The sequence below is a fragment of the Bubalus kerabau genome, chromosome 5 (genome assembly GCF_029407905.1).
Source record: "Bubalus kerabau isolate K-KA32 ecotype Philippines breed swamp buffalo chromosome 5, PCC_UOA_SB_1v2, whole genome shotgun sequence".
In the NCBI taxonomy this organism is placed as follows: Eukaryota; Metazoa; Chordata; class Mammalia; order Artiodactyla; family Bovidae; genus Bubalus; species Bubalus kerabau.
This window is the reverse complement of record NC_073628.1, coordinates 121,415,903-121,487,991: the sequence shown is the minus strand read 5'-3', so window position 1 is coordinate 121,487,991 and position 72,089 is coordinate 121,415,903. Positions and strand designations below refer to the sequence as shown.

The 72,089-nt window shown below is 39.0% G+C and overlaps 1 long non-coding RNA gene and 2 other non-coding genes across 5 annotated transcripts; 1 reads left to right on the top strand and 2 right to left on the bottom strand.

Annotated features, from left to right (window-relative positions):
• Window positions 1-30,055: 30,055 nt before the first annotated feature.
• LOC129653362 (uncharacterized) lies at window positions 30,056-46,185 on the bottom strand. Of its 3 annotated transcripts, none has more exons than XR_008715081.1 (5): window positions 46,171-46,185; window positions 45,574-45,764; window positions 45,077-45,483; window positions 33,233-33,356; window positions 30,056-30,763 (listed from the first exon to the last, which is right to left on the bottom strand). It is a non-coding gene; the product is annotated as an uncharacterized LOC129653362 (long non-coding RNA). The 3 variants fall into 3 exon arrangements; XR_008715080.1 differs by lacking the exon at window positions 46,171-46,185 and adding an exon at window positions 46,018-46,032; XR_008715079.1 differs by lacking the exons at window positions 33,233-33,356; window positions 46,171-46,185 and having other exon boundaries at window positions 45,574-45,588.
• On the top strand, window positions 44,794-44,866 carry TRNAG-CCC (transfer RNA glycine (anticodon CCC)). The gene has a single exon. It is a non-coding gene; the product is annotated as a tRNA-Gly (tRNA).
• Window positions 46,186-69,525: 23,340 nt separating the features above from the next.
• TRNAG-ACC (transfer RNA glycine (anticodon ACC)) lies at window positions 69,526-69,598 on the bottom strand. Its single transcript has one exon. It is a non-coding gene; the product is annotated as a tRNA-Gly (tRNA).
• Window positions 69,599-72,089: the final 2,491 nt, after the last annotated feature.

The following is a 72,089-nucleotide window of genomic DNA, read 5'->3' as shown; positions in this document are numbered from 1 at the left end:
AGGCACCCTAATAGTTTTCCTGCTCTTAAAATAGGGGTCATAAATTCTAATAGTAAACTCACACCAAATTCTAGCAACGTGTCAGACACTCTTTTGATGCAATATAATCTGTACCTACAGATGAAAGTGTTGACACCCAGATGGGTTAAAGGAACCACTGTTTAAATTCTGCCTCTAATATACAAGCACCACATAAATACAGCATGAAATTCTGTTGTAATATGGACATGACCTGCATCAGTTCAACAATTTGATACAAATTCATGATAGGAAGAGCACAAATTAATGTCACAGTCTATTACAACTCATCTCAATTCAATGCTGCATTTTCCCTTATTGATTATTATATTGTAACAGAACCATACTGGCATGAGAGTTTCATTGCAAATTAATATTAATGCACCAAGAATGATATAATCAATGTCAAAATTTAAAAAAATTAACAATCCATTAGGTTTCTGTTACAATCTTTTGAACTAAATTGGTTAAAAAATTCACAATGTTATTTTAAAGGTGTACAACATCAAAGTGAGATTTTTTTTTTCTGGGAACTTCTATTAAATCTATATGTGATACCAAGCAGTAAGAACACTTACAATTTCCTTTTGCTTTTGTTAATGCTGTTAAGTCCATCTGTGTTTTGCACCATGAATATTAATGTATGAAACTACATGTGTTTTTATAAATAAGCATTAATAAGTTTTTAAGAGGAAAACGTCTTAACTTTAAAAAATTATACCACTGAGACTTTTTTCTGATTATTGAAAAATTTAATCGACTATCATAGTAGAGTTTACAATTGATAACAAAAACAGAGCAGATACTCATTGTATAACCTAGAAGGAACCCAATTGTTTCTCAAAGCTAGTAGCCTAGCTTAAACATGTGCCTTACCTCATAAGTTTAAGAAATAAAACAAAAACAAAAAACAGAGAACTTGAAAGTAGAATTATTCTGATGAGAAATAAAAAGATTGTATGGAATTCCCTTTGTTATTAAAGCATAGAGGTAGTGGAAAGAGTTTGAGTTTCTGAGTTAGACAGATTAATGTTCTAATTCCACTTCTGGCTGTTTTACCTCAGACTGGGCCTTCCCTGGTGGCTCAGACAGGAAAGAATCTGCCTGCAATGCAGGAGACCTTGATTCAACCCCTAGGTCGAGAAGATCCCCTGGAGAAGGGAATGTCTACCTACTCCAGAATTCTTGCCTGGAGAATCCCATAGACAGAGGAGCCTGAGAGGCTACAGTCCATGAGGTCACAAAGAGTTGGACACCACTGAGCAACTAACACTTAACTGCTCTGAGTTTTCTCATCTATGAATTAAGAGTAGCAGTGGAGTGATAAAACAAGGCTTAGAAGTCATATATTAAGCACCTAGCACATGGTAAGCACTCAGTAAAATCCTAGAAATACCATCATTACTCAACAAAAAAAAGATGAAGCTTATTTTTTTTAAACCCTCAGTATATCTGTTTCAATATTTAAAAAAAAAAAAAGGAAACCCCAACTAGTGAGTGATCTTATGTCTGAAATTTGCTTCATATGACACAGTGAACCTTAGGAAACTTTTTTTCTCCCAACACAGGGAAAACCTTTAGCCATTAGTCATCCAATCCTCAGAGCAAGCTTTAGAAGGGAGAAGGGGAGGAATAGAGGAGAAAGAGGAAAGAATGTTAGCAGATTTGGGATAGGGCTGCACAGACAGGATGGAAGTGAGGAAAAGAAATATGAGGGAGGATTTTTATTCTTGGCTTCTCTGCCCATGGGATTTCCCAGGCAAGAACACTGGAGTGGGTCGCCATTTCCTTCTCCAGGGGTTCTTCCCAATCCAGGGTTTGAACCCTGGTCTCCTGCATTGGCAGGCGGTTTCTTTACCACTGAGCCACCAGGGAAGCCCTTACAATGTTTTACCACATTCTTTGTCTGTCTCAAGGCTATGGTTTTTCCAGTAGTCATGGATGTGAGAGTTGGACTATAAAGAAAGCTGAGTGCCAAAGAATTGATGCTTTTGAACTGTGGTGTTGGAGAAGACTCTTGAGAGTCCCTTGGACTGCAAGGAGAGCAAACCAGTCCATCCTAAAGCAGATCAGTCCTGGTTGTTCATTGGAAGGACTGATGTTGAAGCTGAAACTCTAATACTTTGGCCACCTGATGCGAAGAGCTGACTCATTTGAACAGACCCTAAAGCTGGGAAAGTTTGAGGACAGGAGGAGAAGGGGACGACAGAGGATGAGATGGTTGGATGGCATCACCGACTCAATGGACATGGGTTTGGGTAGACTCCAGCAGTTGGTGATGGACAGGGAAGCCTGGCGTGCTACGGTTCATGGGGTTGCAAAGAGTCGGACACAACTGAGCGACTGAATTGAACTGAACTGAACTGAACTTGTTGCTTGAGAACAATGTGAGAAACCAGAAACATGTCTCCTTTATTTTGTGTTGGCCACAGTGCTCAGAATGGACTTTTTTTTGGTTTAATTGTATTTTTTAAACTATTTGGTGTTTTTTTTTTTTTCTTGGTTGTAGCATATGGGATATAAGTTCCCCAACCAGGGATCAAACCTGCACCCCTGCATTGGAAGCATGGAGCCTTAACCACTGAACCACCAGGTAAGTCCCTAGCAAGAGCTTTCAAACACAATGTTGTAAGTTCTGGGAGTGGGGGATGAAAGAATGAAGGGGTGAGGAAAGGGAACCAGAGAGAAAGGAAGGAGAAAGAAGTGGGTAATGAGCAAAAAGGAGGAAGATGAGAAGAAAGAAGGAAGGAAGAGGAAACAAAAAGTAGTTATTCTTTCAAACAATTCCGAGTAAAATCTGCTCCCATCTATGTTTTTGTGATTTGGCTTTTTTTAACTTTTCCTTTACTTAATTACTATCTATTCTTTTACCTGAACTAAGACTAAGAAAGCTTTGTGTAGTTGGGAGCAGAATTATTGGTAATAGTGTCAATACTATACCAGCTTCTGAGAGACTGAGGCTGGGATGGTAAGGCCAAGACGCCAGACAGCCATCCATCATCCACAGCCCTGTGATGGCTAACCCTTTCTTCTGACTCACACTGGCCAATCAATTCGCAGCCTGCTAAAGTCTAAGGCACAACCATTCTCTTTGTAATCCCTCTGAAAGCCTTTTCTGAGCTTCAACCTTTTCTGCTTTGTCCACTGGTTTCTGAAATCTTGAATTCTTTCCTTTCAACTCTATTTAATAGCTAGCTGCGAAACCTGTCCCTGCTTCATAACTTCCCTCAAATCCTTTGTCCTGGCTTCCTCACCTGTCACATCAACTTCCAGTTGAGTCCATCAGTTTCGATCATAGTGCTAAACAGGCTAAGGCCAAAGGTTAAATACCAGAAAAAAAAGCTTGTAAATTCCTGCACTCACAAACTTTAAGGCATGAAAAGAAACTTAAACAATGACTTAGTACAACACTTATTTTACAGATGAGATCATTGAGGTCCGGAAAGATCAAGTTTTCACAGGAAAAACAACCAACTAAACATGGCCACAGAATGACCTTTAATCTTAGGTAATCATCTTGAAAATTCTTGTTTTCTTTCATTTCCAAAAGTCAAGCAAGAATGTGGATTACATCACATAATCATTACTCTCCTGCAGGAGGTCAGGAAACCTCAACGCCTTTTGGGGTTCTTTTTAATTGCCAGTACCTTTCTCACTGAAGTATATGTCTTAATCCTCCTCCAACTTGCATTTCTTTATTCTGTCAACTGAGGAGGAGAAGAGCCACATAAGGATCTAGATAAGACAATGAGTGTGGTGGTGAGATGCAAGGATCCTGGAGACAAACAAGTTCAAGTCTCGGCTCTGAATGACCTCCTGGCACTCTTACAACTTGGGCAAATTTCTTCACTTCTCTTTGCCTAGGCATTGTAGTGAAAAACAGGGATAAAACCTGGTCCTGCTTTGTAGAGTTTCTTTGAAAGTTGGATGAGCGACCCTGACCCAGTCTTCCCCATTACCATCTGGGACCTTATTTGGGACACGCGTCACAAGCCTAAACCCTCCCTTCTTCTTAGTGACTTCCTTCCTGGGTGGGAGAAACCTGGTCTCCTGGTCAGGGCCTTCAACTGGAAACACCTTAGTCCATGAGGTCAGAGACATTCTAACAATACTGAACCTCAAAAGACAAGAGTTAAGGATCTCAATCCCTTTGATTTTTAAAAGTTCCTTGGCACCTCATGTAAATATATCTTCCCTCTTCCCACCCTACATACACCAACCAGCAACCCCTATCTACCAAGAGCATAGAGAGGGGTTGGCCAGACAATGGTCTGGCCAGATAAAATACTATTCTACCACCATCATACATCTGCATTTCATGTATTTGCTTCAACTTTATACTATACCTTTCTTATGAATATGAATTATAAGTATTTGATCATATTGTATACTTAATGCCATAATATTTTTCTTGATTATGATTTAAGTATTCTCATATTGCTCCATAAACAAGTAAGCTTGTTACTACACATCCATGATTCTAAGAAAAGCCATTAACTAGTTCTTTCTAGAAAAAGAAGATCTGGTCCAAGCTGACTTGATATCTCCAACAGCAAAAACATACTTTTGGGGGGACTATAAGATGCAAACTATTATATATAGAATAGATAAAAAATAAGGCCCTATTGTTTAGCACAGGGAACTATATTAATATCCTATAACAAACCATAATGAAAAATAATATATAAAAAAAGAAATACACTTTTAAATAGCAGTTTTCTCGCTATAAAACACTCCCACATTTCTTCTCATTGTGGAACTCCACCAAAATGATAATAATATCATTTATTATGTTACTATTCTGTCCTAAGCACTTATGCAAGTGTTACTTCATTTATTCCTCATAATCTTAGTAGATCTGTATAGTTATGCCCATTTTTTAAAATTCATTTTTTAATTGAAGGTTAATTGCTTTACAAAATTCTGTTGTTTTCTGTCAAACCTTAACATGAGTCAGCTATAGGTATACATAGATTCCCTCCCTTTCAACCTCCCTCCCAAATTCCCGTTGGCTATCTATTTTACATATGGTAATGTAAGTTTCCATGTTATTCTCCATACATCTCACCCTCTCCTCCCCTCTTCCCAAAAGTCTATTCTGTATGTCTGTTTCTCCATTTATGCCCATTTTTAAAATAAGAAAATTGAGGTACAATGGATAACGTATTCTCAAAAATGCTACTCAGCTAGCAGATGAAAGGGCTGGGATTCAAAACAGGTCTATGATTCTGCAACTCATGCCTAAATCATCTTAATTTACAGAACTCTGCACCAATGAAATGTAAGGCAAATGGCTCAAAAGGCAACTGTGGCAGGAAGTTTTAAAGCTGAGACTGTTAAATAAAATAAAATTAAAAAAAAAAAATAAAGCTGAGACTGTTAAAGTCAGAGCTAGATGGTAGATGAAGTGGTAAAATATATATTTTATTCAGAAAGTTACAATAGAGGAAAAGAGGTCTCAGTATGGAACTGGGCTCAGTTTCAAAAGCAGCATGCACAAGTGGGGATTTATAGTCAAAGGTGGAGGTCAGTGGATGGAAAATTACAAGGGGATTACTTATGTTATTTACAGGGGAAAGGGGGGATTTCTTTTTAATATTTCTTTTTATTTATTTATTTGGCTGTGTCAGGTTGCGGCATGTGGGATATAGTTCCCTGACCAGGGATCGAACCTAGGCCCCCTGCCTTGGGAGCACAGAGCCTTAGCCACTGGATCAACAGGGAAGTCCCAAGGGAGGATTTCTGTGAAAAGTGACTTGACAGAATTCTTGCTGATGACAGACCAGAGTGATCAGGTATTACTTGAGAAATGCTGGGAGATGTGGAATTTTCTCAGATATCAAGGGTGAAGGGTTCTCTTTAAACCAATTTAGAAAGATTCTTGCTATAGCTGGGTGATGCTGGCCCCAAACAGACAGAAGACACAAGGTCAAGGTCTCAAGGATTTAAGAGCCTAACCAGGGTTTGGTCAAAGAGAGTCTTTATCAAGACTCAGTCAGTGACTGCTTAGTGGCAGAGACGACTTAGAACAGAAGGTCAAGAAAGTCACATGTAATGGGCCACACTTGCCAGAGTCTATGGGCTACAGGAGAAACTGGGCTGTTTGCTGCCTGCATTGTTAAGACACCTTGCTTTGTGCTCCCACAAACAATTCAGTTCAGTATCGGTGAGACCATAGAAGGGCAGAGTCCATGAAAACTTTCCACAAGATATGCCATGTTCTGCTGCTGCTGCTGCTGCTAAGTCACTTCAGTCGTGCCCGACTTTGTGCGACCCCATGGATGGCAGCCCACCAGGCTCCCCCGTCCCTGGGATTCTCCAGGTAAGAACACTGGAGTGGGTTGCCATTTCCTTCTCCAATGCATGAAAGTGAAAAGTGAAAGTGAAGTCGCTCAGTTGTGTCCGACTCTCTGTGACCCCATGGACTGCAGCCCACCAGGCTCCTCCGTCCATGGGGTCCTCCAGGCAAGAGTACTGGAGTGGGGTGCCATCACCCTCTCCGATGCCATGTTCTAGTCTATATTAAATCTAGTGAAAAGTTGAAAGACATGTATGGAATACAAAAAATTGTCAAGGTGACTTCAATTCAAAGCCACTATATTTTATAAGAAAATTTTAAGAGAAAAAGATAGAAAAATGGTTAAAGAAGATTTGAGATAGATAAGTAGACTCTTGTCATGAGGAAGAAGGAAATCCTAATGTTTGCAACAACACAGACAGAACTTGAGAACATTACGCCAAGCAAGAAAAGTTAGAGAAAGACGAAAACTGTGATATCACTTATGCATGGAATGTAGAAAAGCCAAACTTACAGAAAAAGACAATAGAATGGTTGTTGCCAGGGGCTGGGGGCTGGAGGGAAAAGGAGAGATGTTGTTCAAGGGTATAAACATGCAACTAGTAGAGAAATCACAGAGATCTAATGCAGAGCATAGTGAATATAGACATTATTGGATTATAATCAAACTCACTAAGAAACTAAATTTTAATTATTCCTACAACAAACAAGAAATGATAATTATGTGACACGATAGAGAAGCTAACTATCTCTACAATGACAATCATGTGAGAATATACCAAATACCATATCAACATGCAGTATACCTTAAATTTGCACAATGTTATCTGTCAAATATATTTCAATAAAAATATACTTTCACATTGAAAAAAAGGTAATATACATGTAAGTGTGTATATATGTATACATAGATACAGATATGTAAATATATATGTATTTATACAAATATATACACAAACAATTTACCCTCGAGCAACATGGGTTTGAATGACATGGTCCACTTACATGCAGATGTTTTTCAATAGTATGTACACAGAACTACATGATTGCTGGTTGGTTGAATATGCAGCTTCTGATACAGATAGCTGACATTAAAGTTGTACGTGAATTTTCAGTTGTGTGGAGGGTTGGCATTCCTGACCAACACATTGTTCAAAGGCCAACAGTATACACGTTGTAAATATCTAAATGACGAATGAGATGTGTGTCTGTGCACACACATCCTCCAAGGTTAAAAATCATCTGTAAAAATCAGAGAATCTATCCCTGATAGTTTGAAATGACAAATGCTTACCAATAGCATTAGAAATACTTGAACTCTGTATTGCTTATCTGGGCAGTTACGACGGAGATCTGGTTTCCTCAGTAAGCCACAGTTCTCAAGAGAAAAGGCTTCTCTGCAGTCAAACGTTCTTTTCAATCTAGACTATAGACCCTGGAGCAGTGGTGGTGTCTTAAGGAAGATGCTGGTTGAGAAACCTCATCCAGAAATCTGTATGGCATTTGGTCATAAGCTGTTGAGTTTCCTTTGGGGCACTCTGAACACAATTCTCTGCACTTGGAACATATGAGCCATTATTAACACGCAGCTGGAGTCAGAGAGAGGTGAAGGTGAAAGTCGCTCAGTCCTGTCTGACTCTGCAACCCCATGGACTATACAGTCCATGGAATTCTCCAGGCCAGAATGCTGCATAGCTGTTCCCTTCTCCAGGGGATCTTCTCAACCCAGGGATCGAACACAGGTCTCCCGCATTGCAGGCAGGTTCTTTACCAACTGAGCCACAAGGGAAGCCCCAAGTCTTCCCTACTTCCTTGCTCCCGTTTACAACACCAGACTTCCTTCGGGCTTCAGCCCAGCTTCATCCCTGGCTCCTGTCTCTTGCCTTTGCTTTCTCTGATAAGGCTTAATGTTCAAGCCTGTGTCTGCCCTTTGTTCCCATTAGCATTGACTCTTGCTTTGAGCCAGCTCCATCTCTGCGTGAAATTCCACCCTGGCTTGCCTTTGTTCCCCGTTCCTCCCTATACTACCGCAAGTACCCAAACCCCCACTAACCCCTCAGCCCATTTATTCCTTCCCTAGGGCTTGGACTCATGCCGGCCCACAACTGGTGTGGGCTCCAACTCTTGTCCAGCTATCTGTCCTGGCTCAGATTCCCCCTTGCTGTGACAGCCAGAGTCACCAAGTTCCAAACTGAGGCCCCAGCCATTCGTCTTTCAAATTATTTCTCTCAAAAATATGTAAGTAAGTCCCAACAGCCTTGCCAGAGCCAAGGAGAATTCACATTTCAATAGCAACTCTAATCCTGTTCTCCATCTCACAGTGTAGACACATTCAGGGCACAATGAAAGGAAGTACTTTACTTGGAAGCCAAGAGGCTGACCTTGCATCCCCAATCTCAACCACTAATCCTAGGAGCCATAATGTCTTCAAAATTTTAACTGTACAGATTCACAATGAATGGATAAGTGTGACACTTAAGTTACACTAATGTGTCAAATGTGTCATATTCCCCTTACTAGAACTATAGGAGATTGAGCTAGAATTATTTGATTGCAATTTAATAAACAAAGCCGATTTCCATAAACTTAGTTCTGTTGGAAAGAAAGCATAAGTTAAAAAAAAAGGAATGTGATATGTCTAGTAACAGCAAACAAAACCAGGAGAATGTGGAGATTTCTTTTTCCTTCATCACAAAATTAATAAAAGATTTGCTAAAAAAAAAAAAACTAAACTATTCTACTGCAATACATAGTATTTCATATATTTTCTTCATTTTTATCCTGTATCTTTTGTATAACATGAATCATAAGTATTTGATATATTGTAGACCCACATATGGTTTTTTATTAATACAACCTGTTTTTATAATGCTACATAGTCTTTATAACCATTATTTTAATGGTTGCGAAATATTCCATAAACAGACCAAACTGTTTACTTTAATCCAACCATTTAGGCAATAAATTAGGTATATAAAGTGGTTGCAGTTTTTTCCTGTTTTTTAAATTACTGCTGGTAATGTAAAACAGAAAAAAATACTTATAACGGTTGCTGACCCCGATTTTTGGCACAGAACTCCTCAAACCCTTGTAATGTCCTAAGTGATATGAGCACTAAAAGAATCTTGGTACTCTAATATTTGGCCTTTGTCCCTGATTCTTGACACAAAGCTCATAAATTGCCTGGAATTTCCTGGGTGACAGGAGTGTCTTTTGTTCTAATGAGACAACATTTGGTGGGTTCCTGGGTAGCTACAGAATGGGGGCTGATCACTAAAAAGATCAAGTCATGATTAGAAGGTTGGAACTTTCAGCACCAGCTCCCTCTTCTCCAGACAATGGAGAGGGGCTGGAGATAGACTTAATGATCTTTCACACTGAGGTGATGAAGCCTCCATGAAAAGCTCCCGAGTGTGGAGTTCAGAGAGCTTCTGGATTGGTGAATACATCTACATGCTGGAAGGGTAGCACATTTCAACTCCAAGGGGACAGAGGCTCCTGACCTCAGCAGCATTCCATGTTCTTTCCTATCGATCTCTTCATCTGGTGTTTCACTCAGAGCCTGAATTATATCCTTTAAAATAAATCAGTAAATGTGTTTCCCCGAGTTCTGTGAGTCATACTAGCAACTGATCAAGCCCAAGAGAAGAGGGTCATGGGAACCCTGATTTATAGATAATTGGTGAAGAGTCCAAGTGACAACCTGGAACTTGTGATGGGTATCTGAAGTTGGGGCAGTCTTTTGGGACTCAGCCTTTAACTTGTGGGATCTGATGTTAACTCTGCGTAGACGGTGTCAGAATTAAATGGAATCGTGGGCCACCCAGTTGGTGTCATGGGGAACTGCTTGATGTGTGGAAAACCCACACGCCAGCTGTCAGAAGTGGCAGTATGGCAGTGGTGTGAGAGTAAAGGGGAAGGAGGATTTGTTTTTAATTTACTGGAGGACAGTTGCTTCACAATGCTGTGTTCGTTGCTGCTGCACAGTGAAGTGGATCAGCCACATGTACACACGTATCCCCTCCCTCTGGATTTCCCTTCCATCTAGGTCATCACAGGCACTGAGCCGAGTTCCCTGTGCCGCACAGTGGGCTCTCACTTGTTCTATATTCCATGCTAAGCAGCAGGGCTGACATGTATACAGGGGTGTTTTTTTCCAACTCAGCTAGTAATACCTTTATGCCACTTTTCAACATTTATAATACTGTCTTAGACCAAAGTTCCAGAAATGGATTTATGATAAAGGGTAATAAAAGAGGATATACATATTTTTATGGTTCTTGATCTGTATTGCTAATTTCAAAATAAAAGTTAACCAATTGGCAGGAAAAGGCTTGATTTTATTCAACTCTTGTCAAAATGAAACATTGCCATTTTAAAATTATTTTTTAGTCAGTTAACTCAATTTTTATTTTAACTCCACTTTCTTTGATTTGTACAGAGAATTTTTAAAATCCATATTTACTTATATTTCTATGAAGTACCTTGAGCTCCTTGGGTACAGAAACTATATCTTTTGGTTTGTAATATTCCTTGTATAAGATAGTAGATAGAAAGAGAACAAGAAAAAAAAAAAGAAAGAGAACAAGATTTGGAGCCTGAAAGGCCTGGGTTCAAGTATCTATTTTTTTACTTACGTGACTGTCACTGGGACCTAGGACAACTTCTCCTCTCAGAGTCAGTGTTCTCGACGGTAAAATGGGATAATCAGTTCCACTTCACTGGGAGTCCGCATAAAATGACTGGCGTATTCCAGGAGTCTAATATATATTCGTTCTTCCAACACATTATATATAAGGAGCTCTATACATTTTGATGAATAAATAAACTCATGCTTTTCTCACTTAATGGTTTGATTGTTAATCTTGTCTATTTGAGTACATTTTATACTATTTACTGCATATAGTGTACCTACTCATATTTTACGGACTGTCACTACTTTGATCAACAAATGTTTGGGCTGTGTTTTATGAAGTCAAATCTCTCTTTGTGGTTCCTTCTGTTAAGGTGGGGATATTTGAGACAACAAATACGTGAGGCAAAGTCACCATAAGAAGCAAGCACACAAACATATGTCCAATTACATGTTATCTGCAGCCCCCAAGGACATTGCCATTGTTGGAAACCTTTTCAAAAAGTCTTTATTGAAATTTCTGTCAAGAACTACCTTTGGTCCTTCCGTGAGAGCATATGTATACAAAACCAAAAGCCATTTTTTAAAAATATATTCCTAGCGGTTCAGAGGGGTATCAACATGAAGAATTCCAACTTTGATTTCAAAAATAAATAGTTGCCACCATTATAAGATGAAAGAGCTTCTTTTCTGTGATTCATAAAGTAGCTTCTGGAAGCAATTCTAAAAGAAGAAACCACAAAATTATTTTGAAAGAATATAGACTGAGGTTATAATTGATCCTTGGATATAATTTGAAAGAATATAGACTTTCAAAGTATACACTGGAGGATATAATCAACCAATGGGAAAACTTTAAAAAGCAGCAGATATAATTCTGGATGCTTGCAGCTAAGGACAGTGGAGTTTTTACTTTATATTAAGTAACAACTTGTAGATCCTGCATTGAAAATTTTTGCACTGAAAACATCTGTCAATACATCAATAAAATATTTCTAAATTATTTATTGAGTACTCAATTATTATGCCATCTGGGACCTGCTTCAAGGGACAAGAGGTATGTATTGCCAAGAGAGTGAATTATGTCATTAATCAGATAGTCAAAGAACTAATCAGGAAACAATAATAGACATAGTTACACACATGCATCCAAGGAACTGAGCCTAAAGGTATAAAAAAGAGGAAATATAATATACTACTAGCATCTGTTAAAAATAAAAAGCCAAGATAGGGATGAAAAACAACAAAGAATTTCAGTTAATAATATGCTTTGTATGAATTAGCAATGTGGCCACCAAAACAGCAGATTAGCCAACATTAATGGGAGTATATATAGTACCTAGAAGCAAGAAATTGTACTTTAGTTTGATTGACCTTGAACCACAGCAGAGCTCATTAAAGAGAACTATAAATAAATAGGATTGTGTTCAGCCGTGTGCAAGTAAGACAGCAGCAGTAGTAGTGTTAGTCACTTCGTCATGCCTGACTCTTTGTGACCCCATGGTCTGTAGCCTGCCAGGCTCCTCTGTCCTGGAATTCTCCAGGCAAGAATAGTGGAATGGGTCGCCATTCCCTTCTCCAGGGGATCCTCCCAACCCGGTGATTGAAATTGAAGTCCGGTCCCCTGCATTGCAAGCAGATTCTTTAAAAATATGAGCCACCAGGGAAACCCAAACAAGACAATAAAGGGACTCAAAAATCAAGCCACGTTAGCCTGGATAAGGAGCAGAGAGAAGCAAATGATAGTAATACTGAGATATTTTAAAGATTGTCACATGGAAGGGAAATCTGATTTCTTCCCCATAATCCAGGAAGGTAAATATCAGTGATGAGTAGAAGTTGTCAGATTTAGATTTCAGACCAATATAAATCAGTTTTCCAAACATGCTTTGCAAGTTATGAGTGCCTCATCACTTAGAGGTATTCAAACACATTCAATAGGCATTCAAATATTGAAATCACTTCTATTAGCTAGCATATCCTTCCACTGACTAACACTGGTTAAACTAGTGCTTCTCAAACCAGAGTAACTGAATCCCCTGGGTGACTTAAAATGGAGATTCAAGACCTAACCTCAGAGTTTGATTCAGCAGACCTAGAAAGAGACCTGAGAATTAGCATTTTTAACAACTTCCCATTTGATACTGCTGATTGGGAGACTCACACTGAGAACTACTGAGTTAAATAAACACTTGGATACCTTAGAACTCTAGCCTCATATGACAGCTTGAATTAAGTGACTTTCCTTTCAATCCTACAGCAAGTATAAGACATACATAGTTAACTTATGTGACAAATCACAAGAGGAGTCGTAAAGGAAAGAGGAGGAAGAATGTTCTAAGCCAAGAACAACCTGAACAAAGTAAAAGTGTTGAAGTTGGTGAGATAAATTGTTGCGTATGAACTGATTATTTCCCCCCAGTGTTTCATTCTCCTCTACCCCCTTCCCCCTCACCTCTTCCCTCATTCAGAGAGCAGGGCTGCTCTGCGTGTCTTGCCTTGGGAAAAGTAGACAGTGACAAAGAGAAAGGAGTTTCCTTGCGGTTTTTTGACTTTTAAAAGTTCAGATTCTTCCCTGGGTCCAGTAGCTAAGACTGCACTCCCAGTGCCAACGGCCCAGGTTCAATCCCTGGTCAGGGATCTAGATCCTACACGCCCCAGCTGAGAGTCCTGCATGCCGCAATGAAGATTAAAGATATTGCATGCTGCAACTAAGACCCTGGCACAGTCAAATAAATAGATTTAAAAAAAAAGTTCAGGCTCTTAAGAGAGGACAAAGGACATGGAGGAAAGAATTAGAATGCTAGACTATTCTCCAGGCTGAGGAAGGAGAGAGGTGAGGAAATACTGGACAGAGGACTTTAAGGAAATATGGACTGCCTATTTGATACCTTGGCTCACCTTAAATTCCTTTTTATAGAAGAAAACTTTGATTTTACTGAAAATGAGTTTGGTAACTCACCAGAAAAAAGGCTTGAAATGGAAGTTAAATTGTTAGAAAAGTCATATTATTTGCATACCTCATGTCCCAAGATAAATACCTGCCAAAGGAATACGGTGTGTGCTTAGATTGAAGAGCAGGCTAGCCTGACTAGGGAGAATGTGTTGGAAAGAAAATGAGAAATTAGGTTGGGTGAGCAAGGTGAGACCAGAATGCAGTGGACTTTGAATGATGGAAAGGAGCTTTGATTTAAAGCAGTGAGTTAAGCTCCTGTGCTTGAAGCCAAACTATTTGGCCTCTAGGGTCACCTTGAAGCCTGCTCAGACTTCTAGGGCCCCATCCTCAACCTTCTTTCCTACAACTTAAGAAGCTGGCACTTTCAGCATTCTTCACTGGGATACCAACAAACCATCCTCAGAAGGACTCTTTGCTGACATTTAAACTGAAACAGAGATGTGATCTCATCTTTTTACCATTCAAGGACTAATCTTTCATTTTGAAATCTGGTAATGCTTCCCTGCAGAGAAGGCAATGGCACCCCACTAGTACTCTTGCCTGGAAAATCCCGTGGATGGAGGAACCTGGTGGAGTGCAGTCCATGGGGTCACTAAGAGTCGGACACGACTGAGCGACTTCACTTTCACTTTCATGCATTGGAGAAGGAAATGGCAATCCATTCCAGTGTTCTTGCCTGGAGAATCCCAGGGACGGGGAAGCCTGGTGGCTGCCGTCCATGGGGTCGCACAGAGTCGGACACGACTGAAGCAACTTAGCAGCAGCAATGCTTCCCTGATGTGTTACAGAATTATTACAGTCAACTATTACCTAGCCATATTCATAAGAGTTAGTTATAAATTAGCCTACATATTTTTAAGTGGATGATCTTTTGGTTGATGACAGATGAATTTTATAGAGGGGTGATCTCACTGGAAATAAATGAATCTTATCTTCAAACAAACAACATGCATTATTTTTGTAGTTTCAAGGAAGTTTTCCCACTCATCAACTGGGTAATTCTCTAAACTATCCCCAAGATTTATTTGGATATTGGGTGGAAAAAATTCAGTTCTTTGAACTTAGTTTTCCACATGTACATACAAATACAAGTGTTTAAACTCAACAAGAAAAAGGCAAGCAATCTGCTTTAAGTATAGCCAATGACTTGACCAGAAAGAAGACATACAAATGCCCAATAAGTTCATGGAAAGATGCTCAACATCATTAGTTGTTAAGGAAAAGCAAATTAAAACCACATTGAGATACCATCTTACCTCCACTAAGATGGGTACTATCCAAAAATAAAGAAAATAACAAGTGTTGGCAAAGAAGTATAGAAATTGGAACCCACTGTGCTCTTAGTGAGAATTAAGTAAAATGGTGCAGCCAGTATAGATAACAGCAGAGCAATTCATCAAAAATAAATAGAAGTAGAATTGATATGATCCAGCAATTCTAGTTTGGGGTATATATCCAAAATAATTGAAACCAGCAACTTGACTAGGTTTTTGTATACCCATGTTCATAGCAGTATTATTCACAATAGCCAAAATGTGGAAGTAACTCATATTCATCAACAGATGAATAAATAACCAAAATGTAGAACATATATACATACAATGGAATAGTATTCAGTCTTTAAAAGGAAGGAAATTCTGACACATACTACCACATAGATGAATCTTAAGAACATTATGCTAATTAAAACATGCCAGTCACAAAAGGACAAATATTATATGATTTCATTCATATGAATTACTTAGAGCAGTCAAATTTATAGAGACAGGAGGTAGAATGGTGATTACCAGGGGCTGAAGAAAGGATGAAAAATTCTGGAGATGGACACGACAATGGCTCCACAACAATGTGAAGGCATTTTATGCCACTGAACTGTACACCTAAAAATGATTAAGATGTTAAAACACACACACATTTTTTTTTTTTCACACACACATCTTTACTGGCAATTGTTTTTTTAGTGAGGTTGAGTATTGCATTTTGACTTTAGGGTGGTTAGATTTTTGCTTATTTTTTAATTGGAATTGCCATTTTGATATTAATTTTTGAGATGCAATTATATAATAAAGAGAAAGTGCATTATCATATTTTAAAAGTAAGTGCTTAATTTAGATGCTATTGTAGGCGGAGAGATTACTGAAAAAAAAATTGCAGACATTTACCAAAGGATTGCATCCCAAAATGTGAAGTAGATTTTACCAAAAGTCAAAATTTAGGAGTTTTAAAATCAGAGATCTTCAGTTTAAAAATCAGAGATTATCTTTCTTGCCTCTGGTTGTAATTTGGCATCATTTTATAAAGTGCTGGTTGATCTTGAAAGTGCTACATTTTATGGGTTTTCCCCCTAACAATGAGAAAACAATATTAATAGATTAATTATTCCACCAATGCAGATGTGTAAGAGTGGCTTGTTTTATAGGATATTCGGTGAGGTGACTTCCATCTCACGACGCCGGTCCTATAACTAGTATCTACTTAATAAAAATGACTTTATCTTTTGCCTTGCCCTCTGTGTATGGAACATTTATCTGGTTTCCTGAAAGGAAGCTAAAACTGTTATTCTGAGAATTGCTGCCCATTCACTTGGCAATTGTAAAGAGGGAGAAAGGCCGAAGGAGAGGGTGAGAGGGAGGCCTGGAGGGAGGCAAGCTTAAAAAAGAGTTAAACAGGATAAATAATTGGAAGAGGTCCATTTCTACAATTTTGACTTAAACACTGAACTTTTAAAACAATACAGAACATTTTTGTAGGAGCTAGAAATTAGGGTCTGTGCAGTAAGAGGGTAAAGAGTTTAGGAGCTGGCAATGTAAGATCAAGCCCAGAAAAACAGTGGCCTTTCCATGTTCCTGAAATAAATTGCAAGCCAAACCGGATTCTTGACCAGGTACTTTAAGCCAAGTAAAGCATGGCAGTGTACTTGGAGTCCTGCACCCCGTGTGGACCTCTGACAAGGCCAGGGCACAGCACTTTCCCCCAAATGATCTTAGACTCATAGGAGTGACCCATGCAACCTTCTGTCAACAAACAGAGCTGTGAAAATAGCTTGGCCTTTATGTCCACTGGCCCACGTCCTCGAAAAAGTCAACGTGGAAAGCAAGCAAGCTGTATGCCAAAAAAATTAAGTAACAGACTTTTGACACACTTCATGACTTTCCATATTCCAAGGGTTTTCAAGAGAGGACTCTATCCTTGTTCACAAAATGACTATTCATTGTTTTCCAACAATACAAGATCATTTAAAAAATATGTTAGTTTAATGGAATATTTATAATCTTTAATACATGTAATGACATGGAAAGATATTTGACATATTGTCAAGTGAAAAAGAATTGTGACAAACCACTGGAAATTGTTAATTATATCCTTTTGAAAAGGAGACACTATGACTCTCATAAGATAAAATATACATTTGTCAAAGGTTTTGGGGCTTCCCTGGTGGCTCAGATGGTAAAGCGTCTGCCTGCAATGCAGGAGACCTGGGTTCGATTCCTGGGTCGGGAAGATCCCCTGGAGAAGGAAATGGCAATCTACTCCAGCACGCTTGCCTGGAAAATCCCACAGACGGAGGAGCCTGATAGGCTACAGTCCATGGGGTTGCAAAGAGTCAGACACGACTGAGAGACTTTACTTTCACTTTATTTAACTTATTATTATTGAATAAGGACACTAGGCAAGTGTTTCAACCAATGCAGTGGAGAAATTAGAGAACTACACATTTACACGGGGTGAATGAACATGGAAATAAATTTATAAATAGACACAAAACTGGCTTTTTCCAAAGTGATGGGTAGTGGGGGTGAGAGTGGTCTTCTCCATTGTACAGAAGTCATTTGTGAGTCTACAGAGAAAAATTAGCTGTGTTTGCAACAATTTGTCAGTTATCTGCCAACTATAGGGTTAAAAAAATCCTAATCAAAGACAAAGGTTCATATAGCAGTGTTTCTCAATATTTTTCATTATTATTTTCCTAAGAAGACACTTAAGACATTTTTTACCTAACCCTGTGTGTGAGTGTGTGAAGTTGTTCAGTCGTGTCCAACTCTTTGCGACCCCGTGGACTCTAAGACGCCAGGCTCCTCTGTCCATGGGATTCTCCAGGCAAGAATACTGGAGTGGGTTGCCATTTCCTTACCTAACCCTTATTTCCCCCAAAATAAATGCTAAAGAATAAGATATTGTTGGTACAGCTGATCTTTGGAGAGTGACAAACCATCGTAAAAGCTGAGAGGCTTTGTTTTTGCTTTTATCACCCTAAAGAATCAGTATTTGCCCCCTTTGGGGCAATTAAATATCATGCTCTGGGACAGACAATCCCCAGAGGCTTCAAGATTTGAAAGGATATTTAGTAATATCCTTGCTGCTTCTGCTGCTGCTAAGTCGCTTCAGTCGTGTCCGACTCTGTGCGACCCCATAGGCGGCAGCCCACCAGGCTCCCCCATCCCTGGGATTCTCCAGACAAGAACACTGGAGTGGGTTGCCATTTCCTTCTCCAATGCATGAAAGTGAAAAGTGAAGGTGAAGTCACTCAGTGTCCGACTCTTAGCGACCCCATGGACTGCAGCCTACCAGGCTCCTCATCCATGGGATTTTGAGTACTGGAGTGGGTTGCCATTGCCTTCTCCGAGTAATATCCTTAGGATGTCATTTTTTTTTTCACTTTTTCTTCTGTATTGGGGTATATCTGATTAACAGTGTTAAGATAGTTTCAGGGGAACAGCAAAGAGATTCAGTGAAACATATACATGTATCCATTCTCCCCCAAATTCCCCTCCCACCTTAGGATGTCATTTTTAAAAACCAGTGTATATATGTTATCAGCTTCCCAGTTGGCCCTAGTGGTAAAGAATCCACCTGCCAATGTAGGAGATACAGGAGAGGCAGGATCCATCCCTGGGTGAGAAAGGTTCCTGGAGAAGGGAATGGCAACCCACTCTAGTATTCTTGCCTGGAAAATTCCATGGACAGAGGAGCCTGGCAGGCTACAGTTCATGGGGAGTAGAGAGTCAAACACAACTGAATGATTAAGCACATATATATATTATATATTACACATCTATTACCTTACATATTACATATGGACTTAAAGGATGGTGCATACAGAAGTCAGCAAACTATAGCCTGCAGGCCAAATCCAGCCAGCCTGTTTCTGTAAATAAATTTGACTGGAACACAGCCACACACATTTACTACGGTAGTCTTATCTTCTATAGCTTACAGCTGCTTTCACACCACAACAGCAGAGCTGAGCAGTTGAAACAGAGATCACAAGGCCCAAGACTCCTCAAATATTTACTATTTGTCTGTTTACAGAAAATGTCTGCCGCCCTTTGGGTCACACTAAACTGCTGATAGTAATTATCTCTGCTTAACAGGATAATAAGAGTTTTCTTTCAAAGAAATCTGTATTTCCTATAAATGTTTTACTTACTGATGGAATAAAACTTTAAAAAATTTACTACCTATCAATTGTGTACAAAGTACTCAAATAAAAGTAGAAGGTGTGGTTCTCACCTTTGAAAAAGCTTCTAATCTACTGGAGAAACAACAAGGTCCTACCTATTACACAGGGAACTATAACCAACCTCCTGGGATAAACTATAATAGAAGAGTATTTTTAAAGAGACACTGATGTATAGAACAGTCTTATGGACTCTGTGGGAGAGGGAGAGGGTGGGAAGATTTGGGAGGGTGGCATTGAAACATGTGGAATATCATGTATGAAATGAGTTGCCAGTCCAGGTTCGATGCACGATACTGGATGCTTGGGGCTGGTGCACTGGGACGACCCAGAGGGATGGAATGGGGAGGGAGGAGGGAGGAGGGTTCAGGATGGGGAACACATGTAAACCTGTGGCGGATTCATTTTGATATTTGGCAAATCTAATACAGTTATGTAAAGTTTAAAAATAAAATAAAATTAAAAAAAAAAAAAAAAAAAGAAAATAAAAAAAAATAAAAAAAAAAAGAATGCATATGTCAGTAAAACAGTCACTTTGCTGTACAGCAGATTAGTACAACATTGTAAATCAACTACACTTCAATTTTTAAAAAGCTGTTAATCTAATGTTGCTGAGATAAACTGATGGGTTTTCTACTGAAATAAGCCAAAAATAGAAGTAGATAGGGATAGCTATAAGGGGAAAAGGTAACATTAATAAATATGAATTGGGTCAATGTAAATTTTTAAGTTAGATTTTGACCTTCAGAGCCTTAATTATTAAAGGCAAAGCAGATTTAATAGTTCACTGTGACTGGGGTGTTTACTTCAAATCATTATAAAAATAAAAGTACATGCTTGCTATAAATCTCTAGAGAACATTATCCCTCCACTGATTGTATTTTTAATTGGAGGATAAGATACCAAGAGAACATTTCATGCAAAGATGGGCACAATAAAGGACAGAGATGGTATGGACCTAACAGAAGCAGAAGATATTAAGAAGAGGTGGCAACAATACATAGAAGAACTGTACAAAAAAGATCTTCATGACCCAGGTAACCACAATGATGTGATCAGTCACCTAGAGCCAGACATCCTGGAATGCAAAGTCAAGTGGGCCTTAGGAAGCATCACTGCAAATAAAGCTAGTGGAGGTGTTGGAATTCCAGTTGAGCTATTTCAAATCCTAAAAGATGATGCTGTGAAAGTGCTGCACTCAATATGCCAGCAAATTTGGAAAACTCAGCAGTGGCCACAGGACTGGAAAAGGTCAGTTTTCATTCCAATCCCAAAGAAAGGTAATGCCAAAGAATGTGCAAACTACCACACAACTGCACTCATCTCACACGCTAGCAAAATAATACTCATAATTCTCCAAGCTAGGCTTCAATAGTATGTGAACCAAGAACTTGCAGATGTTCAAGCTGGATTTAGAAAAGGCAGTGGAACCACAGATCAAGTTGCCAACATCTGTTGGATCATAGGAAAAGCAAGAGAATTCCAGAAAAACATCTATTTCTGCTTCATTCATTCTAAAGCTTTTGACTTTATGGATCACAATAAACTGTGGAAAATTCTGAAAGAGATGGGAATACCAGACCACCTGACCTGCCTCCTGAGAAATCTGTACGCAGGTCAAGAAGCAACTTAGAAACAAACATGGAACAACGGACTGGTTCCAAATAGGAAAAGGAGTACGTCAAGGCTGTATATTGTCACCCTTCTTATTTAACTTAAATGCAGAGTACATCATGAGAAACGCTGGGCTGGATGAAGCACAAGCTGGAATCAAGATTGCCGGGAGAAATATAAATAACCTCAGATATGCAGATGACACCATCCTTATAAGCTGAAAGCGGAGGAACCAAAAGCCTCTTGATGAAAGTGAAAGAGAGTGAAAAAGTTGGCTTAAAACTCAATATTCAAAAAACAAAGATCATGGTATCTGGTCCCATCACTTCATGGCAAATAGATGGGGAAACAATGGAAACAATGAGAGACTTTATTTTCTCAGGCTCCAAAATCACTGCAAATGGTGACTGCATGAAATTAAAAGATGCTTGTTCCTTGGAAGAAACGTTATGGCTAACCTAGACAGCATATTAAAAAGCAGAGACACTACTTTGCCAACATAGGTCCGTCTAGCCAAAGCTATGGTTTTTCCAGTAGTCATGTATGGATGTGAGAGTTGGACCATAAAGAAATCTGAGTGCCCAAGAATTGATGCTTTTGAACTGTGGTGTTGGAGAAGACTCTTGAGAGTCCCTTGGACTTCAAGGAGATCCAATCAGTCCACCCTAAAGTAAATTAGTTCTGAATATTCATTGGAAGGACTGATGCTGAATCTGGGGCTCCAATACTTTGGCCACCTTGATGCAAAGGACTCACTCATTGGAAAAGACCCTGATGCTGGGAAAGATGGAAGGCAGGAGGAGAAGGGGATGACAGAGAATGAGATGGTTGGATGGCATCACTAACTCAGTAGACGTGAGTTTGAGTAAGCTCCGGGAGTTGGTGATGGACAGGGAAGCCTGGCATGCTGCAGTCCATGCAGTTGCAAAGAGTCAGACATAACTGACTGAACTGAACTAAATTACTTTACAGTGTTGTGTTGGTTTCTTCTGTACAACAATATGAATTAGCTATAGGTATACATATATCCCCTCCCTCTTAAGCCTCCCTCCCACGCCCACCCCCAATCCCAACCCTCTAGGTCATCACAGAGCATCAAGCTGAACTTGCTGTGCTATACAGCAGCTTCCCACTATCGATCTATTTTACAGTCGATAGTGTATATATGTCAGTGCTACTCTTGTCAATTCATCCCACCCTCTTCTTCCCCCACTGTGTCCTTAAATTTGTTCTCTATGTCAGTGTCTCTATTTCTGCCCTGCAAATAAGTTCACTAAAGTCATGAAATTCAAAGTTATCTTAAAAGCCACTGTGAGAAGATATATGATGTTTCAGAACTTAAGCTGCCCTGATTCACATAAATCGCTAATCTTTTCCTGTCAAAGTTTCAGGATACTGTAACTTATCAGAGCACCCCAAGGTAATGTGTGCCATTCCATTCAGTTCATTCTTTCCAGGTTCCAGAAACTTTCTCAGGGACCTTATCCTTGAAGGGATCTCTTTAATACTTGAATGATATCTTAGTTTCCTTAGAAGCTGTTCTTGGTAATATAGGACTCTTTAATACCTAAAACCATTAACAGCCCCCCCAAATGATTTTTCTCACTGCTCAATTCTAAGAATTTGAGAATAGGGCCCCTCCAATCCAGTATGCTTATAGAACAAGAATTTTACTTACTGGCAAAATAAATAGGTAGGTAAATTCAGAAGTCTTTGGGGGGAAATAATTTTTTGGGTTCAAAATTTTCTAGGAAGTAGCTCTTAAGATCACTAGTATTAAATCTAAATTAATTCAAAATCATTTGAATCCCTAACATAGTAGCCTTTTCCAGTCAAGTTGTCATGATACACTAACATGTTCCAATGAAGTATGAGGTATGTTTCCAGCAGTCTATCACTGATAAAGGTTAAAGTACTGAAGTTTGCAAATTATTCACTTTTTCAGAAATTAAAACTGATGCAAGGTGATCTCAATAACAACCACTCTCACTCACCTGCCTTCTAATACATGTTAATATATGAGCAAGAGAGAAGATACTGAGGCCAGTGACATGGGCATTCCCATCAGAGGTGTCTGGCTTATGAACAGTGTTAGTCATTTGTACCATGGTGTAAAAATGTGACTTAAACTTGTAGTTGAAAAGAGAGAATCAACGGGGGAAAAGAAAAAAGGGAGGAGGAGGAGGACCAAAGGAAGTGGGAAAGGAGAAGAGAAATAATTTGAGGAATAAGAAAGGAGGAGGAGAGTTCAAAAGAAACAAAGAATAATCAGAGAACAGGAGAACCGCCTCATGGAAACGAAGAGGGCAAAGTCTCAAAAAAGGGGGTGTGGTGAGCAGTGTCAATTGCTGCTGATAAATTAAATTCCTGGTGATGGTGAGGCAACGAAATGTCCCTGAAAACCTCAGTAAGGGCAGAAAACTGACATTAAAGCTGGAACGGAAGCAAAAGAGAGGAAATAGAAGAACATCTAGATGCTACTTATTGATGTTTGGCCCTGCTGGGAAAGAGAAAGATAGGTTGGTAGGGCCCTGGGTAGAGCCCAACACTTCTAAGGATTGGAGAGACCTTAACTTGCGTGTGGGCTTCCCTTGTGGCTCAGCAGTAAAGAATCTGCCAGCAGTGCAGGAGATGCCAGTTTGATCCCTGGCATCAAACTGGGTCAGGAAGATCCCCTGGAGGAGGGCATGTCCAGTATTCTTGCCTAAAAAAATCGTACAGACAGAGGGGCCTGGCAGGCTATGGTCCATGGGGTTGCAAAGAGCTGGACATGACTGAAGGGACTTAGCACACACACATGAACATGTGCATGGGCTCCAAACCATAAAGAGGAAGCAGTTGAAAATGTCAGAGAGAGAGGAAGTAATCAATACAACTAGGTTCTATTCCTAAAAAGGACAGTGTGGGTAGGATCATGATTGAGGATTGGTTTTGGACAGGAAGAGGCATTCTCTTCCTCATAAACCAGAGGAGAGGAGGTAAGAGTGAGTGCATGTGGAGGTCAGCAAAATGTGGACAGAAAGCCAAAAGGCTTCACACCCTGCTTTCCCAGCCCTGCTTTCTCCTTACAGGAGGGTCATGATCATCCCCTGAGAAGGGAGGGGTCAGGGTGCAACATGATGGCTGTTGTAGAAAATGCTGGAGGACGATGAAAGGAAACGGGTAAAATCATTGCTCAGTAGGCCTGAGGCTGTGAGGGGAGAAGCTGAAAATAAGTGGGTCGCGGGCAGAGCCTTAGGGAATGCACACATTTTCCAGGAGAAAGGAAGCAGGAACCAGTAAAGACATAGAGAAGGCTTTGCCGCAGAAGTGGGAAGAAAATAATATTGCCACAGAAGCCATGGTGAGGAACATTTAAAAGACAAGACAGAGAAAAGGTGGAGTTGATCCACAGAATCTAAAACTACAAAGAGCTTTGGACTCTAAGTACGAGAAAAATATACTGGATTTGGCACTAAGAAAGTCATTCGTAACTAAGAGCTTTTCTATAATGATAAAGATTAAACAGATTTCATGGACTGGCAGTAAGGAGTTGAAGGCTGTCACGGGAACATTTTTGTTACCTTTTTAAGAATTTTGGAAATTAATAAAGGGCTCTGCAGGTGGTCTACTGGTTAGGAATCCATCTTGCAATGCAGGGACACCGGTTCCATCCCTGGTCCAGGAGGCCCCACATGCCTTGGGGCAACTAAGCCTGTGAGCCACAACTACTGAGTCCATGCTCTAGAGCCTGGCCTTACAAGAGAAGCCACCCCATGAGAAGTCCACGCCCCACAATTAGAGAGTAACCCCTGCTCACCACAAGCAGAGAAGGCCAGCGTGCATCAATGAAGACCCAGCACAGCCAAAAATAAAATTTTTAAAAATTACTTAAAAGCAGAAATTAATAAGGTGTGAGATAAGAGGGAACAGTTTGAGGAGATGGTAGTGTTGGGGCACTTATATATGAGAGAAAACTGAACATGTATGTTTATGTTTGGGTATGTGTGTGTGTGCTGAGTGCCATCGTAGCTGAACAGCTCAACTATCCTATAGGATTATTGTAGGAATGAAATAAAGCACCGTTTGAACTGAAAAGTACCATATTAATATTAGATATTCTTTTCATCATATACAAATTCTTAGTTTTTGAATGTGAGAAACATTATTCTTATATTTCCTGCTATTCAAAATTCCATGAGTGTTTTATATGAATGCAGTAATGAATCAATAAGCTCTATCTTCAGGCTTCTCTCTTTGTAGCCCTAAAATTCTCGACAGCCCTGAAAGATGAACTCTCCGGAGAGTTTGAAACCAGCAGTTGCCATCTCAGAAGCTGAACAGAGGAAAATGGGGAAATTGTGTTAAACTGATTTTTGTGGTTCTTAAACACCTGCAGATTATGGGAACAAAATACTGACTTTGGGGATTCACTTGACTTTCCCTTTCTGCATTAGGATCTGTTACTCACTTAGTGAAACATATTTCTGCTGGGCAAGACCAAGGTAAGGCTTAGGTCAAGTTATAAACCCAAGTCTTTTATCACACTCTGACAGCAGGAAAAATCGCGTCTGGAAAATGTCATTATCAGGAAAAAAACAGTGTGTTTTGCTTTAGGCTTTTTGGCTTGAGGTTTTGTTCACATTTGAAAAACCACTGAGGAGTAAAAAAGTTTGTAGCTAATAGCCAGTAAAGTAATTACACTGTGGATAGGCCAAAACCATTTAAATCCATTAATTAGAAGGATTGCATTACCCTCTATGATTTTGCCCCCACATTTTTGTAAGAGCAGATTCTCAAATTCTTGATCTGAAATCAGTGGGCCTTCAGAACAGGGCAATCATCCTATTTTGCTGCTGGTTTAAATACTTGGGAGCAAGTAAGTGAACTTAACTGAATTTCAATTTATTCATATATGAAACCGGAGAAGACAATGGCATCCCACTCCAGTACTTTTGCCTGGAAAATCCCATGGATGGAGGAACCTGGTGGGCTACAGTCCATGGGGTCGCTAGAGTCGGACACGACTGAGCGACTTCACTTTCACTTTTCACTTTCATGCATTGGAGAAGGAAATGGCAACCCACTCCAGTGTTCTTGCTTGGAGAATCCCAGGGACAGGGAAGCCTGGTGGGCCGCCGTCTCTGGGGTCGCACAGAGTCGGACACGACTGAAGTGACTTAGCAGCAGCAGCATATATAAAACATAGATAGTAAGAATCATCTCATAAATCTGAACATTCACACTCTTCTTGGGCACAACAGGCAATGGACACTTTCCCCTCATCTTCATAGAGCTTTGTATATTCAAAAAGCAGTATTACTAAAATAGCATTTCCATCTCTTAAGTACTGGAAAACCTAGGTACTTTAGCTGCGGATTGAAACAGAGAATCTGTAGAAAATCTGAAATTACAATCCAGACCGTGGAAAGGTGAAATGGGATACACAACAGTCATTAATGTTTGTCACTTGAGGTGAAGGTAGGGACAAGGTAGGAGCTGGAAGATTTGAACATTATTTCATTGCATATGTCATTACCCTGAAAATGTGTTACAAGCATTTGAAGGGTTTCTCTAAATATTTTTAAATAAGTTTAAATAGTCCATATTCAAAGTACTCTTTTTGGTACAAATTAATATATAGTTGGTTAAGTCTACATTTTAGGAAACATAAGTGAAGATGACTTTATATAAACCTATATTACTTTATGAGGCAGCCTCAAATTGGAAAACTTTTATAAAACTACCAAATGGAATACTTGGCTATTACATATTTCTTCACATCTAGTGAATTTCCTGGGCTGTCACCAAGAAGTCTGGTCTGAGGGAAAAGATGCTTAGTAAGGAACAAGGACAATCGTTTATGCCAGTCTTACATAAAAATCACATTGGTAGCAAGTCTTCCAAGCCTGCCCCGTCACATGCTTCTGTCTGCTCAAGACACGAATGGTGCAGTAAGCTGCTGGAAGAGGAATGAGTCACGGGCAAGACCTGCCACCCGCGTTATCCTTAAGGTAAACGCATGTCATGAGACAAGGCCACAGAGGCCGAAAATAGTCTGAGCCTGTCACTTAGCGCCCAAAATAATTACTCAAGAAATAGCTCTCTCTAAAGGGACAAATTACCCCATCAGCATAAAATGACACTGTCATGAAATTGTTGGATAATGTCTTTTGAAAAAATTTCCTGGTGATCACCCTGACATGAAAATTATAAATTAAAATTATATTAGCTAAAGGAAGCCAAGAAGTGATTTCTAAAATCTCTTCTCAGTTCTAGTTTAGGTTTGAAGTCACTATGCAGAAAGACCACAGCAGGAGCTGGTCAAGAGAATCTATGGGAACCAACTGCCAGGAAAACCAAAAAACAAGTACAGCAAGTCTTCTGCATACAAACAAGCTCCATTCTGAGAGCACGTTTGTAAGTCCAATTTGTTCATAAGTTCAACAAAGTTAGCCTAGGTACCCAACTAGCAAAGAGGGCTATATGGTACTATATTGAAATAAGTTTATAATACTTTTCATACAAATACATAACAAACACAAAAATAAAACATTTTTAATCTTACAGTGCAGTACCACCTACATCACTGCTGCTTTTACACTTGCTTCCAGCCATCCTGGGCTTGGAATAAAAGGTACCGTATTACTATACTCTACATAGTACTGTACAGGAAAGTACACAAAACCACAGCCATCAAAGAGGCACCACGCACGTGACAATGTGTGCGAGACACGTGAACTAACCTACATGAATGGACATGTGAATGCAGGTTCGCATCTTTGAAAGTTCATAACTTGAAGGTTCATACGTAGGGGACTTAATGTCCCTTAGAAAGGCCAGACTACAAGCTTCCCATGGGGAGAGATCAGGAGGAGCAGCCCCACAGGCCAAGTACACATGCCCGCTGGGGACCCATCCTGTCTCAGAGCACATAAAAGGGATGGCAGAACACCAAACTTTAAACATCAGTCAGGACCAACTAAAGCTCACGTTTGTCAGGTGTATCCGTTTCCTCGAGCTGCCGTAACAAATGACCACAAACTGGATGGCTGAAAGCAGCAGAAACGAATTGCCTCATAGTTCTGGGGCCCAGAAGTCTGGAACTAAGGTAGCAGGAGGGTCGGCTCCTTCTGGAGGGCCCGAGGGAATCTGTTCAAGGCCTCTATCCTGGCCTCTGGATGTCACCAGCGATCCTTGGTGTGGCTTGGACTGTGGATGTTTCACTCTGATCCCTGCCTCCACTGCCTCATGGTGTTTTCTCCCTTGTCTGCGCCCGAGTCCAAGTCTCCCTTTTCTTACCATTACCTTCCACCCCAACCCAGGATGACATCATCTTAACTTGACTACATCTGAATAATCACTATTTCTAAGTAAGAATATGTTCACAGGAACTGGGGGACTTGAACCTGTATTTGGGTACCCAACTCCACCCACAACACCAGGTCTTTCAGAAGCGATCTGGTCATCCATGACCAGTACGATCTGGGACTTTGAGGCACAATGTGAGGAAAACATAGAATGTTAAAGCTACCTTAGAAATCACCAAACCAGTGCTAGTCATCAAGTCATGCCCAACTCTTTGCAACCCTAGGCTCCTCTGTCCATGGGATTCTCCAGGCAAGAATACTGGAATGAGTAGCTATTCCCTTCTCCAGGAGATCTTCCCAACCCAGGGAATGAACCCCAGTCTCTTGCATTGCAGGCAGATTCTTTACCATCTAAGCCACCATGGAAGCCCAAACCAGACCTTCTGGTTTTATGGATGATTAACAGGTCTCTCAAAAGCAGCAATTTGCAACCAACCAAATGCAGTTTTGAGACTTAGGGTACAATCTGTTGTGAATAAGGCAGTAAACTTTAATAAACACAAAGTGCTAAGGAGTTAGGATGATTCACCTTTTTTATACACAAGAATCAATTAAAGTCTGTGCCCATAATCATCTCAAATTCACTTGCACTTCTTCTCTTGGAGAGAAACTGGGGTGAATACAGAGAAGATAGAGCAAGAGGCTCTTAGAGTTGTCCATAACCTACAATCCATCTCACCTCTGTCTCCAAGAAAGTATGTCAAGAACAAGAATGTCATTCAGAGTTTAACTCAGCACAGAAAAGGTTGAAGACCTCCATCCTGTAGAACTATTTTGCCAGGCAAAGACTGTGTGATATACCTGTGTTCCTCCTAGACATATACAGAATTGCAGTAGAGGGTTTCAAAGGACAATTTTATCAATCCTTTAACTGTCCTTATTTTTTGTCTTTCCTTTGTTAGATGTACCAATCCTTGAGCTTGCTTTAAAAAATAAAGAAACAGAAGAAGCAATAGAAAGGAGGATTTAGGAGAAATAAGCAAATGGAGCACCTTAAACAAGGAGGCTTGAGGCCAGGGCAGGTTGCAAAGGAGAACAAAGAAAACACATAAGAGGAAGAATCAAAGGAAATTTTCCCTATACCCTTACAGCAGGCCATCCAGACACAAAATGACTGTCTTCAGTTCTCTCCCTTCCAGCAGGAGGAAAAGAAAGAGAAGTATAAGTTATAAAGAGAAGGAGAGAAGACAAGAGAGACAAGCATGTATTAGATGACTACTGTATACCAGGAACCATGGAATGTATCTAAATGGAAAACACTTCTCACTGCATCTTCACTATCTAAAGCATTGGCATTCTCTCCACTTCACAGGCAAGGAAATTAAGGATCAGTGTATTTGAGGATCTTGCCCTTTGTTACACTGCTAATACTTGACAGAATTACAATGAAACCTAGGACTCTGATGCAAGGCAGCTCTTCTCAAGAAGAAAAGCAGAAAGGAAAAAGGCTCAAGTTATCATTTCAGGTTGTTTCTGGGGAAAAAAATTCACAGGCTTTTGAGCATAAAAATTTTCTTTAAAAATAGGATAGATGGAAAAATATGATCTGGGTGCTGCTTTTGGCTGTCTTGAAACTCTGTGTAAGATGACAGCAGCCCAGAGAAATAAAGAAAACTATCTTTGGGTTAGTTTAAAGGGAGGTGGGAGGCTGAAAAAGTCACAGGACTTCACTGACATTCAAGACTTAACTTATTTTAAAGTAACAGAACATAACCAGATAAAAGATACATTCTTTATTTTCATACTTTACTTTATTCATCTTAAGATCAAGGGTACAGAGCCCTGATCCCAGCTGGCGATAGGGTCTGAGCTTCCAGCAGACCAGGACTCTGATGCTGATTTTTTTTTCTATATAGCACTGGTGCACAGTGAGTGCTAGTCCAGATTCAAGTATTTCCACACAGTATTATCCCCAAAAGAGGGAAGGTGGTTTGGAGGATCATTAAAGGGTTCAACATGTAGAAGGCAGCTACAATGTATGGAAAACTATAAAGAAAACATTCTTATCGGTCACACTTGTCTCAGAGTGGGTCACCTGATTGGAGACGGTAACAACTCAACCATAACGGATGACCAATATGTTCCTGGACCTTGACATCAATTATGGTAGCATACTTCCTTGTCTTTTCTGTCGTGAGGTATCCGTCACTTAAATTCATCCAAAGTGACAAGTCATTCCCTTTGTCTTCAGTTCAACTCAATGGCCACATTCATACCTAATCTTGGATTCCAGACTTATTTTCTGCTGCCTATTGGGCATCTCTCCAAGATGGTCCCACAGGCATCTCACAGGCAGTATGGCAGATGATAAGGAATACACTCCTTAGAGCCAGACTGATCTGGATTTAAGTCCCAGCTCTGTTTCTGGCTTCAGTTGCTTCAGTTGCTCTGTTTAAGACTTCAGTTGCAGATTCTTCTCTAAGCTTCAGTCTTACATCTGTAGGATGGGAAAAATCAGTACCTGGCTCAGGGTAAGTACTCAATAAATAAATATTGTACAACACAAAACTGAACTATCTCTACTTGCAAGTCTGTATCTTTCACCTAGTCCCATCCTCCTATACACATTTTTTTGCATCTATATTATATCCAATGTGTCATGTCGTTCTGTTCATATCTGCTTTTTTTTTTTAAGACTCTATAGAGCCATTTTAGATTTTCAGCAAAACTGAGAGGAAGGTACAGAGGTTTCCCATATACTATGTGCCCCACCCAACACATGCAGCCTCTCTCCCATCATACATATCGACCACCAGAGAGGTACATTTATTGAATTGATGAGTTGATATTGACACATCACAATCACCCAAAGTACACAGTTTACTTTATACCTCTCTTCATTGCTATGCATTCTAAGTGACTGGGAAAACGTATGACATGTATCTATAACTACAGTATCATACAAAGCATTTTCACTGCCTTAAAAACCCTCTGTGCTTCACCTATTCATCCCTTTTCCTAGGAACCACAGATATTTTACTGTGTCCATAATTCTATCTTTTCCAGAATGTCATATGGTTGAAATTGAACAGTGTATAGCCTTTACAGATCAGCTTCTTTCATTTAGTAACATGCATTTAAGTTTCTTCCTTGCCTTTTCGTGGCTTAATAACATTTCTTTTTAGCACTGAATAATATTCTATGGTCTGGATGTGTCTCAGTTTATCTATCCTTTCACCCACTGAAGAACATCTGGTTACTTCCAAGTTGTAGCAATTATGAATAAAGGTGCTATAAGTGGCCATGTGCAGGTTTTTGTGTGGATATGTTTTCAACTCCTTTGGGTAAATTCCAAGGAATGCAACTTGTGTACTCCATGGTAAGAGAATGTTTAGTTCTGTAAGAAAGTGTCAGATTTTCTTTCAAAGTGGCTGTACCATTTTGCAATCTCACCAGTAATGAATAAGAGTTCCTATTGCTCCAATACTCAGGATTGGGTGCTATCAGAGTTCCAGATTTTGCCCATTCTGATAGGTGGGAGGTGGCATCTTATTGTTGAATTAATTTGCACTTCCTTGATTACACATGATATGGAACATCTCTTCATATGCGGTCTTTGACTCATTTTTATAGAGTTGCTTCATATTGTTGAGCTTTAAGATTTCTTTTGTATGTTTTAGATAACAGCTTTTTAACAGAAGTGCTTTTGCAAATATTTTCTCCTAGTCTGTGGCTTGTCTTCTCAGTCTCTACATTTTTTAAATTTCTTTAGCATACAGAAAGAGAATTATACAGAATTACAATTTTTTTTCCCAAAATAAATTCTGGCAAATTGAATGGTATAACAGAGGAAAATCTCTGTAATTTGAAGCCCCAAATATAGCAAAGTCAAAACTAAAGATTTCATTTTAATTACAAGAAAATGTATCATGATTTTTCTTAATATCTTGGGAAACGCTCTCCCTAATGACTTAGACATGGCCAGTGCCAAGTTATATAATGCAGCATATGGCCTTGGAAAAAGGTACCTGGATAAGGTGTTCCAGGTAAATATAGCAGCACTTGGAGGGGAAAAAAATAAAATAAAACTTCATGGGAAAAAGATAAAGAACAATCTATACCTTGACCCTGCTTACCTAAGCAGCTCTCTAGGAACATGACTAAAGGTATCCATTCTAGGGCCAGTCCCAGCTCTCCTTCAAGGCTCTGTGACCTTGAGAAAGTTACTTTAACTCTGTGTTTTGGTTTCCTCATCAATAAAATGAGGGCAACAAGAGTAACTAGGGTTGTTTTAAGGAAAAAGTTGATAGATATAAAGCTCTTAGAAGAGTTCCTGGCACAGAGCAAGCACTCGGTATTTTTAGCTATTATTTTTATATGCTGTTTGTGAGGATCAAATGAAACATTTGTAATGGTTAAAAGCTATACAAATTGATACTGTTATGTTAAAAATAAAGAAGAAAATGACGTCTTCTTTAAATAAGATTATTTGGTACTTGACAAGGATTTATGGGGCTCTTCTGACATGATTGCTTAAATTTAAATTTAGCTACGGAAAATAAACACTGCTCTGCTTTTTCAAACTCAGGTAACAGCATTTTTTAAATGTTTTAAATTATTTGACATCTTATTAGTCAAATCTTGTATAGACTCATTATTTTGGAATCTTGGAGTCTTTCTAAATGCTCTCTAAATTCATCACATTTTAGTAAAAATCATAGTCTAGGGTTCAAATTCCACTCTGCTGTGAGCATGCTGAATGTTATTCAGGCATATCACTCAGCCTCTCAAAGCCCCAGTCTCCTTACATATAAAATTACCTAGTAGGAGCGGATAATCTCAAAGCTCACATTCAAGAACAAAAGTCCATGAGTTATAGGTTACGATAAGCATCACAGCCTTTGTTTCAGTATTTGTTGGGGGAGAGGGGTGGATGGCAGCAGCAGATAGCTTTTTAAAAACTTACCTTAAGTCAGACATTTGGAATTTCAAACAAACAAACAAAAAATACCATTCTTCTGACTCTCAGGCTGGAATCCCAGACCAGTGAATCTTAAGCTTTTCAATCAAAATGCCATAGGTTTCCTCTACTGTGTAAAATATTGAAAATAAAGACAATTGAAGAAAAATAATCTCTACAATTCTTAGCAAGTTGATACCACCTGAAAATACTTTTTCAGTTTTAATCTCTCTCAGCAAAATAATACCTCTAACTAGCTTGGTGGAAGCAAAAATCAAAAATGTTTCCAAAGGTAGATTAAGCCTGTCATCCTATTCATACAGGCTGAGCCCAACAAAGCACCTGCACTCTTGCCCTGCACTTGTCTCAGTGCTGCCCAATTTTAAGAAAACTGCAGTGTCAGAACCCAAAACTGTCTCTGACTCCCCACCAATGAATTAACAATGATGGGAAAAGGACAACAGGAGGGACAGTAGGTTGGCAGATGAGAGAGATGAACAGAAAGCATTTTAAAGTCTATCATTTTCTCACTGGTCATATTAAAATCAGATGAAGTAGACTTCAAGATGAGAGATATTACCAGAGATAAAGAAGGATACTTCATAATAACAGTGTCCATTCATGAACAGCATGACCACAAAATACATGAAACAAAAACAGAACTGAAGGGGGAAAAAGAAATCTAATAGAGTTGAAGCCTACATTATTCTTTCAGTCATTATGTTAATATATCAAACAGAGAAGATCAATAAGGATACTGAAAATTTGACCAACACAATCAACCAACTAGATCTACTCGACTTTTATAAAACACAAAATACTTTTTCCAAATACACATGGAACAAATATCTAGAAGGTGTATATGATGGGGGCATAAGTCAAATCTCAAAGAACTTAGAGAATTCCTCCAAGTGCAACAGAATTAAATTAGAAGTCAGTTATCAATAGAAAAACCACAGAATCTGGAAATTACTAAACCTACTTCTAAATAATCCATAAGTCAAAGATGCAATTTAAATGCAAATTAGAAAGTGTCTCAAGCAAAATGCTAATGAAGTCAAAATTCATGGGATGTAGCTATACTGAGCTTAGAGAGAAATTTCTAGCTTTGAATGCTTATATCAGAAAAGAAGAAACACTTAAGATGATCTAAGCTTCTACTTAAAGAAGCTAGAAAAAACAAGATAATTAACCTCAAAGTAGCAAAAATGAAAATACAAATGAATGTAAAAACAATGAAAGGATAAACAAGCAACAGATAAAACTTAAAAGTCAAAAGCTAGATTTTTGAAAAGACTTTTTTTTTTTAAGTGATAAATCCTGTCAAGACTGGACCAGGAAATAAAAAGGAAGAAATAAAACCCACAAAATGCCATATCAGGAATGGAATAAGGACATCATTACAGACCTTCTAGATCTTAAGATAATAATAATAAGGGAATATTATGAAAAACTGTATGCCAATAAATTATCCAACTTAAATGACATGGAAAAGAGATCGATTAAAAACACAAATTATGAAAACTAATAAAAATGTAATAGGAATAATTTGAATATAACTGTTCAGGACATTTGAACATTAAACTTTGCATGTGAAAATATTTAAACTTTCCAAAAAGAAACCTCAAGGCTTAGATGATGTCACTGGTGATTTCTATCCAACATTTAACTAATATCAATTTTATTTTTATAGGCTTTCCTATAAAGTCTATATAGGCTTTATACATAGCAGTGGCACAGTGGTAAAGATCCTGCCTGCCAACACAGGAGATGCAAGAGTCATGGGTATGATCCCTGGTTCAGGAAGATCCACTGGAGTAGAAAATGGCAACACACTCCAGTATTCTTGCCTGAAAAATTCCATGGACAGAGGAGCCTGGTGGGCTACAGCCTATGGGGTTCCAAAGAGTCAGACATGACTGAGCAACTGAACACACAAACCAATGTTATGCATACTCAGAAAATAAAAGAGGAAGAAATAACCCAATGTGTCTGAGGTCAGGATAAACCTGATACTAAAACCTGACAAGGATATTACAGATACATACCAATAATTATTGAATATAAATTATTGTATGTTTTGTTGTTTTGTTTTGGGTTTTTTTTGGCCATACCACATAGGGTTGAACCCAGCCCTGCCAGTGAAATCGCTGAGGCTTAACCACTGGACTGCCAGGGAATTCCCCCAAAATTCTTAACAAAATATTAGTAAATCTAGTAATATAGGGACTTCTCTGGTGGTCCAGTGGTTAAGATACTGCACTCCCAGCTGGGGAACTAAGATCCCACATGCTGTGTGGTGTGGCCAAAAAAAAAGAAAACATTTACGAAAAAAAAAAAAACCTAATAATATACAGAGTATAATGCATCATGACCAATAGGTTGTTTAGTTCACCATAAAAGCATCTCATTCAAAGCACAAACATATGACAAAATTCAAATTCATTAATTTGGAAAACAAGGAATAAAAAGGCGGCAACTTAAATCTAGTAAATGACATAGAAATAAATACTATTTTCTTTCCTCTGTTCTCACCAACACTTCTGACACCAAATGTGTGGAGTTCTTCCCCCACACTGACCAATTCTCTGATTTGATGCCAGTGAGGTGTCTTACAATTCAATTCTGCTACTATCTACTTGGGGTTAGTGTTAGATTCCACAGATTAAGGTCTCAGTCTCACAGACTCCACCCACTTCAAATTCCAAATGCAACTTCCTGTACTTCTAACTGGCCAGCTCTAGACTGGGGATTCCCAAGACCTCCTCCTCAGGATTGATTTTCTAGAATGACTCATGGAACTCAGAGAAACACTCACTTGCATTTACCAGTTTATATAATAAAGGATAATTAAAGTATACAGATGAACAGACAGATGATATTTCAATAGCGTGAGGTCTGGAAACTTCCTCAGAGTAGGAGTTTTGTCCCTATGGAACTGGGATGTACCACTCTCTTTGCTTGTGGAAGTTCTCCAAACATTACACTTTAGACATTTTTGTAAAGGCTTCATCGTATAGGCATAAAGGATTATGAATCAATCTCTAACTCTTCTACCCTTCTCAAAGGATTAGAGAGGAGGCCCGAAAGTTCAAAGCTTCTTATCATGGCTTGGTATTTCTCATAACACATCCTGAAGTTGTCTGGATGACTACCCAGATGATAATGAACCCACCAAGAGTCACCTCGTAGGAGCAAAAGAATCTCCTATCATCTAGGAAATTCCAAAGGATTTAGGAACTTTGTTTCAGGAACTGGTGTCAAAGAACAAATATTAGAATATTTGTTATTAGAGGTTCCCATCATCCCTATAACTCAGGAGATTACATGGGTTTTAAGAGTTTTGTGTAAGGAATTGGTGGCAGATAACCCACTCCAGTACTCTTGCCTGGAAAATCCCACAGACAGAGGAGCCTCGTAGGCTGCAGTCCATGGGATTGCTGAGTCGGACACAACTGAAGTGACTTAGCAGCAGCAACCTAATAATGTATCTTTATCTTGCAGGGCATTTATAAAAACCACAGCTAAATTATACTCAGTGGTGAAAGACTAACATGCTTGTCCTAAGATCAGAAGCAATTTCTTCTAATAATGGCTCTTCTATTTAACTTGTAACTGGAAGTCTTAGTGCAATAAGGCAAGAAATAAAAGGCATAAATATCAAAAAAGAAAATTTTTAATTGTCTTTCTTTGTAGATATGATTTATACATAGAAAATCCTAAGAAATCTATAGAGAAGCTAATATAATTGATGGTTTTGCAAGATTTCAAGTTACAAGGTTCATATAACAAAATCAGTTATTTCTATATAACTAGAAGCAAATAATTAAACATGCTGTGGCAGATTCATTTTTATATTTGGCAAAACGAATACAATTTTGTAAAGTTTAAAAATAAAATAAAATTTAAAAAAATAAATTAAAAAATGGGGAAAAAATAAAATTTTATTGACATAATATCATAGAAGAATTTTGAAATAAATTTAATAAAAATGTGAAAGACTTCTATAGTGACAAATAAAATATTACTAAGAGAACTTAAAGACCTAAATAGGGATATGTAATGCTCATGAGTTTGTAAGACTCAGGTTTGTTAATATGGCATTTTCTCCCCAAATTTATCTCTGGATTTAAAGTAACATTCAATAAAGAAGATGTGGTATATTTGTACAATGGAATGCTACTCAGCCATAAGAATGAATGAAATAATGCCATTTGCAGCAACATGAATGCAACTAGAGATTATCATACTAAGTGAAGGTAAATCAAAAAGAGAAAGACAGATACCGTATGATATAACTTATGTGTGAAATCTAAATATGACACAAATAAACCTATCTATGAAACAGAATCATGAACATAGAGAACAAACTGGTGATTGCCAAGGAGGAAGGCGCTGGGGGAGGGATGGAGTGGGATGTTGGGGTTAGCAGATGCAAACTTTTATGTATAAAATGGATAACAACAAGGTCTTACTGTACAACACAGAGAACTATATTAAATATCCTACAATAAACCATAATGGAAAAGAATATAAAAAAAAGAATGTGTATATATGATATGTATAACTGAATCACTTCTACTGGACAGCAAAAAGTAACACAACATTGTCAATCTATTATACCTCAATAAAAACATAAAAAATAAATGTAAAATAAGGTGATCCCATTAAAAACCCTACAAGCCTTTTTAAAAGTAGAAATCAACAGACTATTTCTAAAAGTTTACATGAAAATGAGAATGATTGAAAATAGTCAAAATAATCTTTAAAAAGAAAAACAAAATTTAAGTACTTACACTACCCAATTTCAAGATTTACTGTAAGCAACAGTTAGAACTGGACATGGAACAACAGACTGGTTCCAAATAGGAAAAGGAGTACATCAAGGCTGTATATTGTCACCCTGCTTATTTAACTTCTATGCAGAGTACATCATGAGAAACGCTGGGCTAGAAGAAGCACAAGCTGGAATCAAGATTGCCGGGAGAAATATCAATAACCTCAGATATGCAGATGACACCACCCTTATGGCAGATAGTGAAGAGGAACTAAAGAGCCTCTTGGTGAAAGTGAAAGAGGAGAGTGAAAAAGTTGGCTTAAAGCTCAACTTTCAGAAAACGAAGATCATGGTTTCTGGTCCCATCACTTCACAGGAAATAGATGGGGAAACAGTGGAAACAGTGTCAGGCTTTATTTTTCTGGGCTCCAAAATCACTACAGATGGTGACTGCAGCCATGAAATTAAAAGACGCTTACTCCTTGGAAGGCAAGTTATGACCAACCTAGATAGCATATTCAAAAGCAGAGACATTACTTTGCCGACAAAGGTCTGTCTAGTTAAGGCTATGGTTTTTCCGGTGGTCATGTATGGGTGTGAGAGTTGGACTGTGAAGAAAACTGAGCACCGAAGAATTGATGCTTTTGAACTGTGGTGTTGGAGAAGACTCCTTGAGAGTCCCTTGGACTGCAAGGAGATCCAACCAGTCCATCCTGAAGGAGATCAGTCCTGGGTGTTCATTGGAAGGACTGATGCTAAGCTGAAACTCCAGTACTTTGGCCACCTCATGCGAAGAGTTGACTCATGGAAAAGACCCTGATGCTGGGAGGGATTGGGGGCAGGAGGAGAAGGGGACGACAGAGGATGAGATGGCTGGATGGCATCACTGACTCAATGGACATGAGTTTGAGTGGACTCTAGGAGTTGGTGATGGACAGGGAGGCCTGGTGTGCTGCAATTCACGGGGTCGCAAAGAGTCGGACACGACTGAGCGACTAAACTGACTGACTGACAGTAACTAAGATGGTGTGATATCAATGTACAGATATTCAAATAGATCAGTGGAGTAGAATAGAGAGTTCATAGATCCATGTTAAATAAAAAACTGTTGACAAAAGGAGTCAATGCAACTGAATGTAGAAGGAATGTCTTTTCAACCAATAGTGCTAGGAAAATGTATATATCCATTTGCAACTTCTGAACTTCTATTTCATGCCATATAAAAAATTAGAGATTGATCATAAAACTTAAAACTATAAAGCTTCTGGAAGAAAATTTAAGAGGCTATCTTTATGATCTTGGATGGACAAAGATTTTGCAGATAAGGTTTTTTAAGGTTCTAATCATGAATAAAGGTAATCAATTGGATTTCATCTAAATTAAAATCTTTGGCTCATCTTTTGATGAACAAAAAAATCCAGAAACTGAAGAAAATATTTGTGACACATGTACCTGATAAAGAACTTATATCCAAAATACATAAAGAACTACCACAAATTAATAATAATGACCCAATTTTTAAAATATGCAAAACTGGAGAATATACTTTTAAGAAAAGAGGAAACACAAGACATAAATGGCCAAGAATCACATAAAAAGTGCTCATCATTTGTCATCACGGAAATTCAAATTAACACCACAATGAGACTTGTCACTCAAATGGCTAAAAACACACAATATAAATATTTGCAAGGATATGAAACAACTGGAACTCCCACATTACTGGTGGGAGACAAAAATGCAGAAACTACCTCAGGAAATTATTTATTGGTTCTTTGTAAATTATACACATCCCTACTCCATGAACCAGTAATTCCACTCCTAATAATTTACCTAGGACAAATGAAAACATTTCTACACAAAGACCTTTTAAGAATATTCACAGCAGTTTTACTTATAATAGCCAAAAATTGGACACTAAAATATTTATCAATAGAAGTATGGTTAAACAAATTGTGGCATAATCACTAAGTGGAATGCTTCATAGCAATAAAAAAAAATGAACTACTGACACCCATAACAACATGAATCTCAAAAACATTTTGAACAGAAGAATCCAGATGCAAGAGTGTATTCCCTTTATAGAAAGTTCAAGAAGAAACTAAACTAAACTATGGTAATAAAGATTAGAACTATGGCTGGGAGGGAGAAAAGGGATTGACTGCAAAGGCACTTTAGGAAAATTTATAAGTTGTGGAAATGTTCTACATCTTTGCTGAGATGTTGGTCACGTAGGCATGCATCTGGCAAAACCCATCAAAATGTACTGTTAATATCTGTGTACTTTACACATTAACAAATACAAATCTAGTATTTTCAAAACCTTCTTTTATGTGAAATATAAACCAGGTATGTCTTGCTTTTTAAAAAATTATAAAATAGCTAAATCAGATTGTGATTAGAGTACAAGATGGTTTTTGCTTTGGATACTTGCTTGGGAGTTCTCCTTAGTGCAATGAAATTATTAAGTTGAAAAATACATAGTTTAAAACAGCTGTTTAGGAACACATATGTTACATAGAATCAGCTCAAAAATTGGAAAATGTCTCAGTCTTGGTTCCAAAGAATTTCTCAGGCATTTGACTTAGTCACTGAAGTATAGGTGGGCTTCCCAGGTGGCACTAGTGGTAAAGAACCCACCAGCCAATGCAGGAGACACAGGAGATGTAGATTTGATCCCCTGGGTTAGGACAATCCCCTGGAGGAGGACATGGCAACTCGCTCCAGTATCCTTGCCTGGAGAATCCCATGGACAGAGGAGTCTGGTGCACTATAGTCTGTAGGCTCATGAAGAGTCGGACATGACTGAAGCGACTTAGCACACGCACACGGAAGTATAGGTAATGTGAGATCATTTTCCAAGGAAATAGTCCTCATAGTAGCCATGTCACAACTGATGAGCTACCTTTGTGAGATTTCTTAGCACACAGAGGGGGAAAAAAGCACACACAGAGGATTCAAGAGTTATAAGAAGCTTTTGCATTTACAAGCCAATCTGGCTACATATGACATTTTCTTGCATGGGTAAGCATCTTCAGTTTTATCTTGACATATCTATTGCTATCTTTCTAAAATCTGCTTTTGCACATGAAAAATTGCCATTTCATATATAGCAAAACACTTTGGAATATCCTTGACACATACCAAAAAAATTCATGTGATCTCTGGAAAATTGGTTATATTTTTATCATTACAGAGAACTGGTAAAATTAAGTTGTAGAAGTTTATTTTTATAGTAAACTTAACCTATAGCTTTACCTATTATTTTATTAACTAAGTAGCAATGGTAAATATGATCTATACATGACATGTATAGTATAGCCAAGATGTTTCCAATTACCTGCTTTTTCCATGAGCTTCTCACAATTTGAAATCTATACCACATTTACATAAAATTAGGAAACAGAATTAGGAAACAGAGGATCAAAAAGACACACTCAGAACTCTGCTACTTGGAATAGTATCTTTTCTCCTCAGTAAGAGACATCAATTTTACCAATGGCTTCCCATTCCAAAAATCAGTAAGCTAAGAGCAGTTTGGGCTTTCCTAGTGGCTCAGTGGTTAAGAATCTGCCTGCCAATGCAAAAGATGTGGGCTCCATCTCTGGGTCAGGAAGATCCCCTGGAGAAGGAAATGGCAACCCACACCAGTATTCCTGCCTGGGAAATCTCATGGATGGAGGAGCCTGGTGGGCTACAGATCATGGGGTCACATAGAGTTGAACACAACTTAGTGATAATTGCCAATGAACAACAAGGGGACTTCTCCTTGGATTCAGTATAACTCATCACTGTCATTAAACCTCCTCTGCTGCCAAGGCCAATGTCAGAGCTCATGGCCAGCCTTGGGCAAAAATAAGAAGGCAACCAACAGGAGATCTAGGAACCTGGCAATTATGCTGGGCTGGGTTTGTTTAGACAGAAAGATCAGCAGGGGCCCTCCCAACAACTTGAACTTTCATCCCATACTTAGCCAATACTGAGTGGGGGACAAGAGAAGCAAGTTAACCTTACTGAACTGGGACGCTACACTTAAAATTTACTATTTGTTAATGGGTGGGTTTGGTATATATATGGTGCACCTTGGGCCATACCCAAATTACTGAAGAATCTGGGGGCTATTTTGTAGAAAATTTCACTGTTGAAAGCAATGTCACCTATTTGGCCTAAACTCTAGAAAGGAAATTACAGAACACTTAAAGCAAGTCCTAGCATATAACAGGCTATCAGTTTGTATTTGTTGAGTGAATAAATCAATGTCATAGAGCTCCAGTATATTGCTGAGGAACTCCAACATTTATGCATAAAGTTAAGCATTATTTACTGATATCTTTTAAACAAGTATATTATATAAAAGAAGAATAGCTTTTTATCAAGTATCTGCTGCTTGATGGAACAGGAATACTATTTTTAAAATATTAAACTGGTGTACTTGCCTTGCTTCTCCCTACCCAGTAAAAATCAAGAGCATTTAACATTTTCAGAGGAAAGATAAAGTTATTGTCCAGCTTTAATTTGCAAATTATATGTTTTAGTGCCATTTTTAAGTTTTGATCACCAAATTCTATTGAGAAGGAATGAAATTTTGCAACTCAAAAGTTTTTTCTTGAAATACTAAGAACCAGAGCCTGAAAGACAAAGCAGGGAAACAAAGGCAGAAAGAATTCAGGATATGGTACACCTCTTAATTCAGGGAAAGGAAAAAAAAGAAATCTTTGTCACTAGGGGAACTGGAGATGACAGGAGAGAGTAAGGAAAAAAAAAGAAAAAAAAAAGGAAGAAGTTCAGGAAGCTAGAGGAATCCAAGTACAGAGACTTTCTCCTCATGTCTCAAAAGAATAGCCTTTAGAAAATGCAAACTCCTTAAAAAAGACTAGCATTTTACACGCTCTTTTCAACATGGTACGGGGTCAACAGAGTAGGAACGGTAGAGGGTGGTGCATGCATGTGTGAGTGCTCAGTCGTGTCTGCCTCTTTGCGACCCCATGGACTGTAAAATGCCAGGCTCCTCCGTCCATGGGATTCTCCAGGCAAAAATACTGAAGTGGGTAGCCATTTCTTCCTCCAGGGGATCTTCCTGACCTAGGGATCTCCTGCATTGGCAGGCAGATTCTGTACAACTGTACCACCTGGGAAGCCCAGAGGGTGGTAATGCATACCATAAAATGCAGAGATAAAACAAATGGAAATTCTGGGCATTGCAGGAAAATTAAAGCAAAGCAGCCTGGAGTCAGGAGGAAGGGTCACAATGAGCATGGGCTTCGTTTCTGGAGGCTGTGGCAGGACCCAAATTCTTCAGGGATGCCCCAAACCAGCGATACTTCAGTGGCCACCGGCTCAAGATTAAAGGGACAAGATCTGACCAGACACACCAGTCAGATGGACATCTGAGAAGATATAGGAGACAGCTTGGGTACCATCCTGCTGCCACTATCGTCTACATTTTCTTCCTGCATCCCAGTTCACATTAGGGAAGGAAAGGAGAGGAGGGTGAGACCCCACGAGAGAGGGGAGACAGTTTCTTTAGGAGTTTGAGTTTTAAACTTACTGCTTTTGTCTAAAATATGCTGTTTGAATTATCTCTTATTGGCCATTTTCAGTTCCCCTCCCACACCCACACTCCACCACCATTAGCAGAAATAACAGTTTGAAAACTAGATTATATAAAAATAATTAAGTTCCTGTCTTTGTGTGTCTGAGTTGTATTAAAATAATAATAATAATTAATGATAGCAATTACTATGTACCAAGCACTATTCTAAGTTCATTAATTCATGTATTAATCACAACTGTTCTAGGAAGTACTATTCTTATATCCATTCTCAAAATGAGAACATTGAAACACAAATCACCCAGTTATTAGTGACAGAACCTGGACATATACAGGCAACTCAGCACCAGAATTAGGACTATTTAACTCCCCTGGTAAAATGCAGGTACATTTGAATAAATTGGAGTTTGCAAACCAGCAAGCAGTGATTTAACTTAAATGGGTCTAGCTATAGCCATAAGCTCTTTTTATCAGAATATGGCTTTTTCCTTTCCCTCTTTGTCTGCTAACTCAATCAATTTTACTTTGGGTACCTATATCTTTCCATAAAGGGAAGTCAAGGACCCCCACCAAAACCTTCCAATCAGTGACCTTCTACTCATATTAAACAATAATTCGTTACAGGGGGTCAGCAAAAGACCTAAGGCAAGTCAGAATCTTTCTCAGAGATTGGAGCAGACCCTGGGAGACAAAAATCTCTCCTCTTCTGGGATTATAAATGCTGTGGTAGACATTAGTCATTCTTTTTGGTAACTAGCAGCTGAATCACCTTCTTAAGTGAGGAATGCACCAGCCTGGAAGCAGAGCAGAAACGTAAGCTATGGCAGATATTTCTCAAAATCCCTTGCAGCTACACGGTACAAGCATACAAGCCAAGCCAAGATAATCATACATCTAGATTCTAGGTTCTGATTAGACGTTAATGACACAAAGAAGTGGAGACTGCACAAAATCGATGTCTGGAGAGGGTGACACAGAATAGCACCTACATTTAGTTTCCAGAGGGAGGCTGAATTTTCCAGCAACAGTGTTTGAGACCTAGTGTCCAGCAACGCTATCAACAGTGCCAGCTCAGTCGCTATGCCCCCAAGGGGACTGAGACAGTTCAATGAACCACATTCTTGAGAAAACTGTGGTATGACTTCGGACAAAGAGCCTCCAGGGCTTGTGTTCTGGTTCTCCCAGATAGTCTATGTGCTATCTGATAAAACTCTCTCAATAACAGACATTTAGGGGACTTGCCTGGTGGTCCAGTGGCTAAGACTCTGTACTCCCAATGCAGGGGGCCCAGGTTCAATCCCTGGTCAGGGAACTAGACCCCACATTAAGCAAAGAAGAGTTTGCATGCCACAACTAAGACTGGTGCAGTCAAATAAAGAAATAAAAATAAAAAAATATATATATTTAAAGCCATGTAGTTTCCTGTGCTTGAAACTAAGAATCTGCTTAGTTTTCTATTGCTACTGCAATGTTACTTACTACAAACTTTGTAGTTTAAGACAACACAAAATCATTCACTTACAGTTCTAGAAGTCAGGAGTTCTAAAATCAAGGTATCAACAAGTGTGCATTCCTTTCTAGGACTCCATGGAAGAATCCATTTCTTGGTTTCCCCAGTTTTCAGAGGCATCTTTCTTCCATTATCAAAGCCAGCAACATTGCATTTCTCTGACCGTTCTTCCCTTGACACATCTCCCTTTGACTTTCCCTTTTTCTAACTCCCTCCTCCATTTTTAAGCACTCTGGTGATTACACTGGTTCCACCTGGATAATCCAGGCTCGTCTCCCTATTGTAAAGCCAGTTGATTGTCAACATTAATTCCATCTGCACCCTTGATTCTTCTTTGCCATGTAAACTTAACACACTCACAGTTTCCAGAGATGAGGAGAGGGGCATCTTCAGAGGCATTGTTCTGCCTATCACGGAACCTAAATAAGCAGATATCTGTATCAGGTATCAGGGACAAGCAACAGATTCCTAATGAAACAGAGGCATTATGAATAAATCTATTATCTGACCTGATTGCAACTAAATGGAATAATAAGCCCGGCTGGTAGTAATGGATGAAACTCTAGCAGCCCATGGCAGCCAAGGGCAAATGGTGATCAGCTGGAATGAAGACCTCACTGAAGGCAGGTTTGGCGAGACCCCCATATATAACAGGGGTTTCCAACCTCCAGGATCTAGTGCCTGATGATCTGAGGTGAAGCTGATGTAACAATAATAGAAATAAAGCACATATATGTTATGTGCTTGAATCATCCCAAGACCATCCCCTCACCCTGGGTCCATGGAAAACCTGTCTTCCACAAAACTGGTCCCTGGTGCAAAAAAGGTTGGGGACCGCTCCTCTGGCAAATAACTACTATATAAAATGAATGAAAAAGCACAAGGACATTTGATAGCTTAAGGAAACAGAAGGATATTTTGAAAATTAAAAATTACTGGCTATAAATACAGACCAATTATCAGGGGATTTCTATAATGGTCCTATACAAGTCTCCAATCTCTTGCTCCTGAAGGCCTGTAACAACCCCAAAACAAACTCAAAGATTGATTTTAGATGTTACCCATTTCATAACATTTAACTATGTCCATTAAATGTAATTCACAACCTAGGCAAATATGTTAGGTGAAACCAAGGGCAGCAGTAATAAAAGGCTAGAGCCCCAAGATGTAAAATGAGGACAAATGGGAAGATTCAGATAACTGACTACACTGAGCTGAGCTGTCTACTGAGAGTGGAAAAAAGTCTCAAATCCTCCTTTTACTAAAACTGTCCTTGCCTTGCTTGAAGGTCTCATAAGACCTCACCTAGTAATAGCCGATGGGTTTCCCAGGTGGCTCAGCGGTAAAGAATCCACTGGCAATGCAGAAGACATGAGTTCAATCCTCAGTTCGGGAAGATCCCCTGCAGGAGGAAAGGGCAACCCATTCCACTATCTTGCCCAGGAAATTCCATGGACAGAAGAGCCTGGCAGGCTACAGTCAATGGGGTTAAAAAGAGTCGGACACAACTGAGAGACTGAGCACCCATGCACACAGTTATTTCCTACAAGCTGGGGGCACTGCATTGGAAACGGCCTCCACTGATTTTACTGAAAAATACCAGGAATCTGGGGTCACAGAAGCTGAGTATTGATTTGCAATGATTAAATGCAAGGTACACAGATGCAAAATAACCTAATGGGCAGAACTGTCTGACATTCAATGAATGATTCTTTTTGTTGGTTTATTGTGGGTCCCTTCGGGTTGAAATAGGGGGGAGCCCACTAAGGTCCTACTTGATTTATATAACTAACAACTTTAAGTCTGGCAAACAAACTTTAAGTCTGATGAGAACTACTGTAATAGCCACTTCTCTGATGGGAATCAGTTCACAGAAGGAAAGCAAGGCACTACTGAGGGAGAAACTTGCAAGCACACGAAAGCAGGTTACATCTCTCTTCTAACTTTTCCTATGAAAACTGTGGGAAGTGAGACCATTTAACAAGAAAACTGCGCACTGAGGGACATAACTAGTCCTCTGAATCTTTACTGACTTCTACTCCAAAATGTGCTAATTCTTGGAGACCCATCCTGAGGTACACCCCTTACAGTTAAGAGATTATCGTACAGATCAGCCCACCTATTCATAGGTCCTGGGTGACCATAAACCTATTAGGTGATTGTATCCCCAGTTCAGAGTATATAGTCTGAATATGTATACTCAGACTCGGGCAAAGTCTGCACATTAGTCTCGTGAACTGTGGAGTATTATGAAACACCCCCACCCCCAACCATCAGAAAGACTAGTTCCATCATCAAAGACTTGAAAGATGCAGGGCTGGTGATTCCTATCACGTCTTTCAAGTCTGGACAATGCAACTAGTCTTTGGGAAAAAATTGAAAACTAAAACTAAACATTAAGCAAAAAGAAGAAAAATTAATTTACTTAAAAAAAATTATCCCATTACAAAGCAATCAGTAGGGCTAATATTTTGTTATATATCTCTTCAGCCTTTTCCTTTGTTGTTGTTCAGTCGCTAAGTCATGTCCAACTCTTTGTGACCCCTTGGATTGCATCACACCAGGCTTACCTGTCCTTGGCATCTCCTGCAGTTGGCCCAAGTTCATGTCATTGAACCCATGATGCCATCGAACCATCTCATCCTCTGTCATCCCCTTCTCTCTCTGTCCTCAATCTTTCCCAGCTTCAGGGTCTTTCCCAGTGAGTCAGCTGTTTGCAGCAGGCAGACAAAGTATTGGAGCTTCTGCTTTAGCATCAGTCCTTCCAGTGAGTCTTCAGGGTTGATTTCCTTTAAGACTGACTGATTTGATTTCCTTGCTTTCAAAGGGATTCTCAAGAGTCTTTTCTACATTTTTCAAAAAATAAAATGTAATGTAAACATATACTACAAGCTTTTCTTTTTTACCTTAGTACATTTTTCATCATCATTTCATGATACTCCACATCATTTTTGTGAAGGGGACCATAATTTTTATAGAGATAAATCTGCAGTAAAATTTACCAATTTTAAGTCTAATGAGTTTTGATATATGAATAAAATTGTATAACCACCACAATTAATATATATATTTAATTGATATAAAATATTTCCATCATCCAAAAAATTATCTTCTTGCCCTTTGCAAGCAATCAACTCCCCAACTTTGCCCATTATTTCCAGAAAAAAAATTTCTGCTTCTAGTAACACATGTGATAGAATGTGTTATATTGGTTCACACATCACTGATGTTCTGTTCCTTAAAATATATATATATATATATATCTTTGCCTCATTTTGGAACACTTCTATTGCTATATCTTTAAACTGATCTCTTCTTTGGTAGTATCTAATCTGCTGTTACTCTCATCCAATGTATATTTTGTTTCTGATATTTTCTTTTTCATTTCTAAAAGTCTCACTTAGGTCCTTTTTCAATATCTTCAATTTCTATCATCATCAGGTTTTCCTCTACCTTTTTGAACATACATATGCGTTCATAATAATGTGAACATACATAATAGCTGCTTTGATGTTCTTTTTCTGCTATTTTCTGTACCTGTGTCATTTCTTTTTCTATTGACTGATTTTTCTTCTGACTATGGGTCAGATGTTCTTACCTCTTTGCATACCTGATAATTTTTGATTGATTGCTATAGAGACTTAATTTTACATCATTGGTAGTTGAATTTTGTTAAATTACTTTAAACAGCATTGGATTTTGTTCTGGTGTGCAGTGAAGTTATTAGCAATCAGCTGCATGACGGAGGAGCCTGGTAGGCTGCAGTCCATGGGGTCGCGAAGAGTCAGACATGACTGAGCGACTTCACTTTCACGCATTGGAGAAGGAAATGGCAACCCACTCCAGTGTTCTTGCCTGGAGAATCCCAGGGACGGGGGTGCCTGGTGGGCTGCCGTCTATGGGGTCGCACAGAGTCAGACACGACTGAAGTGACTTAGCAGCAGCAGCAGCATCTTTGTGTATCTTGCTTTTAAGCTTTGTTATGATAGGGCCAAAGCAGCCTTTAGTCTAAGGTCAGTTAATCCCTATTATTAAAGTGATTACCTTCTAAGAATTCTGCTGTATAAAATCTTTGTACTCTGGCTAAAGGAAACATTAGTACTCCCCACCTTTGTGTGATGCTGCTATTTCCTACCCATTCCTTCTAGCAGTTATTTCCTTAGGTTCAGAAAGTTTCTTTTCACATATGTGCAGATCAGCACTCAGTCAAAGACTCAAGGGGATCCCTCTAGAGATATATGAAGCTCTCTCTTCATGGAGTTCTTCCTCCCAAGCATTCCACTCTAACAATGTTAGCAGCCTTGACTTCCCCAAAATCTTAAGTTTTTTTTTTTTAATTTCTTTTCTCTCAGAGATTACAGTGCTACCCTGCCCATTGTTCAATGCCTGAATACCATTACTTTGTAAAAAGAATTTCTCTTGTATTTTGTTGCTTAACACAGTAAGGTAAATCTAAACCCTGTTACTCTATCTTAACTGAAGCAAACTTCTGCAGAATGATTTTTAAATGGGTACCTAGAATTTCATTGAATGGATGTACCTACTGGGCTATAGGTATTTGATCACCTATTCTATCATCATTGTAGCCAAAGATTCTGAGGAATGATGGAATTTGGCATATAATAGGACTCAATAAATACATATTGACTGAATATACTCAGGTTGAGATTGTTCTCTTTATTTCTTAGTATAAATATTGCTGAACATGTTTTGTCACTAATCTTTACCAGAATCCCACAGTAATAATTATTTCTTTAGGATACATTTCTCTAAGTATAAACACTGGCTCAAAGAGAAAGTAGATTCTGGGCATTAATATTTATGTCTGAATTGACCAAAAGGAATCAGTTTACAATCTCACTGGCCAATAAGCTTTTCATGAATACTTTTCTCTATATCTGACAAAATTGGATGTTTCAGTTTAAAAATCTTTGCTAATTTCATAGGTTTAAAAAGTTATTTAATTTTAATAGTTGTTTTAATTTAGTTGATTACTATTTAGTTTCATAATTTTTATGTTTTTGTTTTATTTGTAATCATTGAGCAATTATCTATTACTGAAAAGTTACATGATTTGTTTATTAATCAAATAGACTGTGGGAACTCTTAACCCCAAAATATTCATCCTATACTTGGTTCAACACCCAAAGCCTAGAGGGATATTTGTTTTTAATCATTGTTTAAGTCAGCACAAAACCAGAGAGCTTATTTGCCACTCCAAACAAGTGACAGCATGTTCAAAGGATCCAGCAGTCTGGTAGAATCACACAGTGAAAAGAGGGGAAAAAAGTGTAATTAAAAGCACTTTTCACAGGTCAAAAGTGTAAGCTCATTAACGGTTTACTGAGCAGATGGCATTAATGAGTAACCAAAGATGCATGTTCATTATTATTGTCCCCGTCATTATTCTTTGATATAAGTGGCTCAGTAGATGTGAGGCACTCACCTAGACAATGAGATTCAATAATTAACATGGAATCTGTTCTCTCTTCCTGAAAAACACTCAGTGAGGTTCATAAATGAAGATGCACCCTATTAGACAGAAAAAAGAACATTCCCACCTGATAAAGGAAATAATTTATCTCAACATTATTTATAATTTCAAAAATATTGGAAACTTCCAATATTATAGTAAATAGTTAAATTAGGGGACCACATCTAACTAAAGAAATATGCTGTCATTAAAAACAAGGGTTCCAAAAAAATTGTTAGCAATATGGGAAAATGCCCATAATACAATGTTAAAAAATTTGTTTTCCTCATAAAAGTAATATATCTTTACTGGAAGAAGTAGAAAAGCACAGAAAAATATGTTGAAAGAAATAATCAACCATCATCCACTTCTGACAGATAACTGCAGTTAATATTTTAATGCATTTCTTATGAAATTATTTAGCACAAATTAATATACTTAAAAAAATAATCTAATGTAAAGGCATGAAATATATAAAGATATTTTTTAAATTATAATATTATATGTATTTTATACACACACAGTTTATAATACTCATATTGTCAGACATGACTGAAGCAACTTAGCAGCAGCAGCAGCAGTATGATATATATACCTATTATTTTATTATAAGCATTTTCCCAGGTAATTAGAAAATCATGATTTTTTTAGATAGGTTTGCTTATTAAATAACAATAGACCACAATGTTTGGGGTATAGCATATTTTTATATGAAATAGATACAGGATCAACCAAAACCTGCGTGTTCATATGCAAAAATCCCTTTTGACCTTTTGTTAGTTATTGTTTTCCATCCTAGCTTGAGAAGAAAAGATGTCATTTTTCTTCAAGGGGAAATCATGATTTTTGATGGCAGCGTTCCATCTTACAGATGCAACAAAATTTATTTAACCTTTCTCCCATTGGTTGAGGTTAGGGCCCTTTGCTCTTTTTTGTTAGCACACAATGCCTCACTTATCCTTAGTGAGGTAGGAAATAGTCTTAGGAGCAGAATTTCTTTCTCAAGGGATAGATATCTGGCATTTGGGAGTATGATGCCATGCAAACAGCTGGTTGTGATACGGTACTAGCTTCTAGGTGGGTGACTGGGCTGGAGAACAGGCAGCTACCCAACAGTGTTAAAACTTAAAACGTCAGGCACTAAAAATACAATTATATAAAATATGCATTATTATAAATATCTCATAGATAAAAACTAGTAGGATTTACAAAACATAAATGGAGTCACATATACAGAAAACAAACTTAAGGTTATCAAGGGATTGGGGGGAGGAGGGATAAATCGGGAGACTGGAATTGATATATACACACTAATATGAAATAGATAACATTTAATAAGAACCTACTGTATAGCACAGGGAGCTCCACTATGTGATGACCTATACGGGAATAGAATCTAAGAGTGGATATATGTATATGTATAACTGATTCACTTTGCTATACAGCAGAAACTAACACAATATTCTAAATCAACTATACTCCAAAAAAAATAATTTTAAGAAAACTAGTAGGAAAGACACTAAAATATTTATCTCTGTTTAGTGAGATAATGAGTGGGTGATTTTTTCTCTTCTTTTTTCTCTTATAATGACAACATACTACTTTTCAAACCAGATAAAGCAACACCAGAGACCACTTTTTAAAAGAGAGAGATACATACAAGCTGATTGATAACAGTAGTCACCTCTATGAAGGGCAGTGAGACTTGGGTGAGTAAATGGGGACTTGTTTTGTCTGAACTGTCAGAATTCTTTAAAAAAAAAGAATATATTCTTATATAATTTATTTTTAACAAGAACAAAATGGCAGAATATATTTTGAATATTTTCTTTATTTAGTTTCTTTGCATTCTACATTCAAGTATAAGCCTCCATTCTAATACTGCAATTTAATACTGTGAAAGGTGTTATTAGAGAGAGGTACTATTAGAAAAATACCTTAATTTCTGGTCCAAGTCTACCACGTAGTAGCTGTGTGTCCTTGGGCTAGTCACTCAACCTCTCTGCTTCCCAAAGTCCCAATATGTTAAATGTTAAATAGGTACTTCCTTGCTTACAAACATGATATAAATTATAAGAAAGTACTTGTGAGCCATAAAAATGCTCCTCCAATACATATCATCAAACAGTAACAAAAGTATACTGACTCTGAACAAAAAGGAAATTTTATAACAATGGTTTAACTTTGCCTTCTAAACAAGGGAATTTAAAGAGAGAGCATAGGACAATTTAGTGAAACAGAATGAGGAAAGCATACAATTAAGAAGTAATGCTCCGGACCAAAGAGAAAAAGAAAAGTGCTCTCTCACCCCATCTCTCCCTAACTCCCTCCCTCCCTCTCCTTCCCCTCCAACCCCCAGAAACTGAAGGTCAGAGAAATAACCTCACTTTGGGAAATTGACGTGGAACTGAGATTAAAACCCTAGACTTCCTGTGTCTCATGCAGTGAAAGCACCAACGATATATTAATATACTAGACTTCAGTGAGCCTTATTCAAAGGTCCACAGTGGACACACAACTCTCTTCCACAGTAGAAAGCCACTGTGGAATGACCAGGCGCACACTCAGAACAAACCAGAGACTTGACCTCTTTTCACGTCAATCCCACTTCTATCTGCTGCCATGTGCTATTACTAGACAAGCAAAGCCCATCATCCCCCTTTAACTTTTCATACTAGCTCTGTTCCTTCTTGACATCACTCTACAAATTTTATTCCTCATTGCTGTATTTTCCATTTCTTCTTTTCTACTTGATCATTGTCCATCTTGCAGGTAAAAAAAAAATACTCAACTTCACTTTCCCTTCCAGCTGTCACTTCACTTCTCTTCTCCCTGTTAGAGAAAATCTTAAAAAGTTGTCTAAGTGCTGTCTCCAATTTTTCCCCTTTCCTCTCTTAAACCCTTCTACCTCAGGCTTTTGCCCTCATCATTCCTCAATGATAAGACAATGACCCAGATAATCATGATGGTGTGATCACTCACCTAGAACCAGACATGCCGGAATGTGAAGTCAAGTGGGCCTTAGGAAGCATCACTACGAACAAAGCTAGTGGAGGTGATGGAATTCCAGTGGAGCTATTTCAAATCCTGGAAGATGATGCTGTGAAAGTGCTGCACTCAATATGCCAGCAGATTTGGAAAACTCAGCAGTGGCCACAGGACTGGAAAAGCTCAGTTTTCATTCCAATCCCAAAGAAAGGCAATGCCAAAGAATGCTCAAACTACTGCACAATTGCACTCATCTCACACACTAGTAAAGTAATGCTCAAAATTCTCCAAGCCAGGCTTCAGCAATATGTGAACTGTGAATTTCCAGATGTTCAAGCTGGTTTTAGAAAAGGCAGAGGAACCAGAGATCAAATTGCCAACATCCGCTGGATCATGGAAGAAGCAAGAGAGTTCCATAAAAACATCTATTTCTGTTTTATTGACTATGCCAAAGCCTTTGACTGTGTGGATCAAAATAAACTGTGGAAAATTTTGAAAGACATGGGAATACCAGACCACCTGACCTGCCTCTTGAGAAACCTGTATGCAGGTCAGGAAGCAACAGTTAGAACTGGACACGGAACAACAGATTGGTTCCAAATAGGAAAAAAGAGTACGTCAAGGCTGTATACTGTCACCTTGCATATTTAACTTATATGCAGAGTACATCATGAGAAACGCTGGGCTGGAAGAAGCACAAGCTGGAATCAAGACTGCCGGGAGAAATATCAATAACCTCAGATATGCAGATGACACCACCCTTATGGCAGATAGTGAAGAGGAACTAAAAAGCCTCTTGATGAAAGTGAAAGAGGAGAGTGAAAACGTTGGCTTAAAGCTCAACTTTCAGAAAACGAAGATCATGGCATCTGGTCCCATCACTTCATGGCAAATAGATGGGGAAACAGCAGAAACCGTATCAGACTTTATTTTTGGGGGCTCCAAAATCACTGCAGATGGTGACTGCAGCCATGAAATTAAAAGATGCTTACTCCTTGGAAGGAAAGTTATGACCAACCTAGATAGCATATTGAAAAGCAGAGACATTACTTTGCCAACAAAGGTCCATCTAGTCAAGGCTATGGTTTTTCCTGTGGTCATGTATGGATGTGAGAGTTGGACTGTGAAGAAAGCTGAGCACCGAAGAATTGATGCTTTTGAACTGTGGTGTTGGAGAAGACTCCTTGAGAGTCCCTTGGACTGCAAGGAGATCCAACCAGTCCATCCTAAAGGAGATCAGTCCTGGGTGTTTATTGGAAGGACTGATGCTAAAGCTGAAACTCCAATACTTTGGCCACCTCATGTGAAGAGCTGACTCATTGGAAAAGACTCTGATGCTGGGAAGGATTGGGGGCAGGAGGAGAAGGGGACGACAGAGGATGAGATGGCTGGATGGCATCACTGACTCAATGGACGTGAGTCTGAGTGAACTCCGGGAGTTGGTGATGGACAGGGAGGCCTGGCGTGCTGCGATTCATGGGGTTGCAAAGAGTCGGACACGACTGAGCAGCTGAACTGAACTGAACTTCCTCAATGACCTTTATGTCACTAAATCCAATGATCAATTTTAAGTTCTCATCTGACTTGATGTACCAGCAGCAGACAACTGCTCATATGAGTTGATAATTCCCTTCCCATTAATAAATACTCTTCCTGCTTCTCCCAAGATACGTTTGTTTGGTTTTCCACCTAGCACTCTGGCTGCTCCTTTTCAATTTCCTTTGCTGTTTCCTTCCATCTCTTTTACCTTCGCGTTTAGTCAGAATGCACAGGGCTCAGACCTTGTATCTCTTCTCTTCTCTTGGACCATCACATACTTACTGATATCATCTGGGGACTTCCAAATATATATATCTGCAGCTTAAACTCTCCCGGACTACAGACTTCAATATCTTACTCAACGCCTCTACTTGGATCCTTAATTGACATGTAAAACTTAACATTTCCAAAGTTGATCTTCCTCCGAAATCTACTCCACTCATAGTTTTCCCAGCCTCATGAATAGAAAGTTTATTCCTTCAGTGACGTATATCAAAATAGTTATATTCTTCCTTAACATCTCTCATTCTCTCATCAAAAAATCTTGTAGACTCTTCCTTCAAGTTATATCCAGAATCTAATCTCTTCTCATAACTTTCATTGCTACCATTCCAGTCCAAACTAAAATCATCTCTGATCTAGATTACTGCAATAGTTTTCTATTGGTTCTAACTATTTCTCTGCTTTTACCTATGTACTTGCAATCCACAGGGCTGCAAAGAGTCAGACACAACTGGGCGACTGAACAACAACACTCAGTACAACATTCTCAGAACTAGCATACATACTGGAAGGGTCACTCTGATGTGAAAAGAACTGTAGAGGAACAATTCCTCTTTAAATTCTACAAATGAGAAAACCAAGGCTTAGAGAGATTGAGTGGTTTATACAGGGTCACTTAGCTAATAAAACAATAAAAATTGCTCTTTTTTTACCTTACACGGTTTTTACAACTGTAATTTCTCAATAGGTAGTCTGCCATACTTACTGCTTTGCCCGGGGCAGTCTTGGCGTACACATGGTGTCCTGGAATGATTGAATTGTGCTTCTTTCTACCCTCAAGTATGCCTTGGTCTAGATCACAAAGTATATGAGATAGATACATGGTGTATAACATATACCTTTCATCCTATTAATAAGCAAGAGTAGGACTGTGTAGGTACTAATATAGGTTGCCCCATTTACTGTCATTAACATCAAGTATTGAATGAGGTGAGTATTGGGTCAATAACTGTCAGCTCTCTTGAGCTTCCAAGGAGTCATTTTACTCCAGGAGATCAATTAGAAAGGCCCCAGTGGGAAGCAGCAGTGACTCTTGCTCAGTGTTTCACTTAGAGTTCCCACATGCCCCATCTCACTGACCAGCGCTCACAGCAGTGCTTCCTCAATACTGTGCCATTGCCTTCTCCGAATTTAAGCTGACAGGCAGCATCATGCACCGAAAGCACCGACGTTATATTAATATACAATGGCACCCCACTCCAGTACTCTTGCCTGGAAAATCCCATGGACGGAGGAGCCTGGAGGGCTGCAGTCCATGGGGTGGCTGAGGGTCGGACACAACTGAGCGACTTCACTTTCACTTTTCACTTTCATGCATTGGAGAAGGAAATGGCAACCCACTCCAGTGTTCTTGCCTGGAGAATCCCAGAGGCGGGGGAGCCTGGTGGGCTGCCGTCTACGGGGTCGCACAGAGTCGGACACGACTGGAGCGACTTAGCACAGTATTGAGGAAGCACTGCTGTGAGCGCTGGTCAGTGAGATGGGGCATGTGGGAACTCTAAGTGAAACACTGAGCAAGAGTCACTGCTGCTTCCCACTGGGGCCTTTCTAATTGATCTCCTGGAGTAAAATGACTCCTTGGAAGCTCAAGAGAGCTGACAGTTATTGTCCCAATACTCACCTCATTTAATACTTGATGTTAATGACAGTAAATGGGGCAACCTATATTAGTACCTACCATCACCTCATTCCCGGCCCAGTCCTTCACTCCTACTATCTGATGGACATTTTAAATCAGATTTGCTACTAACATCAGATATGACCTTACCCTCAAACCTGCTTTCCCTTCAGAATTTCTCAGTCGTATGAATGAAGCCATCTGTCACCCAGACACAGACTAAAAAAATCATCTTTCACCTCCCTCTTTGCCCTACCCTACCCCATTCTACCTCTTCCAGTCACCCAGGCTTGTTCATCACAAATGGACTTTTTTGACCTATGTCACTGGGGAACAACAATAACCTTCACCCTAGTCCCTGTAGAAGCTTTATTTGAGAAACCTTCCACCAGTACTGCTATAGGTACAGCATTCTCCTTTTCAGAGCACGTATCCTCCAGAGTCCAGTCCACCTCATAACTTCCACCAGGAAGCCTTCCTCCCACAGAAGGGCATTTTCTCCTCCTCCGGATAGCCATCAAGCCTCTTTTCTGTCTACTTGCTCAACATACTAACCTGGGACTTATCTCCTTAATTAGAGTATAGCATCCCTGAGGGCCAGGATCCTATCTCAGACATTTTTATTCCCTGAAGTCTAACATAGTTCTTGATGTTAAATGTTTTCCCCATTCGGTGGCAGGAAAGCTGAAGGACCACCAAATTAGACGAAGTGTACACTGGTAGAGCTTCAATGTCAAAACTAGGATTTGAGGAGGCCTCTAAGAGTATCTTTCCCGTCTTCCTTAGAAAAGCTAAGGAAATATTTTCTAGATTAGTCATTAGTCATACCATTTCATCAAACTCCTCTGAGAAGATTTTAATCAATACATCTGGAAAAACAATTTCAAAGGTGAAAAGATATGATTCATTTGCCCTAAGCAACACTGCTGGACTTTCTGAATTCCTCAAGTATATTTTTCATTTACACATATCTTCATTCTGTAAATATATTCCGAGTTTGTTTTTTTAAAAAAACAAGTGAGAGCAAGAAGGACTTACTGTGTAGCATGAGGAATTATACTCAATTTCTTGTGATAACCTATAATGGAACATAATCTCCCCAAAAATAAAACCAACAGAATCACTGTGCTGTACACCTGAAACTAATACAATATTGTAAAAAACTGTACTTTAATAACAATAATAAGACCCCCCCCCGAAAAACCAAACAAATGGGGGTATGTTACTCAAAAGAAAATAAATTTGTATTTTGACATTCAATATACATGCAAAGTACTGTCTTTCATCTCCTCTATTTCTTTTTTAATTTTTTTATTTTAATTGGAAGATAATTGCTTTACAATGTTGTGTTGATTTCTGCAGTACAACAGCATGTGTCAGCTTTAAGTGTACATATATCCCCTTCCTCTTGAGCCTTCCTCCCACATCCCCCACCTCACCCCTCTAGCTGTCACAGAGCACCAGGCTGAGCTCCCTATGTTACACAGCAACTTCCCACTAGCTATCTGTTTTACACATGGTAATGTATATATTTGAATGCTACTCTCTCAATTCACCCCACCCACCCCTCCCACTCTGAAACAGCCATTCAAGAAATATTTTGGTAAAGCAGAAAGAGAACTAAATTCCACAAGATCTGACCACTCGATGTAATGTATCCCAGTCTCTGTCTAAAACTTACCACCATCTATTCTGTTCTAGTGTTTGTGTTTTCTTCTTCCGGGTCCCTTTCCAACTAAAATGTGATCTCCCTGAAAGCAGAAATATTGTCCATCTGCTTCTTCAACCACCGCGTGGGTGGTAAAATTTAAGCAAATCATTTTGTTTCACTGCGTTTTTGTTTCCTCACTGGTAAATTTTAAACATTGAACTAGGTAACTTCTTGTTTTTCTTTGATTCAAATATTTTGCTGCAATATAATGAAGAAATAGAAGACAAGGCTAACTGGGGGGTTGTAGCAGCCCCCAAATCTTCAATCTTAAGGCAGCTGCTATAACTAACTGAATATATTTCATGAAATCTTTACTTTTCTTGCTTAATTCACAAAGAAATGTAATAAGCAACAATAGCCCTAAGATATAAATTGGTTATATCTGTTACTGATTCTGTATTTCTCAAAGCTAGACCAGATTCTCACTTTAAAAGTTGACTACCTCTTTAATCTCATTGAGATGCTATTTAATAGACCAAGATAATTTTATTAAATGATCCACAGTATTTTAAGTTTTGATCTTCTTTTTAAAAAATATTTCCCACTATCCATCTTTTCTATCATTCTGCCCATTTGCAAAAGTAAAGCATTATTTTAGTACATATGGGATTAGGAAAATCAGATAATTAGAAATTTAAGTTTAGAAATAAATTAAAAATGATTACTTACACTGTGAAATGCTTAATTCCTATCCTCTATGAAAAAAGTACTGATTATGTAGTTGTCAACTAATGAGCTATCTTAAAATCTTTAAGGAAGAGTTCAATTTATAAAAAAGAAAAGCAGCTTAAACACAGCAATTGAATGAAGCAACAAGACCATCATAAACTACACTTTTGTTTTAAGTAAGAAGTTGAAAATACTGTCTTACATTTCTAAAGTGGAAGATATATCATTAGGAAATCAAAAGGATAATTTGTAAGCTCTAGAAAGGGAATACATGATTAATAGAAGCCATTCTTGATTCACAGAGAATACCAACTTAAACTTACTTCACTTTTTGGTAGGAATACCAACTAGACTGATAGGTAAGAAGAATATTATAGGTATGAGAAGATCTGAATTTCAATATTTTTAGACAACTTCATGGAGAGCATGGTGAAATATGGGCTGATAGTTACACATTTAGGCTGATTTCATAGCTGGTTGAAAGGTTTACCCAAGGATGCCAATCAAAACATGATATCAACTTAGAGGGGCTTGATGCCTTATTCCGTACACATCCACATATTATGGGGACTTGGAGGATAAACGGCATAATTAAAATGAGAGGATAATAAGAAGCTAGTGGAATAGCAAATTTATGGGATAATAAAGTAGCAATCCAAAATGAATTCAAGAGAGCTGAATCATGCAATTAATTTTATTTGAATATTATACTGCTAACCAGTCATCAGGAAAATGTGAAATAAAACAATTAGATAACACCATACACTTCTTTAAAATGGCTAAAATGAAAAGAACTTTCAATAATTAGTGCTGGAAAAGATATGGAGAATTGAAACTCCATACATTACTAGCGAGAATATAAAGTAGTATAACCACTTTGGAAATTGTTTGGCAGTGGATACCAAATAAAACAGTATATACTAAGTGAAACTTATCAATTCTTTTGTTATTTAGTTGCTAAGTCATGTCCAGCTCTTTTGTGAGCCCATGGACTGTAACCTCTGGGGAAGGGAATGGCAAGCCACTCCAGTATTCTTGCTTGGAGAATCCCATGGATAGAGGAGCCTGGCGGGCTACAGTTGGTGGGGTCACAAAGAGTTGGACACGACTGAGTGACAAACACTGGACTGTAACCTGCTAGGCTCCCCTGTCCATGGGATTTTCCAGGCAAGAATACTGGAGTGGGCTGCCATTTCCTTCTCCAGGGGACCTTCCCGATCCAGGGATCAAACCCCTGTCTCTTGCATTGAAGACGGACTCTTTACTGCTGAGCAACCATGAAAATTTACCATCAATTCTATAGCTGAGTATATAACAGGTGTGAGTAATTATATCTTCCAAAAGACATATGTTAGAACTGTCATGGGAGTTTTATTCAAGAAAGGCTAACAACTGATAGATAAATAAATTGTGGTATAATTCATACTACAGAATGCAAAATAGCGTTGAAAAAAGTAAGCTTCAGGTTCATTCAAAACTATGAATAAAGCTCATAGACACCAAAGTGAGAACTGGAATATCACAATTTCATTTACATGAAGTTCAAACAGGCAAAATTAACCCACAGTTACAGAGGTCAGAATAAAAGTTACATTTGGGGAGCTGTTAACTGAGGTGCTGGAAAATTTCTACATGTTGTTCTAGGTAGTGGTTAGATGGATATTTACATATGCAAAAATTCAGATTAGTGCTTGTTACTATCTCTGAATGATTCCTCATCAAAGTATTTATATATTTATATATAATGAAGCACTTCTACAGAATAGAGAAACCAAACAACCACATAAGTGAAGATATTAATAACTTTTAGTTGTACACACATACAATATGGGTAAATGGCAGGAATGAAAGTTAATAAGGTCTTAATTTTCATAAAAATGTGGTGTCAAGAATGAGCAATCCTCCTAGGCCTTCTCTGAAATGTTTAGACTACATACAGGGGTTTGTGGTCATTTTCTTCTGCAATGCTTTAAGGAGAATATCAACAAATTGGTATGCTTCCAGAGAAAAATAACCATATGTTCAACATCTGAGCAAAGTCTAAAAGAGCTATTTTCAGCCTGGGGGGAAAAAGACTTAAAAGGAAACCAGATTTATTCTACATGTCCTTAGAAGACTGAAGTGGAATTAATAGGTGAAATTGCAAGTAGGCTGATTTTGTTTTGTTTTTTTTTGGCTGTGCTGAGCAGAACCAAGGATCAAACCCATCCCCCCTGCACTGGGAGTTCAAGAGTCTTAACCACTGGACCACCAGGAAGTCCCTGATTTTGTTTTAACCTAAGGAAGAACTTTCTGAATAATGGAACTTCCAACAAATGGTTCCAAGAGGTTATGAGTTGAAGCAGTGACCAGATATCTGCCCACAAGCTTAGAGGAGGTACTTGTCTCAGTTAGTGAGTTAAACAAGATGTCCTCTAAGATCCCCACTCATTCTGTGTTCTTTTACACTACCAATCAACATTAGTGTACATATGGGGATAATTTGGCAGGAATGAGGAAAATCCACAGGCAGCTTTTCCTGTGCAGAAAGTCACCAGTTGTGCCCTTCCACTTAAGCAAAAGAAGTTTCTCTCCTACAGCCTGGGCTCAGTCACCACTCAAATACTACAATACTCAGAAAAGCTCTCTTAAGTGGATAAAACACATTTTGAAAATGATAAAATAGAAGGAGAGTCTCTTGACAATGCTTTTCCTGATAATCTAAATTGTAACTTTTTCATATAAATGATTTTATTTTTTATTATTTCCTCAAGCAATATCCCATAACATGGGTGATAGCTGAGTAAAAAAGCACAAAATCAGTGTCATTGTCCTTATTATAATTGAACAAAACGTTTTCCAGAATCACTGGAGCAACTGAAATGTCACTTGCAACATACAAATGCTATCTGTGCGCCAACCCTTCCACTAGCATGGGATTTTGCCAGTTACTAATTTTTTGCTAATTTAATAAGTAGTAACAGAGCTCAGGGATGTTCCAATTAGCATTTCTTTAATTATAAGTGAAGCCAGACAGTTAAAAGAATTCAAAGACTTTTTAAAGAAAAAAAGCAGTAAGCCATCCCAGAGTATCCCCATGCTATTGTTTGTCATTCTGCAGTCAGTCCAAAGTCTGAACCAAGCTGTTCACAGCCCTGACAGGGACCTCTTCTGTCCTCACACACAGCCAAGTGGTCCCACAGGATGGCAAGAGTGAGTCGATGCCGTCTTTCCTTGGCTGCACAAGACACTGTAGTGTTACCGTGTTCTCATCCTACTATACTTGGTCTCAAGATCAGTTTGTCTCTCCCGGTTCCAGTAATAGTAACTTTTAGACATAGATCCACAGTAGATAACACCCCCATGAAGAATGCATAGAAACTGCTGTACACTCCAATGAGAACTTTGTTATAAACCAAACTGGACACCTCTGCATGGTAAAATTTGATGTAACTTTTCTCCTTTTGCTCTTCTGTATTTTCTAATTTTTCACAGTGAACATGGAGTGCTCATATAATTTTAAAAACATCTTGATGGAAACAGTGACAAGTGGGAGGAATATGAATAGAGAGAAAAAAGGATATCTCTAAACTGTATCCCCCTTTGCTCTTTTTTTAAAAAAAGAAAAAGACTCCCATAATAAGCTCTATTGACATAAATTGTTAAAAGCCATAGGTCAAGGTGAAGCAAAGAGTGCAGACATGGGAATTCCACAAAGACTCTGGGTTGGACCACTGTTAAGGCACCTGCTTTTCAATGTCAGGAGTAGAGAAGACAGGAGGGAGATGTTCATATGACCCCATTTTGAAGCCAGTGAATATTGGGTTTTATGTAAATACTTTTTTGTCTTGAGTCCTGAAAGTTTATGAACACCCAGTTGATTGTCCAGTACCAGGAAATATTAATATGTAATCCAGCAAAAGGCAGGTAGAGAATCCACAGGCACTTTGACCTCATTATAGGCTGCTTAATGACCCTTCTCTGTTTACATTTTCATATATAATTAAGCCACAAGAGAATTTATAACTGGAAAAACAAAAGATCCAAGAATGATCAGTGGGTTACCCAACCTAAGTTCTGAGAAGTCATTACAGTTCCCAAAGCTTGACCCAAACAATATCCAAGGCAAATGCTGTTTCTTCCCCTACCAGCCCATTAAACTTGTGTTTGTTAAACACTTCAGGTACAGACTCCATCTCACTACCTAACCCTTCCTCACGTACCTGCAACTCAGCCAGAGTGCTGGGCAAAGAGGCAATTCCAATGAACCTTTGTTCTGATAGTAGAAATACCAGCTTTTGCTAATGTACAAAGGGATATAATTATTAGGGTCTCCTTCTTTAAATATTAGAGCTAAAATTACTTTTAACTGTAATTACTGAAGTAAAAGTATCTGACACATCTCAATTTAAAGTTCAAAACATACACTTAAAATTATTCTGAATGCTTTTTATAAAAAGTCATCTAATCATAAAGCTCTCTCAATTTCCTGGTGGCTCAGACAGTAAAGAATCCACCTGCAATGCAGAAGACCCGGGGTCGATCCCTGGGTCAGGAAGATCTCCTGTAGATGGGAATGACTACCCACTCCAGTATTCTTGCCTGGAGAATTCCATAAACAGAGGAGCCTAGGGGGCTACAGTCCATGGGTTCGCAAGAGTCGGACACGACTGAGCAACTAACACTTCCATTCCACTTTTCATATATATATATATGTATATAGCACAGTATTCTTTAAGATAAACAGTAAATATTTAGAGAAATATATTAATAAATTTGGGAGGTCCAGATACTTAGAAAATTGTATATAGAGGGTAAAATTTTTGAAATAAAAATATAACAAAAACCTTTAAAAGGAATTTAATAAAACTCCATAGAGATGACCTTTAAAATAACCAAGTTGAATTTTCAAAATCTTAACATTGTAAAATTTATGGCATACAGGCCTAGGATATGGCACAAGAACAGGTTATTCTACATTTATCACGTCCCAGGGCGTGATGATGCGAAGGGGCCTGCTAATCTGTATCTGAAAGGTTAGGTGGTGACGTCTTATAGAGAGAGATGAGGTTCAACAGAGGGAGGCAGATTGGGTCAGCCAAGGCTTTGCTACAGAAGAGATTTTGTGGATAGAGACAGAAGTCTCAGCTGAGCAGAGTGAGCCAGGGAGAAGGAGCCTGGGACACACACACACACAAAGGTGTGAGGGAGTCTGGCAAGGTCCAAGAACAAAATCCAGAGACTGCTAACTGCAAGGGGGCTTATGCAGCTTCAAGAAAAACCACTTCAGCCTGAAACTAAAGAGATAAGTCTACACCCAGACCTACAGGGACTTTTTTTCTCAGAAACCTCAGAAGCAGATAGAGAAAGACGTTAGCTGAACCAGTCCAGTCCAGCTCTGGAGGGTGAGAGTCAGGATGAAACAGAAGAATTCAATCACACAGACTTACGCAGAGGAGTTAAGGGCTTCCCCGGTGGCTCAGTGGTTAAAAAAAAAATCTACCTGCAATGCAGGAGACCCTGGGGAGATGGGTTCAATCCCTGGGTGGAGAAGATCCCCTGGAAGAGGAGATGGCAACCTACTCCACTATTCTTGCCTGGGAAATCCCACAGACAGAAGAGCCTGGCAGAATATAGTCCATGGGGTCGCAAAGAGTCAGACATGACTGACCATGCATGCTATGCTACACTAAACGCTGGTTTCCTTTAGCCAAAGCAGAGGGGCAAAATAAGGGGCTTCTTAATTCTTAACTGACTCCACTCAAAGGAGAATGAGAAGGACTGTATGTAACCTGTACCCTGAAATTTCCTCTCAGTAATAAAGGAAATTTTCACTAAAATCGCTGAAAAAGATGTGCTGTGTGTCTCCTCTCTGCAGGGTCAACTGCCTATGGGCAGGGTGCCCCTGTGAATCACAGAGGCCTGGCAAAGGGGAGAAGAGATGCTATGCAACTGGATGAAGGGAGGGTGACCCAGAGGGACAGAGAAAATATCTCTATCAGGAGTGAAATGGGTGGACTTCCAATCCCAGATGGTCCTTCTGGAGCCAAATCCCCTTCGACTCCTCTTCAGGGTGGGAGTCACCCTAGAGAAGCGGTACTGAGAAGCCTCTAGCGGAACATTCTGTGTGGGGCCTGCCCTGGCAAGTCTGTTCAGGACGTGTACCAACCCCGAAGAATGGCAGGCCTGACTTTATCATCACATTTTCAAGTTTTTCAAACCTGTTCCCAAGCATGACAAAACTCCCCCCAAAGCCTTGATGATGTTATACACCCTTTGATTCTGGCTACATTTGCAAGCCAGGAGGACATCTGGGTGGAGGAAACCTCTTGCTACAAGGTTGGCCTGTTCTTTTCTCGCCTCTGAGTTTTTTCTATTTGTTGCCACATCACCTGGGAACCCATGCCTTTCAGCAGCAACATGACCAGAACTAGAATGGGAACTTCACCCTCCCTCTAGATTGAATATGGCTACACCCCAAGGTAGCCAGCGTGCACTTCTAAAAACACAAATCAGATCTTGTGAATACTCCTCCTGTGACTATCCCCCCTAGCTTCTTATTACTCTTAGAATAAAACCCAAACACCTGGTCATGACCTCCAAGCCCTGAGTGATCCTATGTAGCTTCCCACCTCCTCGACCACCTCTCCTTTCTTTCCCTCTTGTCATTCACAAAAGACCTGAATGCACTGTCATCCAAGAGCATGGCTTACAATCAAAGACCTAAACATATTTTCTTTTAATTTACTCAAAATTGTTTAAGTCTGCATGGTTCCAGAATGATTTAACACGGCTCTTAATCATTATTTAATCAACACAATCAATAAATGTAGACAGTTATTTTGACAAGCCTAGATTAAAAACAACTCCTTTGGTCTTGGAAATGATCCCTATCCCATACATTGTTACCCTTCTTATTCATGCACCTATCATCTTTAACTTTCAGAGATTATGAGGGGAGAATACCTTCAGAACTAAGACCTAGAGAGTAGATGGCAACATTTCCACAAACATTACTGAGCAAACCGTTTGTCCTTGAAAGCCAATTATCATCTCCAAGACAGAACATTATCACATTATTTGAAGGAAACAGCTTTTTTCCTGCTAAAAGACTTTGGTCTGTAGGGTGGTTTGGTTTGCTTTTGAACTGCAGTATTTGCTATCTGTGACCAGCTCAGGACTGGGTCTTCAAACAGGCTCACTGCCATCTTACCAACTGTTGGATTCTCTCACTCAGCCAAGAGAACACTTTGCTGTTTCAGCATTTCCAGGTGAGAGGAAAATATAAACTCCGGGAACCTACGAATCAGGCTTCTTCATATGATCTCAGCAGGGACACAGCAAGCTTTAAGCAAATCATGATGGAATTAGGAGTAGCAGGTTTTGACCCAAGGTCTAGTGATGCAGAAATGCCCTGCCTTCTCCTGGTGATGCGTGGAAGAGAGACTTCACCATCTGAAAAATAAATACCAGTGTTCATCGTCACCATCTCCTTCAGATTTGCTGAGAGCAGCAGACACCTTGTGTGCCAGATGGTAAGCATGGGAGGTAACAGTTGGGGCAGGTTTCCACAGCTCCCAAACAAGTAAGCTTTCTCTCCAGGCACAGAAACGTACCATAGCCCTGAGAGGGATCAACTCATGTTCCAGGACCAGACTCTGGGTCACTTCGTCTGAAGCTGGCAGTGTATAGAAGTACTGGAAACATGGTAGCTGTTGAGAGTATCTACTGGACTCTTCACCTCAATTTTAAACCTGGTCTACCCACCACCCACGAAGATGCTGGCTTGAGGAATACAACTGTCCACCAATCACTTTTGATCTGCTGCCTTTGACCCCCTACTTCTTGATTCTGCTCCCTCACTTCATTTCACCACTCTCAGGCTTCCATCTCTTTGATTTAAACTTTTATTCCTTTTCCTGTTGGCCCCTAACACTTCATTGCTGGGTTTAATCTCCGCTTCATGACCTTTGGCCCTTTCCAGGATGTACTTTATATTCACTCTGTCTCTGCCCACTCCTGATCTATTTCATCAACTTAATCCACTCCCTCCCAGCTGTGGTCTCCAGCCCACCTGGGAGTAGCCCCAGAAAAAGAAGTCCAGACCTTAGGACTTTGACAAAAGAGGTAACTTGCCAGCTCCATCAACTCCAAAGGCTAAATCTCTGGTCTTTCCTTTCTCCCATCTTCCTATACCATCTATTTTTTTCAACCAAAAGTCAATGTCTCAGGCTTCCCTGGTGATCTAGTGATTAAGAATCCACCTGTGAATTCAGAGGACACAGGTTCGATCCCTGGTCCAGGAAGATCCCACATGCTGCAGGATAACTCTGCCTGTTCACCGTAACTACTGAAGCCGGAGGCCGAGAGCCTGTGCTTCACAATGAGAGAAGCCACCTAAACGAGAAGCCCGTGTACCGCAATGAAGAGCAGTCCCTGCTCGCCACAACTAGAGAAAGCCTGTGCACAGCAACAAAGATCCGGTGCAGCAAAAAGTAAAAAACAAACAAAATAAAATAGTGATGTGGAAAGATATCCATTAAAAAAGTCAATGTCTCAAAGTCACATTTACCTTTTCTCTAAAACTACATTTCTTTTGGATGTTTTATATCTTTCTGTTCTTAGTGTCTTCATTTCCCCACTTACAAATTTCAGCTCACTGGCCTCCTTTTCACTCCTTTTTTCAACTCAAAGTTGTTACACAGACTGTTTCTTTCGCCTGGAGTACTCTTCTCTTCCTTCACACCTGGGTAATAGCAGTTCATCCCTCGAGTCTCACCTTTAGCATTCCCAAGTTCTGCCCAAGGGCTTATTACCACTGTCATCCAAATATTTACTTGTGTGACTATGTATCAGGTTTCTGTAAACCCGTATTGCCCAATTCAGTAATCACCAGCCATGTGAGGCAGTTGCGCATTTAACACGTGGTGAGTCTAGATTGAGATGTACTGTCAACATAAAATATATAGCAAGTTTTGAAGACTTAGTACAATAAAAAAAATTGTAAACTATCACACTAACAATTTTTATGTTGGTTATGTGTTGGCATGATGATATTTTAGATACATTGAATTAAGTAAAACACATTTTCAAAATTTATTTTACCTGTTTTTTTTTTTGCCTTTTTTAATGTAGGTACTAGAAAATTTTAAGTCACAACATGTGCGCACATTATATTTCTATTGGGCTGTGCCGCTGCAGACCTTAAGCTCCAAGAGGTCAAGGCCATCTTGTTAGATATCAGTACAGTGCCTGGCACACAGTAACAAGATTAGTAAATTTATCTTGAAAGAATAAATTTTTTTTAGACAATTAGGAAAACAGTATTCTTTATGTGTGCATGTCCAAATCTTTGCAACCCTGTGGATTATAGCCCACCAGGTTCCCCTGTCCATGGGATTCTCCAGGCAAGAATACTGGAATGAGTTGTCATCTCCTCCTCCAGGGGATCTTCCTGACTCAGGGATAGAACCCATGCCTCTTATGCCTCCTGCATTTGCAAGCAGGTTCTTTACCACTAGCACCACCAGAGAAGCCCACTATGCTTTACAAAAAAGAGAAATAGAAGATAAACCACTAGAAAGAAGGGAATTTAGCTGCTCACCCCTTCAGTACTGCATGCTCTCCACCTGCCATGGGCATCGGAGCTTCTATTAGCCTTGCACATTTAGTTATAAGTTAGAGTCCAAACTGTTATATTGGAGACTTCCCTGGTGGTCTAGTGATTAAGAATCTGCCTGACAATGCAGGGGACATGGGTTCAATCCCTGGTCTGGGAAGATTTCACATGCTGCAGGACAACCAAGCCCCTGTGCCACAATTACTGAGCCAATGCTCTAAAGTCCACGAGCCGCAACTGCTGAAGCCCTTGCGTTAGAGCCTGTGCTCTGAAACAAGAGAAGCCGCTGCAATAAGAAAGCGCACACACCGGAACTAGAGAAGCTCCCACTCGCCGCAACCAGAGAAAGGCAGCACAGCCCAAAATAAATAAATTCATAATTACATCTTAAAAAAAAACAAGCTGTCAGTTTGGGACAGTTTGTCACTGCCTCAGACTGATAGAATATCTATCTAAAGTGAAGTCATTCAGTTGTGTCTGACTCTTTGCAACCCCATGGACTGTAGCCCACCACACTCCTCTGTCCATGGGCTTTTCCAGGCAAGAGTACTGGAGTGGGTTGCCATTTCCTTCTCCAGAGGATCTCCCCGACCCAGGGATCGAACCTGGGTCTCCTGCATGGTAGGCAGACACTTTACCATCTGAGCCACCAGGGAAGTCACATATCTATCTAAAACTATGAAAAATTAGATTTATTTCTTTTTTATTGAAATATAGTTGGTTTACAATATTCTGTTAATTTCAGCTGTACAACAAGGTGATTCAGTTGTACATGCATATATATATATATATATATTGTGTATATTTTTTCCACCATGGTTTATCACAGGATATCAAATGTGGTTCAATATTCAATATATCATTGAATATATACACTACACAGCAAAGCCTTGTTGTTTGCCCACTCTATACATACAGTTTGCATCTGCTAACTGCAAACGACTGTTCCATCCCTTCCATAGACCCTCCCCAAAAATTTATCTTTCAAATTCTGGATAGACTGCCAAAACAGAAAATAAAGAAAAGAATCTACATACACAGCAAGAAAGGATTAAGGTGCTATGTTCATTTGAGCTAAGCCACTTCCGCCAAGAAGTTCTCATGACTCATATCTCATTTACTTTTCTCAGTCCTTAGTATCAGAAAATCCTTCTCGACTTAACTGGAATTCATTATTTGGCAAAACATTTCACACAAGTGTAGGAAAGACTGGAGTGTCTAAAAGTCTAGTAATGTCCTTGAAGACTGTTTTACTCCCATGCTGCCCACTCACATTCATGGGCACCGACATCACTGAAGTGAGTCAGCGATTCCAAGGATCTGTATTGCGTTACACCAAGCTCCCCGTACTTGGCGTTAGCAGTACATTGCTTGGGGAAGGAAGAGGCCAAGCTGTTCTGTGATCCCTGAGGACTAATCCAGCAAGAGATATGCTGGTTAGTCACGGACAAGAACCCAGGGATTAGAGCTGTCCAGCCAGTGTATCAGGTGACAACTGGAAGAAGGCAGCTGAGAGCTGGGATGCTGAGAAGGAGACCCAACACCATGACTCAACACAAACACTCATTTAACTGAGGTGTCACGCACCCCCTAATTGGCAGTATCACTCCCTTCCCCAATGAAAATTATCACTTTAATAAAGTTTGCACACCCCTAGGATGCTACCACTCTTCCCACCTTTCCTTGTGTCTCGGAACCTTATATCCTCATAATTGCCACAGTCAACCCTAAGCTTTCTCAGAACACAGAACTAGCACTGGACTAGAAATGAGAAGTTGGGACACCTAGCTCTTCTATCAAGTATAATTTCAGAATCCTTGAGATGACATACGTTAGGCCATGGCTGGAACCAATGCAGCACTTGAGACTCAGTTCTCAGCAAATGAATTAAACAGCAACAACCATAGGATTCAGGGTACTCAGCTTTTCTAGGTCCAAGGATTCTCCCACCCTAAAGAACTCTTGGAAGGCCTCAAGACCCCACAAGACACTTTAGCTTCCATGAGACCTTACCAGCCCTCCGTCTATCTCTCTCCACCTACTCAAATTGAAACAGACACACTTTTATAGTAAAATTAGAGGAAGGAAAAGAACTCAAATAAATTTTGCTTAGAAAGGATGGAGGTGCATAGGAATTAGTCAATAGTACCGAGCCAAAATAGTTTGAGCAACAGAAGAAATAATAGTACTGCTGAATGATAACCCACTGAATAAAGTAAATATCCATAGCCCACAGTGAAATGAATTTTAAAAAGAGGGGAAAAAATGTTCTCTCTTACACAAGAATTCTAATTAGTAAAAGCAGAATAAACACGGGCAGTAAGAAATTCACCATTAGAACACCACAGCAATAATTACTGCAGGCAGGATACACACAAAGAAGCTAAAATTAGTGGACAGAATTTGAGGATAAACAGGATTTTTACAAGGTCTCACTCCCTCGGGATATTTATTAGTTACAAATGGAAAGATAGTAACTTCACAGAAGAGAAACCCAGCAGATACCACCTTAACCAAGTGATCTTGGTAATTATGGCCAGTAATGACATATGACATCATGAAGCTCAGGTTATGATGCGCTGAGAAGGGCAGTGACATTACTTCTGCTGTATTCTTACCAAACACACGTGACCTCGATCTGCTCACGAGAAATCATCAGACAAATAGAGGAACATTGTATCAGATAACGAACCAGTGCTCCAAAGTGTCAGTATTGTGAAAACACGGTCGAGACCGAGGAACTCTTACAGCAGCACTGTTACAAAACGGTTACAGCAGAGCGGACCAAGGAGATGTGAAAACCCAAGAATTCATAGGAACGCTATACTAGATTTACAACTTTTAATCAGAAATCATTTCAAAATTAAAAGTCAAAAACCATCAATTAGAAGTCTGAAGGAGGGTTGAATTCTAAATCCAAAAGTGACAGAAGATATTAAAAATTTAGAAGACCAATATATTCAATTAAATAAATTTCAAAACTTTGAATATGTAAATCTTAAAGATAAAAAATGTAAATATCTGACAGAAAAATATGTACAGCAAACACAAAAGCCTAGAGTTGTTTCATATCTTTATATAAGGAGAAAAATTTTTTTACAAATTGATATAAATTGTTAAAATATTAGAAGACCAATCATTAAATAA